This window comes from Crassostrea angulata, chromosome 5 (genome assembly GCF_025612915.1).
Source record: "Crassostrea angulata isolate pt1a10 chromosome 5, ASM2561291v2, whole genome shotgun sequence".
Classification (NCBI taxonomy): domain Eukaryota; kingdom Metazoa; phylum Mollusca; class Bivalvia; order Ostreida; family Ostreidae; genus Magallana; species Magallana angulata.
This window is the reverse complement of record NC_069115.1, coordinates 28,670,197-28,728,255: the sequence shown is the minus strand read 5'-3', so window position 1 is coordinate 28,728,255 and position 58,059 is coordinate 28,670,197. Positions and strand designations below refer to the sequence as shown.

The window sequence follows — 58,059 nt, the reverse complement described above, 5'->3', positions numbered from 1 at the left end:
CGTTTCTTTAGGATATAATAAATAATGCACCTTAGCTTATTTTCAATTTCGTTATTTTCCCTCGTAACGTTAATTAATGAATGATCAGGATAAAATCCTAAAATCTAAAATTCGCACCAAATATATTTCAACTTTGTACTCGCCAAGACCTGAGCGTCTGCTTCACATAGATTTTAAGTAAATAAAGCGGAGCCACATTCTGATATTTTAAGGAAGTATACAAGTTTTACAAAGGATATTTCTGTCCATCGGTGTATTATTTAAAAAAGGATATTTGAAGAACACATGAAGACTTGGTATATAACCAGGGTATCGCACTAGCTGTTCCTTTTAATACACACACATTTAAGCTGTGGATTTGCAGGTGTGGTCGAAGTTGATTTAGAGTTAGAAAATGGAACGACCTCGAATTGTTATATTTACAGTTCGGAAAGGATTTCAATTGGAAAACATTATGGTTTGTAAATTCAAACACTATCAATTTAAATGATAAAAAAATATTTCCATGTTTTAACCATTCCTCACGAAAAAGATTAGAATTGAAAAAAAAATAACCTTTGATTCAAAACAATTGTTTTACACTGAAACTCAGCTTAATTTAATCCCGTCACTTTCAAAATACCAGTGTTAGATTGTTTAATCTGAATTTTGAACTAATCATCGATTTTGTATTTGTTTCCTCAAAAACAAGGAAACATATCAAAATATTTACTTTCCTTAAAAAGAGAATAATTGGTTCTGGTTATCCTGGTCCTCGATGAAAAAGTTTGATTCATGAACTCGCAATGTTATTAGAGTATACTTTGATACTTTTTCTGAATTTACTTCAGAGCAGGATCATTCTTGCGTATAGTAAGTATTTAGATAACTGTATTCTTCAAACATTTAAAATTTTAAAATGGAGCTTTTCTCTTTAGTAAAACTAAGAAAATCTTTTACATTCGATTCAAATTATAAAAAAAAACATATGTAATTTCACAACCTTAATGTATGAAACAATATTGTAGATAACAATTTTCAATTTAATGAGTTTAATCAATATAATTACTCTAGTGAAAATGCAGAACGTTTGTTTCAAGGTATTTTTTTTTACCTACTCTGTTTTTATTTTTAAAGTATGTTCAAATCCTCTCCCTTAGACATATACTATAGGTAAAAAATATCAAAAATACGAAATCACATTTTTTTTAGATACATAAATTGCAAATATCGTCAAAGTCAATGTATGCATTTAGATTTAGAAGTGACTTTCAACCTGTTTTTTTTAAACTAAGATTGTCAAATGAGTATGTTTAATCATTGTACTTTAGCAGAGTGCTTACCGGGATACCATGGACCCCTCTGTAACATGGCATGCCGCTATCCAAACTATGGGAAAGAATGCCAGTTACAATGTTTGTGCAAGGAAGAGCAATGTAATCACACCACTGGATGTGATGAAAAAAGTAATGTTTGATTGGACTTGTTTAATTTGGAGAAAAATATACATTTTTGGATGGATATGATAGAATACAATACGCATGAAAGCGCTGGTAGAATTCGTTTGTAAGAACTGCAACGTTTTCTTGCTTTATTTCTATATACAAATTCAATCCCAACCCTTATTGGCATTCCGACCATACCACAGGGATCAGGATTGATAGAACTTCTGTAAAAAGTACATGTAACTTTTTTGCATACTTTGTTTGTTTTATCTTATTCCTTTCTATAGATATTTTACAAAATACAATGCGAAAAAAATGTTATATGATCACAGTTATTATTATCTCCAAAATGTGATAACTGATATCATAAGAATTTAATCAAAGCATAATAAAGTTACACAGAGTGAATTTCTGCCATTCAGTCAACTGAATGTTAACTGAATGGTCTGGAAATGTGACTGAATGGCATAGCTATGCCATTCAGCCACCTTTCAGTTATCTTTCAGTCACATTTCAGTTGGCTGAATGGCAGAGATTCATCCTGTGTTAACAGAAAGTGTTTATGACCATAAATGTTTCAGTGGTTTCATTATTACAGAGAAAATTAAAACTATAATAAATTGTTCTATAATGTTTATTCAAAACCTGACTTTTTATTTTTGTTCGGTCACACCGACTTTCTTAGATTTCACTTTATTTTACGTGTTTGTAAAGTGAAATATATTGAACTAATATATTGGGATACAATAAAAAAAAAATAAATCAAAAAACGATTATTAAAAAAACATAATCCTATCGATAAAAAAATCAAAGATATTTTTATTTTTATTATAACTATTAATCAGTGTTAACATTATTTCTCTGCTGTTTTCAGCATGTCCGAAGGGATATTTTGGACCTAGTTGTAATTCTACATGTCAGTTTCCATCATACGGTGCAGGCTGCCGATTAAATTGTTCGTGTGAGTGGCAACATTGTGATTCTTTCACTGGCTGTACAACTTCAGGTATTTTATTAACAAGCTCGATTACATCTTTATACACATGTTTTCATATCGTGTATTCTCATCTAAACAGCATAGAACAGTATATGAAACAAATAAAATTAAATTAAATTTTTTTTAAAGAATTTCAATAAATGACTGCGCCTATGAGAAAAGGGCCCTTATGGCATTCTTTTCACAATTCCAGATTTTGATGGATTTAAACTTATATATGTCAGAAGATTAAAGTTATGAAGTTTCATGAAGATCCAATAAATATAGTTATCTTTAGATAAGGATATTTTTTACCTTTGACATTGTTCACCTTGCGACGTTACATTATGATTTGATCAACGTCATTTTTTGTAAGGTATATAGTCCCATTGTTTTATTTTTTATCATCTTTGCTGTTGAAGATATCATTACTAAATTCTTATTAGATAACTTATTAATAACTTTTAATATTAATACAATCATATATATCAAAAAATATTTTTTTTATATACATGTAATCCGGGGCGGCTCCGTGCACGTGCACATTGAAAATGTAACTGTCACAAAAACTATGAAATCTTTTTAACGCACTTTCATTTTTTCTGAATATATCATATCTTAGTCTAGTAAAGAACTGACTTTATAAACAACATGTCATTGTGCAATTCAAAGAATGTTTTTAAAATTATTTATTATCAATAATAACAATGAACATGGCATTTTAAAAAATGTATGGTGCTATTACATGTATATGCGCATTGGATTCCTGTGTATGCTTTATGAAAAAAGAAACTTCGCCAAAAGTCGATCTTTCTTTTTCTCATTTTGCTTTAACCTCTTTATTCTTCTTATCAATGGTTGTCGTATTTTACGTTGATTCGTTTTTAATTCGTCATGGTTTGCTTAATTCTATGTTGCTTTGATATTTTGTAGTCCGTAATAATTTACCTAATTGTGTTTTAATTAAAAACGTAAATTCTGCAATCAAATCGTGTAAATGAAAAGTCGCATTTTTAAAACAAGCGGTAGTGTGTTTGCTGCGATTGCCCCCAACCCCCCAACCCCCAGCATTCCGGTTTATGAAAATACGCAGCAAGTTTAGTAAGATTGCGAGATGTTTCGCTCTTAGAGAGATAAGTCGAGCCGATTATTTTGCTCCTACTTGTATCAATAAAAGATACAATGACTTCACCAAGTTCTGAAAGTTTATATCCATATAATGATAATCATTTTCGCAAGATTGGCATGGATCTCGAGAGTCTGAAGATTAGCAGAGACAACTACAAAACTAAATGGGTACTATATCTTGAAAGTAAACATGATAATGTGCAATACAGATACATGTTCATTTCAATAAATTCGTAAATGTGTTTAAATTAAAATTAAAGTTAAAAAAAACTAATATTTATTAAGTCAAAATATAAATGATATATACTTTATTTTGAATTCAATTAAATTTGTTCAGGATTGAAACGTATGTTTCTTTCATCCCACGCTTATTGCCATAAATAAAACTCTTAACGTTATTAATTATGTTTACTTTTATGTGTAAATCAATATGTAACGTTGCTGATATTGTAGATTTGTTTCATATTTTAAACGATCACTTATTTTTGTTTTGTGTTAAATTGCAAGAATGTAAAATCATGGAAATAACGAGCACCCATAATTTCGTTAAGTTATCGACAACAGTTTACTGCATGTATGAAGGATTAAAGCGTAGTAGATTTAAAAAAGGGGCCCCATTTTAATGGATGTGAACCTTAATTAATTATCCCCTCCGCTCGCATTTCATTTCCTGAAATCTCAATACAAACACTAAAGTTGTAGACTTTCTTCTCTAGTAGCATTTTCTTAATGTTTTTGAAGCACCGACTATTTTTGTCAAGGCCAAATTGTTCATTAAATAGATTAACAAGTTCCCGGAGCAATAAATTATAATGTGATTTTGTCAAAGAATAAAATCGGGCACAGGATAGATACTCTAAGGGTTAATAAAAACTATAGTTTGCGTCTAAATTTAATTAGAATGTAATGACTAAAAATGTGTACACATGTTAATACAATGAGTTGTTCCATGGAATATTGTTCCACATGAATAAATTAGCGCTTGTATATGTAGCTCAATTGCCACGGAAATTTTAAACAAGCAGCACACTAACATTTTTTTTCATTAAAATAACTTCTTTTATGTTTTTTAGCGTTCTCTAAAATTATCTGCCAGAATGCATGTGCATCTATTATAAAACATACCGAGCAGGTTATATTCTTATTGCTATTTACATATTATCTTAGATGCTGTACGCACAATTTACATGTATTTACCTTTTGTCATTTAGGAATTTTTTCCAAGTGGGTCAATACCCCCCCCCCCCCTCCCCCAAAAATGTATATTTATATAAAAAAAATCAAGCTCCATAAACTTTTGCACAACTAATTTAAATTTGAAAAAAAATCTAATCAATTATATATTTTTGTTAATTTTTTTGCACGAACTTGTAATCAGTGCTAGCTTTAAATACATGTACACCGCTAGCCTGCATATGTAATTAAATATTAGATCAATAATAGGTTTTGTAAACTTAATTTCAGAAGTGAATTTGGCTTTTAAAATTTTTTTTAATATTTAATCATTAATTATTAAAATAAACATGTACGCTGTTTTGAACACATTTTGATAACACAGAGAAAGTAGCGATTAAATGTTTCTTTGTTCTTTACAATTTTGTAGCACTGAAACTATTGAAGAGTTGAAAAAATATTTTATTTCAATTTTTAATCTGAATGATCTGATCGGCAATTTATAAACACCTATTAAATAATACTGTTTTTTTGCCTAAATATATATTACTGGCTGACCACAGGAGAAACAGAGCGGGGGCAAAAATAAGGTGGTGCTTATATTGTTTTAATTCATATTTGCAACACTTAAATGACAATCGTAAAGTTAACTTGCATTTGCTTTTGCGCTTAAATCTGTATGCACCACATTTTGTAGTTTATTGTAAACATTTTCTTTTATTTATAGCATTCAGTTAAAACAATTTTTAGAGTGTATATCTAATCTTTATGAAATAGATGCAATGAAAATAGTCTTGAATAATAGACGGACTTAAAAAAAAACTAATGATATTCCATGAACAATTTCTTCTAAATATTCTAACTTGAATAACTGTAAGTTACAGTACAAAAAATGATGAAGCTAAATTGAAAGGTTATTATTCATACTAAGAATTTAGTTTCATAATACATTGATCAAATTTCATTTATTATCTATTTTAAAAATCAACCAAAATGACAGAATCTTACAGTTTGGAATAATATCGAGCTATATCAATTGATAAACGACTAAATCTACATGTAGTATCAACCTATAAATTAAACACATATTTTAAATAATAATTCATTCACTAGTCTCTGTAACTTAATTTAAAATAACACTAATAAATATTGCACAGATACAATATATTAAACATCATCTTTTTTATTACCAATTTCCAAGGGCGGAACCTCATGGTATTTTCTACAGAAGTGGATTATCTTTCTTGTTTTTCGACGTGATCATATATAAATGCCCTTATAAACAGTGATTTATGTATTTACCGTGCAATAAAAAGGCTATGGGTTTCATCCAGATTGGTAAGCATGTTTTTGAACCCGAATCGTTAGAGATTCAGAGGCTTTAGATGAAAATGGTAGACCAGTAAAAAAAACCAAGAAGTTAAAGTCGGCGCGAGTAAACAGATGCTGACGGGCGAATCAACAAGTTATAATCGGCAGCAAAAACGCAGTCGCGAATATATATAATGATTTCTTATTTACCGGTAATTTTATAATTAATCTTTATTCAAAACATTCAATATCAGATTAAGTACCACAATGTAAATTGTTCCAGAATGTAAATTGTTCAATCGTGTTATTCTCTAAAAGTTTTTTTTTTATGCCGATGATCAAGAGTTTTCTTTTGTTCGTATCAAACAAGCACGGAATCTACATTCGATCGTGAGTTATGAGTAAAATATTAAAACAATATAAATATGTTCATTTTATTTATTATAAAAGATACTGCATTCTAGGGCCTTGCTATTAAGACACGTGCTCATAAACAAATTAACAAAATTACAGCGCCACTGTTTTGTACCTGGCTATCAGACAAGTTTTTTTCTTTTACGTAACGTCATTTCTTTATTACGTTATTTCTCTGTTTATACAAAACGTCATAAGGACCCTTTTCTCATGGGCGCAATCAAATAGATTTTTTTCTTTGCTTTATATGAAAGTTAATGAATTATGTATATCCTTTCCTAAAACAATCGTTTTATCGTTCTTACAAATAGAATCACATGTATAATTTTAAAAAGTTTTATGTTTGTCATTCTACGATGTATTCAACCCGTTATTTTTTGTTATTTAGTCCAAATTAAGACATATCTTCCGCTGAACACGTCAAAAATAAATATAATGTATGTTTCTTATCAGCATAAAACTATAAAGAACGGTGTGTACGTATAATTCTATGTACATGTATCTATGTTTCGCCTATATATCATCTATCTATCTATCTATCTATCTATCTATCTATCTATCTATCTCTTAAATAAGACATTCTTTACAAGAAAAAACATTGCAGTTTTTCTTTCTCTTCTTACAGGACTTCTAAACGACAAATCCACATGGTCAAAGCTGAATTCATCACATAAAGCTATGTTGATTAGCATTTGCGTCATCGGAACCATTTTCTTCATCTTCTTTTTAATAATCATCGTTTTAAACAAGAAGAAAAATGTATTCATAAGTTACTATGATAATCGGAAATGAAAATTAGACAAGCAGTGATTTTTTTCAGCCTTTGTAAAAAAAAGAGTGGCGTTATTATTGACGCTTACATGCAGTTCTAGAATATTCTTCATATCAGATACCATGATAGTTACATGAAGAAAATGTATATAGGAATTGAAAAATTGAGAAACCTAAGACCATAATTCATTGCTTTAAATAAATTTTAAATACTTCCTTCTGTATATTGATGATTATATACATGTATTTAGAATGTATTTACATGTATGAACTCAAACCCCATTATTTCTATTCTATTATGTAATGTGGGTAATACATTCAGGCATATCTCCAATAATTTGCAACGAAGTGATGTTTTTGAAAAATGAATGCAATTAAAACTCCTTGTATGAGGTTAGAAATATGTTCCTTAGCATTCGTGAACAACGCGGAAAATTCTATTTTTCAATGCAATTTTCCTTTTTCAACCGAAAGTAACTTTGGACCTAGTCGAGGGAACTGTGCATAAGATAATTATAGGGTAAACACGTTTGTAAATTTATTCACTGAGTATGTTGATGTAAAAAAAAAAGTGGTCTGAAAAAATATTTTTATACAATTTACTGATTCTTATTTTCACACCGAAATAGTTTGATAATATGAAACAAGCGTTTATCTCCTCCCAGAAAGAGATGCGATCAGGCTAGTTTCTCATAAACATGGAAAGGGGATTAAAGTCAGGGAAAACAGGTAATTTTAAAATCATATCAAATATCAGCTCTGCTTCATATTCATTAGGAATACTGCACACTTATCATAAACTTTGTTTTAGCGCCTGATTTCTAAAATATTTCACATTATTCAATATTCAAGTTAAATATTCAATTGTGCAAGAAAGTTGAACAAACATACCCTGAGACATACACGCGGCGTATTATGACCAGATCTTGCAGATGCGGGAAACAATTTAGGCGTTAACTTACTTTTTAAAAGATCCATCCTAAAACAAAATGTTTATTGACAAATGCAGTCTAAAAAAAAGTTGATTTTAAAATCAGCGTTTTGATTTCACTTTGGTTAACAATGGATTGGAAACGGTTTTTTTCAATTATTTGGTTTTTTAAAAATTACAGTTTGTTACAGCAACAATGAAAAAAGGGTTTTAACGTTCATGTAATTTGCTTGGTTATTATTACATGTTACAAGTATATGAGTCAATGATCAAATTTAGCATAATTATGTTCAGTGTTTCAAAATCAAAAGAAAAAATAAAATATCACTTAAATTTTCTTTTTGATTTAAGAAGTACAAATTAATTGTTATCATAAAGGGTTTGCATGGGGTTTTTTCCTGAATAATTCAACATGTATCAGCACCACGTATGCCAAAAGAATGTAATTGTCACACTGATTTACAGTTAAAGAAAAATAATTCCAAAAATCTTTTCAGAAAGTGAGATCCATGCAATTTTAAGGATATTTTTTAAAAACCTTTTTCGGGTATGAAGTATAAGAATATTTCTATTTAGCTCACGTTACCAATCAAGCGTGTATGAGTATGAATGAGAGATTGTATGAAAGAGTTCTATTTAGTAACGTGAGGATTTTGTTCCTAGTTGTGTCTTGACTACGTGTTCGCTTGTTTATTTTTTGATTTCAGTAAACCACGCGGCTGTCAAATGGTTACTTAGAAAATAATTGATAAAAATGTATTGTTTTAAAAAAAAAACTTACTTACTTACTTACATACGTTGTATCATAAAGTCCCACCAATTCCTCAGGCCAATGCTTTTTGTTTTCATGGCAGACCTAGTGCTTAACAGCATGTAGTACATGCAAGATATTCTTCTATTTTGTTTTGAAGCTTCAGTTTACCATAATGTAACGCATTTATAATATATGTATTGTGAATTACTCATAGTTCACTTTGCTCTATGCAACATAATAACTTAATATGATGCCCATCGATTTGATTGTAAGCGTGAGTATGTTTGCACTTATAGTTTAATTAATGATAATAAATCCTTGTAAAAATTTGGAAACTCCCTTTGATTTTCAAATTTTATAAACAATGCAATAACAATCAAATGATTCAATTGAAAACTGTCGTTTGTTTAGAATATGATAAATAATGCACCTTAGCTAATTTTCAATTCTTTTTTTCCTCATAACATTAATTGATCAATGATGAGGATAAAATCCAAAATTCGCACCAAAATATATTTAAACTTTGTACTCGCCAAGACCTGAGGGTCCACTTTACATAGATTTTAAGTAAATAAAGCGGAGCCACATTTTGATATTTTAAGGAAGTATACAAGTTTTATAACGGATTTTGCTGTCCATCAGTGTATTATTTATAAAAGGGTTTCTGCAGAACACATGAAGACTCTGTATATAACTAGGGTATCACACAAGCTATTTCTTTTAATACACATGTATTTAAGCTTTGGATTTGCAGATGTGGTGGAAGATGGTTTAGAGTTAGAAATGGAAAGACCTAGTATAGTAATATTTACATTTCTGCTGGTATTCCAAAAGGATTTCAAAAAGAGAACATTATGTTTTGTAAATTCAAGGAATCTCAATTGAAATGATATAAAATATTTCTATGCTTTAACTAATAAACTCAATTGTTTTACACTGAAACTCAACTTAATTTAATCACGTCACTTGCAAAATACCAGTGTTAGATTGTTAAATCTGAATTTTGAACAAATCCTCGATTTTGTTTTTATTTCCTCAAAAATAAGGAAACTTTTGAACATATAATTTACTTTCCTTAAAAAAAGAATAAATGGTTATGGTAATCCTGATTCTCGATGTAAAAATTTTATTCATCAGTTAGCAATGTTATTAGAGTATACTTTGATATTTTTTCTGAATTTAATTCAGAGCAGGATTCTTCATGCAAAAGGTAAGTATCTAGATTACTGTATTCTTTAATCATATCATTTTTAATTACAAGATGGAGTCAATATTGTCTTTCTCTTCAGTAATAGTCTTTTACATTTGATCAAAATGATAATAACAAATATTCCTCCACAATATATGAAACAATATTGAAGATAACATGCTATTGAAGATAACAACTAAGATGTACAAATATTCAATTTAATAATTTCATTCATCATAATTAATTATTGAATTCACCAAGCTAACCCAGCACTATACATTATATTCGCTTGAAAGACACAGGGCCTGGCAACATTCAGGAATTATGAAATAAAACTAAAAATAAATAGTATGAGAAATATTTATTACTCCGCTATTACAAACAATTGGTGGATGTTGGCCGCATAATGATTTTTTGTGGGATAACTGGGGAGCCGACCAGTGTGCCAGTTTAACTACCCATGTAGGGACACACTGTGGGCCCGAGTATGAAACATCAGTGCCCGGACCTGAACGATCCCCAGCGTTCTAAGGAGGGTAGTGAGACCTGTCCTTTTCACCCTGTCTCCTGCAGTGCTTCCTGGTTTAGAACTTTGCATGACAAAGGCTACTTAAACAACCAATTATTACATGCACCAGCCTGTATCATCCCCTCACTGGAGTAAGGTGGATGTGGCCCCAGCTATACTCAGTGTGCCCCACTATACAAAAAACCCAATTTTACGTTGTAACCACATGGCACAGTTAACTGTAATAACTATGTCTTTTATAAACCATCTTGAATGATTTAATTTATATACTATCCCCTAGCTTTGAAAGCAAGTGGGGGGGAGACACCCAGGTTTTGGAGCAGAAAGTGTCAACACATACAACTGCGGACTCCCCAGTCCCCACCACAGACATTGGGACAATGTCCCCTATTAAACCCTTGATAAAATTAATATTATATATGTAAAACTAATACATACAGATGCAATAATTTGTGTAGATGCTGGTAAAATAAAGAAGCAAAAATTGTCAGAGACTGGTTAATATTTATATTTGCCTTAGGTTGTACATGAAATTGAAAGAGCATGAAACAAAGGCCAATACCAAGTATGATAGCACATTATGCTTTGAAGTAAAATAAATATTCTGGTTAAAATCTTTTGTTTAAATCAAATTTACTGTTTTTCAGAATTTTTTTACGTTTCAGAGATAATTTGTTTTAACTGTTTCCATTATGAAAATGTCTTTGTAAAACAACCCCATATGAAATGTACAATAGTTAATGATTAAAATATCAACGATTTTAAATCTCTTTAAGTTTTGTATATTTTTAAATAAAAATTTTATATAGTATGTTTGTTTTTATATTTAGAATATTCTTTCTAACTTTACAAATGTATGTTTATAAACAATCTGCTTTGTTATTAATTTTTTAACGTTTTCATTGGCATATAAGTATACATCATCATTGTACTTCATCAGAATGCTTACCGGGATACCACGGACCCCTCTGTAACATGAAATGCCGCTTTCCAAACTATGGGGAAGAATGCCAGTTACAATGTCTGTGCAAGGAAGAGCAATGTGATCATATCACTGGATGTGATGGAAAAAGTAATGTTTATTGAGATTTGTATATTTTGAAAAAAAATATGCTTTTTGGTTTAGCTATATTATGCATTTATGTTGTAATAAAATATCGCATAAAAGCGGTATTAGAATTGTTTATAAAAATTGCAACCGGTATATTCAAAGAATTTTCTCTTACAATTCCTGTAATAACATTCAATCCCCATTGTGGTTCCACAATATCCCGCGGATCATGATTTTTATAAACTTGCATATAAACTACATATATTTTTTATCCAGATTTTCTGTTAGTCATATCTTACCCATTTCTTTTAAAAACTGTATAAAATGCACTGCAAGTTTTAAACAATTAAAAAATGCTCACAATTATTCTTGTATAGCATTTTATATTTCCAAAATTTGAAAATTAATCTCATTGGATTATAATGCTAGAAGAATAAAGTTAACTAAAGTGTTAAATGACAATAAAATTTTAAGTGCTTTCATAATTCGGTTTTTTATTGCGTTTGGTTAATTGATAGAGAAAATTAAAACGTTGATAGTTTTATTACAAAATCTGATTTTTTTATTTCTGTTCGACTACATTGCTGTTTTTTAAATTGCACTTTATTTAAAGTGTTTTTTAAATAAATAAATTTTCAGGAATATGAAAATCTCAATCATAGTGTTAAACTTTTAGAGATATTTTAAACGAAAATATCTAATATGAATAATGTTTTTTTTTTCAATAAACTCACAAACACAATCAGAAATTGAACCGATTATGCAATTAGCTCTCTCTGCAAATAGAATGGATCTTCTCAATAAACAAAAGAAGAAAAACACTAAAATGGCTGTACCAAACGTTTGGTGACCAAATTCAACCTATGTTTTAAAGGGTAAAGGAAACGACTTATGAAATACTGGGATAACATACAACATGACGAAGTATGCAAACAATTATTCACAACACCTCCTATGGTTGCATACAGTTAACACAACAATATAGGTGATCTAATCATTAGATCCAAATTAAAACCAAATGAAGTTCAAAGAGACTAATTGATTTATGCACAAGGTGAACTCCTGACGAGGCGGGCCTTAGTACAACTCTGAAATGACATGTGCTATTAACACCGCCGAAACACTCTTAACTAGCTATGACATATAAGCAATTGACCAAATGCTTTCTTAAGAGTGGCGGGTTCTACATGTAATAGGTTTAAAACATGTCTGGATGTTAGGATGCCGTCGTTTGTTTGCACCTAGCATTTTTAACTTCTTCTTAGAAACTACAAGGCTAAATGTTATTATTTTTGGTGTGAGGCATTTTTATGGTAAGAGGAATCTAAATTGTGAAATTCGTGGCTCTACACCCCCAGGGCACCACAAGTGGGGCAAAATATACAAGAAAAGCCAAATTTTCAAAAATAATCTTCTCTACTCCCACACAGGTGAGGAAAAAACTTGTTGCATGAAGCCTTCTTCCAAAATTGTGAAATTCATGGCTCCTGGGTCAGGGGTTCTTTCACTAGGGTGGGGCCAATATGGCCATATAGTAAAAATGTATTAAATCTCAGAAAATCTTTTTCTCTACTCCCATATATATTTTAAAAAAAAAAACCTAAATGCATGATTATGATGTCCATTAGGCCCTCTACTAAAATTGTGAAATTCATGATCCCTGTGTCAGGGGTTCAGGCTCTAGGGTGGGACCAATATGGCCATATAGTAAAATGTATTAAATCTTTAAAAATCTTCTTTACTCCCAAACATGTTGGCAAAAAACTGAATACATGGTTATGATGTCCACTAACTTATCTACCTAAATTGTCAAACTCATGGCCCCTGGGTCAGGAGTTTATGACATGGGAGGGGGGGGGTGGGCAATATGGCAATATAGTGTTAATGCATATAATGTTTTAAAATCTTCTTCTTTATTCTCCCCTTTAAGTATGGGCAGGGCAAAAATGGATGTATAGGTGTTAATGCAAATAATTTTTTAAAATTATATTCTTTACTCCCAAACACCTCAAAGGAAAACTGAATTCAAACTCTTCTTTTAGTGTTTCGCCAAAATAAAGGTTCATTGTTCTTTTTGAAAGATTTCAGACAGGAGGTGGTCCTCATTACAAATTTATAATTTTTCTACTCGAGAATGAAACCCAACTAAATGAATATATGAGACTCCTCGACAAGTTTGTGTATGGCTTATATGCTACTAAGGTGACCCTTAAGGTCTATTGGCCTCTTTTTAATTTACTGATCTTGAAAAAGGACGTTTAACAACCTTAACATTCCTTCATATATGGGTGCTTTGTTCAGAGTTTGATAAAAACTGACTGCCAATTTTGAAGAAGAAAATGTATAAAACAAACAGAAAGACGGACACCGGACAAAATTGACAAGAATAGTTCACTTCAGCTCACTGTTCGGGTAAGATAAAAAAGTTTGTTAAAGCTTAATTCTGAGTCATTTTTAATCGTGTTTCCTATAAAAGTTTAAGGCGAACTTCAAAATCCCTCTGCGGCCCATTTAATGGCCAAAAGTCACGGTTTAAACAAATATAAATCTACACTAAACGATGATGCTTAAATATTAACACTAATTTTATTTCATGGAGAAAATATATTCAACATGTGTGCCATTAAATTCTACGTCAATCTTTGAACCCTTCGTAAGCCAAAGCGTTTACCAGGGGGTCACAGTATGAATCTACACTCTCTCAGGATGTTCACATAATAATATCAAAAAGCATTGTTGTAGTTTCTGCAAAAAGCATTCTTTAACATTTTCCTTGGATTATCCTATGTAAAACTTTCAACCCCTCCATGGGCCCCAAAATTGGACCGGGCAAACGAATTCAACATTTCATAAATAGATGTAAGTTTGGTACTTGTTAGTGCAGTAGTTCTTGAGGTGATGATTTTTTAAGACAGATATCCTATTTTCAGTGTTTCGTGATGATTTTACCTTTTGATACCCTTTTATTAGAACAATTTGGAAACCCATTTCCTTTAGATTCCTTTGTCTATGTATCAAGTGTAGTTAAGGTTGATTCATTTGTTATAGAGATGAAATTTTTAAAAATGTAAATACATGTAGTTTACAGACAGACGAACAGTAGAAATGCAGACAACAGGTGATTAGAGAAGCACAGTTGTAAATGCGTCTGCTTACTGTCTTTATGTATGTCTATCCCCATCTTAATCTATGTCATGACATTTTTCAGAATGCTTACCTGGATACCACGGAACCCTCTGTAACATGACATGCCGCTTTCCAAACTATGGTTATAATTGTCAGCGAGGATGTTTGTGTGAAGAAGCCAGCTGCAATCACGTCACAGGATGTCTTCAAACAAGTAATGTATTATGAGGTTTGAATAAATAATTAAAATGCAGTTTTGTTTATACGGCAGCGGATATGCCGATTAATACTTCCACAAAAAGAGCAAAGTATATTTTTGTTGAAATTATAATTATATATATATTAAAAGTGGACAAGCCAGTGTATTAAGTGTTGGTACGTCTCAAAATGCATTTGACACGTGAAATGCAGTATATAAAGTTAACTGATTACCTTTTTTTGTAAATTTGCCAGATGAATCTGATTGGAATCAACGCCTTCCGTTCAACGCATCAGGATGGAAAATCATGTATGTTTCAGTTGAAAATATCTCTTTAAGAACAGGTAAGCATATACAATTAAAAAAAAATTCCTTTATTATTTTTTTGGTTAATTTTATTACAAATTTGAATTGACATATTCTCTCTCTCTCTCTCTCTCTCTCTCTCTCTCTCTCTCTCTCTCTGTGTGTGTCTCTCTCTTTCTCTCTCTCTCTCTCTATTTCTCGCTCTCTTTTTCTTAACTTCATTTTTTTAAAATATATTTTATATTTTAGAACCTCCCTTCATTGGATCAATGTGGTCAAAGATGAATATGACACACAGAGCCATGTTCATCAGCACTTGCATCATTGGGACCATCGTTTCTGTTTTCATGTTTATAGTCTTTATATATGTCATACACAAGAGAAAGGATGCTGTTGTAAGATATTATCGACTAAGTAGAAGGAAAAAAAGCAAAAAAATATCATTTCATGATTTTTGATTCAGAAAATTGATATCTCATTATAGCAAAAATTGATATCTACAAAAACGATTTAAAGTAGTACTATAGATTACAACTATACGTAAGATTTTTATGCTTAATTAAAAAAAAATCGATATGGACACAGAAAGAATTTTTTTTTAAGAATAGTTAACATTTATTTAGTTGAAGCATGATATTGTGATAAGTTGAAACTTGAAACCTAGTTGGTATTATGTCAACTTGAGAATGACTTTTAATACATGTAACTGAACAGAAAAAGAGTGGACATTTGTTATGGAGAAGAAAAATTTAATGAATTGGTTTTGTTTTATAAAATTGACTGATTATTTAAGAATTAACATTCATCCGATGAAATTCGCAACGAAATACATCCCATGCCACAAAGTAATAAATCTGCTTTTTCCTCTGATGTGAATTATCCAACATCCTTATCAATAAATGTCAAAAACCGTTGTCATGAATGGTAATACATGTCTAGTGATTAATTTCCTGGATTTAACCTGACATGCAAAGTATGAAATGCACGCCTTCATGCTTGTTGAATAAAGGCTAGAAAACCAGAACCAACTTCCTGAAGACCTATATCAAGGATGCAATTTTTTCCCGAAAAAAAACACTCAAAACTGTGGGCACGTAATGGATAAAATGAAAGTTAGTTTTCTTCCTGTACTTGATTTAGATTAAATATACTCGCCAATATTTTATTATATTTTATTATGTTTTTGGTAAACTTTATTACAAATTTGAATTGACATATTCTCTCTCTCTCTTTCTCTCTCTCTCTCTCTCTCTCTCTCTCTCTCTCTCTCTCTCTCTCTCTCTCTCTCTCTCTCTCTGTAGTATGTGTAATTGTAAAATATTTCATGGAATAAAATAATCAACAGGTAAACTTTTCAATTTTCAAAAGACTGTTTATGTATTTTTTGAGGTGAAAAAACTATACTAAAAAGGATAATATAGTTAAATGTTTCAAATAATTAATTCTGACCAGTTAACCATAAAATCTCATATTCACGGTAAACTGGTTATAAATTCAAATTAGTACTTCATTATTTATAATATTAAAATGAATTTAAAATATTTAAACTATTAATCGAATAAAAAATAAATGCATTCAACACAGAGGTACATTTGGAAACACTACCATTAGTCATCAGTAAAAGGATATTATCTTTCTAACAGGATCAAAAGTAAATCATACAACACCTCTAGGTTAAGCTTTATTCTTTTAATTAAAAAAGTAAATATGGACCTATTTATATAACTTAAGTGAAGAATAATGCACACCATTCTTGTCATCAATTGTAACAATATGAAGTTTAAATATTACAAAACTTTGAAGTGAGCATTTAGAAAGCTTAAATTCTTATTTTTATTTACCAGTTATATGAGCTGATTTAAAAATAAGACTTTGAACTTTTCTTACAGCTTATGATTCTTTTGATTTTAATGATATTGTACATGTATTAAAGAAAACCCTGAAAACGGACTATGTCTTGTTAACACGTAATAAAAGAATGCAAATGTTAGAGAGAGTTTACTACATTCAGTGAATTATCAACATTTGTATTATCAAATGTTTACTGTGCAGAAAGTAATTTGCACAAACATTTTGACTCTGTTTTAATTTCGTCCCATTTGTCCCCATGGAAAGTCAGCAAAATTTAAACAACACTTATTTAAAGGGGCATAATCACGATTTTGGTCAATTTTTTTTCTGTTTTTATTATTTACAATGCCTTATGAATGCATTTCTAATGATCAATTGAAATTTGGGTGCCCGTCGATGAGTTTTAAGCAAGATACAGGGCTTACAATTTAAACAAGGCTCGTGCCCTGTTTTTGTTTACATAGGTTGAATATAGGAGTAAAAATCTTTTTGAAGATGATATGTCTATATTCTTATTTATTTTAAGCATGAATAAACAGTTCCTTACGATTAACACATTCATTTTAGGCTTAAAACTGTAATGTTCACTTCAGCATTCAAAATGTAAACAAAAGCTTTTTTTACATAGCGAGGAATTGTAAGCTCTGTAACTCGCTTATAACTCAACAAATGACACTCGAATTTTGGTTGCCTATTATAAATGCCTTACTGAAGCATTACAAACATTTAAATCGAAGAAATAATTTTTGACCAAAATCGTGACCATGCCCCTTTAATACAGGTTGCTTCATTTAACATTTTCCTTTCATGAACTGCAATGCTTCATGTTTTAGTACTAGCTATATAGTATGTACTAAAACATTAAGATTCTTAATCAATGATACAACAGCCATTGTGATAACCACTGTTTTAAATATTTCTGTTTGACTTTATGAAGCTGTGTTTGACTTTACAAAGGTTCCTAGATTGGATTTATGTCTGATGTAACTAAGGTTAGCAATGTGGCAGTTAGGCCTCCTGTTTCTAAAATGTATTGCTTTAATCATAAAATACTGCTTGCCTTATTAGCTAAATATGATTTGATATTGTTTTTCGATTTGAGCTCAAAATATTAACATTATAATTCCAATATCTGTGAAATTCTATTTATATTTTTTATGTTTTATTTATAATTCTACTAGACAATTGAAGCCAAATCTGAGTTTTAAGTTAATGCAATATGTTATTACTTGATTCCGGGTACCTTTGAAAAACACATTTTTATACAAATAATCAAAGAAGAATAACTCAAATTATGATAATCAAAACTTACGAGAAGGATACAAGCGATGACAAAATCAAAACTGCAGTAAACCTAAAAATTAAGTAAATTACTATTTAAAATTTCCTTTTTAATTAATGTAATATAATTTACACATTTTTGATTTCAACATAAAGTACCAAATTAACGATATTGATATTTATAAACCAAATCAAGTTTCAGATTAATTCATGGAATGAAAGGTTCAGTTGGATCTCATGCAGGTATGAATATAGCTAGTAGTGCAAAAAATGCATCATCCGAGTAAAATTTTTCAGCTGCATGTATATTTAATATACAACGCAAAACAGCAACTTATACTGATAATGTTTTTATCAGCATGCATGCATCTCTGAATCATTTATCAAATTATCTATGAAGAGTTATCAAAAATACATATAACAAAATCCTTATAGCCCAGCAGAACATTACTAAGAAGGAACAGCTATTTCTTTATATATTTGATATATATGTATATGTATACTTATATACCGTGGTAAATACAATTAATTGGATGTCTGGGGTCAGTTCGTACAAGCTCATGGAGTTAACGCTTTCAATGTAGCATAGATTTTGATCAATTAAGAAATAATGTACACAAAGTCAACAACAAAAAAGTAAATAAGGACACCTAAGAACAATGTAAAAATTATTATAGCTTCTTAGATTAAAGCTGTTGTTTAAAAAGCTGAATAACAATGCATATGAAATTAGTATTAAGAAATTACACAGATGTATTTACTAAAATGCGAACGTGGGTTTACTCTATTGCGTATATTCCTTGCTTGTCGGTTTCTTGTAGATATAACAATCAATTTTCTGAAAAAATAGTGAACACATACAACGTAGATGCAAATAAATATGCATTGGCCTCGCTATATGGATATGAACAATGAACAACATAATTATTCTCAGAACAATTAATGCTCCTTCTTGTTCAGTCGGGCTATGACTTCCTCTCATTAAAACTGTAGCCTATTAACCTACTTCTTTATTTCCGTAATGATAAATGTACTTGAAGATTTGAAGGCGATAACTTTCATATCTATACAAAAAGTAAACATTCTTATAGAAATTGTTATAATAAATTTTATTATGTCATATGCACAATGTCTTTTTTTCTTAATTCAAACAATTCCACATTCATCTCACGTTTAAGACCAGTAAATACAAGCATATTCCTTTAAGTAAATTTAACATTATTTTGATTCCAAAATGCAGGTCTGATTTGTCAAGAAAGGCATATTAACTATCAGGTGTCAGGTGTCATGTGAATGGAGTTTTCTCATCTATGTATTTAACAATTTATTAAACAAGAAACCCTAGTACATGTACTGGATTTAAACTGAGGAGATTTTGCTTTTGTTCCTGCTTTGAACAATGTTAATTGTTTGTAGTATTGCTTGATATTATGTTATTGTCATGCAAATCCTAATGTTGAATAATATTCAATTTGTAAGTGTAAAAATAAGCAAGTCTTGGTTGTAATGCGAAACAGAACTAGCTATTACACACAATTAAAAATTAAAATAGTCGTTGATGATATTTATTGAACTATACATTACAAATGTAAACCGAGACAAAGACGCTTGAAAATATGAATATGAAAATAACATAGCTAATCATACATTTTAGTCTTATTAAAGAGGTCTTAATTTTTAAATTATGAGTTCAAAACGAATTAACGAGAAGAAATACACATGTACATCAGGATTTTTTTTAAATTTCGATTGTTGGAAATTCGAATTTAAAACATTTCACATGCTACATTCATTTATTGCCATTGTTTAAATGTAGTATATGCTCTTAATTAAACGATACCTATAATTGTTTATAATGCGTTTAAAAATCGACGTTTGTGAAAGTTTATCTATTATGACTCGTTCACATGATAAGAAACACTTTAGAGTAAATGTATGTAAAAATAAATTTGCTGTTCATAATATAACTGACGTTTTTGCACTTCTTCTGAAAATATTTGGAAAAGCTCCATGCATAAATGGACGTATTAAAATGAATGGAGCATTTATATTGATCGATGGCCAACTCATTTAAAAAGATCCCAGTACAGAAAACATGTTCCGGAAGTTTTTAAACTACAGTATTGTATTTTAGTTCAAGAACTGGTTTTACTTTAAATTGTAAAATTGATGTAGTTTTGGTGACGATTTTAATTATGTTTATTATGATAATGGGAAAGAACAGGTGTTTAAAGTAATAAGTTTCTGAATCATGGTCATGATATAACTGTTTGTTATAGCATTGCATAATAGTTTCCTTCATAGCACACATGTAGAAACAAGGGGATGGTAAAAAGCTATGTGTATTTAGGAGTATAGTCTGTTGATCATACGGTATCATTAGATACAGAACGTAATGGATCTAAAACTCACATTAATCGCCATTTTAATTTTTAATTTTTACTTTGGCGTATATTCTTCTTCAAAAGAACAAACAACATGCAGGTCTTTCAAAAAAGTCTTTTAAAATAGTTGCTTTTTACGAATCTGTATATAAAACGGTGATGTGCAGAATACGTATTTGATGTTCATTTCAGTGACAGAATTTAATATGAATTATTTATTGTAGACCTCCATTATGCTGTATGGGTACCAACTCGGGGGATATGAATAGTAGTTGTAAAGGTAAGACATGTCATTAAAATGGTTCATAACGTAAATAATTTTTGATATTTTCTTTTTGTTTATTCTTCACTTAATATTTCATCGGTTAATTTTTACAAAAGTATCGTGTGAACTAGTCACCGAACTTTAAAGTATTCACTCTATTGAATATCTTCCATTTTACCATTTGGTGATTATTTCTTTCTTTTTTTCATTCCCTATGTTTATGTCTTTTGCAATAAAAAATGAACAACCATAAACAAACAACTATACCAACACATGCTGCTTTTATGCCTAAACTAAAATGGTTGAAAGATCCACTTAACATTTTTTGTTTTATTTATTAGTGTGCAAGCAGGGCTACAATGGACCCAACTGTGCATTCCATTGTCGATATCCAAACTACGGCATGGGTTGCCAGACTAAATGTAACTGTGAAGAATCTGAGTGTAATCATATTGCAGGCTGTATGCACATAAGTAAGTTTTATTATTATTATCATCATCAAAATATAAATATATTTCAAAGGAATATCGCTTTAAGACATTCCCTCTCGGTTCTACAGTTTTTGCATGTAATCATAACGTTTATAATGTCCACACATGTCAGCAAAAGATACACTCAGATCTTATAATAACATCATGGCAGTAAAGGACTATGTGCGGTATCGTCAAATATCTGCCCCCGATTTCAACCAATTTTTGAAAAGTATCGTATAAAAATAAAAACATTTTTTTTTATTTTAGTCATCATTGCTCATTCGCTGTGTATCTATGGCGTCACCTTAATGGCCAAATTCCCGCAAATTTGCAATCAAATGAAAATATTCTCATTTTTGCTCTATGTTATGCATTCGGGGGTATAGAGTGCAGGTCTGCTCAAATGCGATTTTAACATATGTTTTTCATCAGATAATTATACACATTATATGGTACTTGAGCAAGCCTGCGCTTGATGTTTCACAGTCGAAAAACCATCGGAAAACACCCATATTTCGCTACAAAACATCAATTTATCAAAATAATGCAATCTTCATGACGTAATTTCTACATTATGACGTCATTGTGGTGATAACCTTTTACACCTTTATTTCCAATATTGTTTTAACTATATTTCACCTTTTTTTTAAAGCTCTTTCTAAAACTTTGATTTTAGGGGGCAAACAATGCATAAAACCGCACATAGTCCTTTGTTTATGTATAAAAGCAAATTTTATCTTAAACAGCCGATTTATTACATGCCATACAAAAAAAATAATACATGAATACAAGTAAGATAAGAAACAATATATATATATATATATATATATATATATATATATATATATATATATATATATATATATATATATATATATATATATATATATATACATATATATATATATATATATATATACATATATATATATATATATATATATATATATATATATATATATATATATATATGAGGAAAAATAGCATATACACAATGATTTTTAGTACAATTTCGTTGAAAAGACCATCACCCCTATGATCAGCTGTTGTTTTGAAAGTTAGGTTTTTTTTTACTTTTAACTTTTTTCTTCATTTTTGAAGACATGAAAGTTATAGGGTTGTTTATTGTTGTTTTTTCATGTTGAAGTTTTTATTCATTTTTGATGCAAATATGTTCCTTTACAGGTCGTTAATATATAATGTATATAAAGCATTATAAATGGATTTTTCATATAGCAATTGCAGGTTCAACTGTAACTAGTAAGTCTATCGCAGAGAACCTAATGACACGGGTATCAACGACTCCTTACCAAGCGACTGTCAACGTAACTACAAATGAAGGTAAAGATAACAGAAATATATACGCACAATCAAAACAATTAAAAAAGTAGATAGGTATTTATTGATAAAAAGCTTAGTTGTGTCTGTATGATGAAGTTTCTTGAAGTCGTTATAGATCACTTTAAAACATTGAGAGAGAGAGAGAGAGAGAGAGAGAGAGAGAGAGAGAGCCTGTCATAATGTTGCACCTTGTATCATTTATAGGAATTCTTCACCAGATAATAAAATGGACAGGCTTGGATTTCACAACCAGCATAATAATATTTAGTATCTGTTTAATTGGCATTGTATTATCCGTTATGCTTGGTATTTACATAACCTGCAACAAAATGGACACTGCGGAGGACGTTTATGTAGAAGTAAATGATATTACAGAACAAAAGTCAATGCCAGAAAATGTGACATCTTCACTTTAAGCGCGTTCTTTATGTTGTTCCTATGTGTACCTACTCTTTGTTATTCATTGAAATATCACATTTACTGACCATTCATTTTGTTAGCTTTTTTGTTGAAAGTAAGAAAGATAACAAATGATGCAGCTGGATAAACTGTGTTTTCAAATTTAGATTTCTTTATTTCATAAAAGTATATTATTCTCAACCCCTTTGATTATTATCATTTTTGTTCGAAACAAAAAACAGATTTGTTAAGTAAACACTCTAGACATTTATGATTTAATTGATAGATCTAAGTATTTTAGGAATAATAACATTTTAAGTATTTTAGAACATGTTTTTGTTTTTTTCTTTGTCTTGACTGTGTTTTGGTAGGTAAAGGTATAAGCTATTAACTAACCTACAAACCAGTCATTATCTGTATTATATGTTGATTGTTTTATTCCGTGAAATTTCATACAATTGCACAGAGAGAGAGAGAGAGAGAAAGAAAAAAGAGAGAGAGAAAGAAAGAGAGAGAGAGAAAGAGAGAGATTATTGTGTTGTTTGTTTTCATATTTTTGTCATTTTATACATGCATTATACATATAAACAGTCTTTTTTGTTACGTTTCTCTGTTTTCTACTAACTTGACTCACAAAATGAATTACTAAAAGTATACAAATACATGTACAGGGGAACTTCCATTAACAGTACTTGAAATACCATTAGTGAAGTAAGCATGAGTAACAGTGCGAAGACTGCGTATGACCTGCATATTCATGATTTTTATTGTGTAACAATCAAAATCAGTTATTGTTGCTTGGTATTGCTATTTTTCACATTTATGCATTTAAATAAAGGATTAAGGTCATAACCTTTTTATTAATTAGAAATTAACCGAACTGCAATTTCTTTAAAAGCAAAAAAATATGTGATGCTGTTTTTTTTTATTTTGATGTACGAAAAAATACCCTTCATGGTTTTTATTCTAAATGTAAATTTGCTAATTATTAATTACATCGCTAAAGGCACAATCTGAAACTAATAAATGCTTTGGGTGATATTTTAAAACCAGAAATTGTTCAATGAATTCACAGCAAATGATCAAATATCTTGCAATCATATTTAGAATCAGCTAGCCCTGTCTTTTGAATTTGTTATGTCAAAAACATTTTAATATGTTTCTTATACTTTCTTATGAGGTGGGGAATAGTTTAAACTACAATAAAAATTAACTTATGTATATGAGTGCGTTAAATATTGGACGTAGATATTATATGACTTTGCTCGAAACGGAAACAAACAGCATATGTCCACGATCGCAAACAAATCATTTTCAAAACAAAGTAATATAAAATTTCACAAGTTCATATCGTACATGTCATTTTAAAACCGTTACATTAAGCAGAAAATCATCTCATACCAACTCGTTTATCATGTTTACGTACAAGAGGCGATCCAGAGCGTCAGTGATCAAAACATTGTTCCACAAACCGTTCCCGGTTCCCTGTGTACATTGCCAATGAATATGTTGCACTATGCAACACTGTAACCCGAAGTGCAATCTAATTTAAGTTCAGTTTACTTTAGTTAATGATTAAAACAGAACACGGAAGTACATGGGTCAAAAGATTTAACGTATATATATATAGAGAGAGAGAGAGAGAGAGAGAGAGAGAGAGAGAGAGAGAGAGAGAGAGAGAGACAGACAGACAGACAGACAGACAGACAAATTTAATTGAATATGAACCTGGGTTTTTCAATTTTCAAAATGGTCTTTTAATTATATGAGGATGGGGATGATTAATACTTTATTTTATAACGAGATGTTCATCTACATTTTATGAAAATAAACGGTTTCTCTATATTTCTCCTTATTAAGAGATGGAACGGTTTCATTTATTCATAGAATGTAAATACTTTGTTTCTTTGCAATGTTTCCTATCATTCTGTTTACAAATAATGCATATCGATTGGGATGAATCCATTCATAAATTATTTAAGACAACTCTAGTAAGTCATACATTTAGAAATAGTCACATATAAAATTAAAGTAAGCGTTACTCAATACTTCTAAGCATGTAATGTGTGCACTGCCCGTGTTATCATAAATAATCGATTAGAAACAGAACGTACGTAGTCCGGCATGCACACGTATTTAGAAATTTATCGATCAATTATTGAGGTTTAAAGTCTGCTTAATTGTGCTTTCCGGGATTCAGACGGAGGTCCAATTCCACACACACACAAACAGGAAAAAATGAACAGTTACGTTCCTAATAATGTAGATTTAATTAGTTTTCATTAATATATAAGTTATTTGAGTAAACATTAATAAGAAGATGACACTTATGCGATTTTAAAGGTTAGAACTGCCATTTAAAAAAGTGTAAAGAACTTTAATCGAAGTATGTGGACCAAACTGCTGGTAGATGTATTATGTGGATACTAGAATTAGAATTAGTGAAGAATCAAGCTAGTTCATTTTCAAAATTCAAACTGGGTAACAACTTGGTTTAAACTTGTAATTGATAGAACGCTGCAAGAATGTAATGACTTAGATATTGATAAGTAAGTCACATGGGGGATATAATAGAATATTTATCTGTAATTTAAAAGATAAAATACAAAGTTGTAAGCATCTGTGTGTGATTGATACTGTAAAACGAGAAAATTTGGCGCATACGTATTTTAGCGCAAACGCAAGTGCCAGTACATTAGCGCAATTATATTTTAGCGCATGCATCTTTTCTTTAAAAAAGAATACATTCAAAAAATGTTGTTGTTTGATAAACGATCACGCTCAAAATTTAGTTTTGGTTTCACTCAAGCACGTTAACAGATCGACTTTGATATCTATCTCGCATGCATGGTAAACTGTCGTTGAGAACCATAAACTTACTTTTGTGTAAATCGTCAGTAGATAGATATGAAAACTTCATTTATTGGCGATGATGTGTAATTTTTGTTGGTAAACAAATTTGAGTTATTGGACTTTGAATTTAACGTCTCGACTTGGATAACACTAGAAGAGTTCCGAAACTAAAAGTAAAATCGAATGCTACATTTACCATGAGTTTCGATCACCATGAGAGAATCTTTTTCACAGTAATTTTACATTAAAAATCACAAAAAATAGGTATCGTCTTGTAATCTATATATCCACTAATCATAGATCAAAGAAATTATGATCAATCATGTATTGTCAGCGTAAACGATCGCCACGCTTAATCACATTTTCACCTCGAGGCGCTAAATGGAAGCGACAGGGGGAGAAGCACAATTTTCAAGGTGCTAATGAGAGATATTAAAAAGGAATTAAAACTGAATTAATTAATCCATGTTTAGGCACTTATACCCGATAACCCAAACCGTTTACCTGTGTAATTGTTTAAACAAACAGAACCGACAGCATCTGATATTTAAATGAACACTTCTATATAGCCTTAAAGATGGACTGACGTTTTTGCAACTTGAAGAAATTTAATACATAGGGAAAATCGTTGGCGCACTATTAATTTTAGCGCTCAGAGGCAGTTGCGCCAAAGGCGCTAAAATTTGTAGTGCGCCATATTTTCTCGTTTTACAGTATGTATTTTTATTTTTGGTTGTATTGGGTCTAATAAATAAGGATTTTTTTAAATGTGCAAGACGTGGATGTGTTTTGACTGAAAAAAAGACCAATTTCAGGATATTATGAAACAAGAACAAAAGTTATCACAATATCAATTATTTTGATTATTCTTAAAACTAAAAATGAAATAGGAATCATTTGACTTGCAATCCTTTCAGAAACATAGAAAATGTTATTAGCTACTTTTCTACTTTTGATTTTTATTTGCCTATAGTATGCTTTCCAAATTTGCAAATTTTAGTGAACATGTAGACTTTTAATAGATGTGAAATGATCAATTCACAGGTGTTTCCACAGAATCAGTTTCATCATTTTAAAGCGTTATGTCATACCGGTAACTAATTTCCGTTTTGTCTGGAAATGAGGAAATGCCTGAATATGAAGACCTAAACTATAATAAATACACTCCATCAAACGTCGATAATAACTGTACGATGTTTTTCAAATGGATTTATCGTTACATCCTTGTAATGAAATTTTATGTGAGCATGGGTATGGCAAGTATTTTAATCACTTTTTTACTGTATGCACAAACTTCGTACATGTAGATCGGAACGAAATTGCGTTATTACAAAAAGCACATGAACGACAAGAAACCTTCTTTAAAATATATTTTGGATAATTTTAGTTTGGAGTTGTTGCTTTTGTCTTCGTTTAATTAATATAAAAATTATGGTAAGTAGAAAAGGAATTTCAATGACAACCATGCTCGTAATTCATATCTAATTACATGACTGCGCACATCATTTCAGCAGTCATCAAATGTTTCCGGCATATGCATTTTCTAAATCTCCAAAGAAACTCGCAAACATTATTTTTATCATTAGCAAAAACCTACTAAAAAGTAAGTATTATTTTTTTTACGGTTTTTTCCATAATTTTTACTCCAAATTCATGAAATATTGCGAAAAATAATCTTGTTACGAGGTAAAACCTTCTTGTGCATGTTTATTTTGTTAAGTAATTCGACAAAGTGAAAAACATTTAGAGAAGTAAATGTACAGTAGTTTTGCTTCAAAATGTTGTGGTTGGACAGCAGTGCTTATTACCCGTTTTACCACTGGGTCTTTTTGATATATATACTACTATATTCGCTAATAAATAATCAACGAAAATTCCTTTTACAAATCCGGAAAGCATCTGGATTTTTTGGATTTTACAATCTTTTGCATGACATTACATTCACGCTATATCACGGGAGGCTCTTTAGTTTATGTCTCGACAATATCACATTTGCATGGATTATCTCAAAAACGATATTACAAATACATGTAAATTTTCATTGAAAACTTGTCATATATTCTGTTCATCAAAGGAAATACGCGAGATAGCTCTATCTCAGTTCATCTAAAATGAAAATTCCGTCAACATGGTGTGTAAATTCGAAGCGAGTAAAACATGTTGGTGAAAAAGTGTTAATTTCCTCATTAATAAGAATAAAAAAATTAGATGAAATTCGGTATTTGAAGCCTTAAAATGGTTTGTTATGACTGTTGTTTTTAATGCAGCTTCATTTATTTTCTCAAAAATCGTTTCGGAGCGATTCTGCAATTTTTTGCTACATTGTGGGTATATGGGAGACACAGTTAGATAATTCTAACTAAGCAGAGTGAAGTGAAATTAATAGCATTATTGTACACTGTAGGTCTAAAGCTTTGTTATGTAAATGTCAACAATACGGTGTGTGGATGTATCTCAGTATTTCGTATATAAATGTCCGATATCATATGCAATGTCAACCCGTGCACGCACGGGTCAAAGTCTAGTATATTATAAGAGTTATCGTACGTTTGCTTGGAATCGTTCGGATTGAATAAAATTAATTCTTTATTTAAGCAGTCGATTTTTTGTTCGCAAACTGTTATTTAGTATAACCACATTGCAAATATAATTGAAAAGAGATTTATTAGGAATTTACATTCGTTGTTCTGTGATGCTGCTACCTTTTCCCCTTTATTAAATATACTAAAAAAGTGGGGTCAAATTTGCAAATATGTTACTAGATTTCAAAAACAAAAATAACATCTAAAGCGGGACTGATTTGATATAATTTATCATTATTTTTAAAATGTAAAGAAACCTAATTTCTGAATGTAGACCATATGTCCCTTAATCTCAGTTAGCTATGCAAAAGAAAACAAATTTATATTTTGATAAAACTGAACAACAAACTATTTAAAATTTTGAACACATATAATGACAATTCTAATGCATTTCTTAATCTGTGTTTCTGATTGTCAAAATTATTACACGTATATGAATTGTGTTTTTCCTATTCAGGGTGTGGACCAGGATACTTAAGACATGACTGTAATATACCTTGCCGTTATCCAAGCTACGGCATATATTGCCAATCTGGATGCTTTTGTCCTATAGAACAGTGTGATCATATCCTAGGATGTAATCAAACACATGTCTGTATGTTCTTAATTGGAATTATGTCTTGATTTACACACATTCATGAAATAAAATAACTTTTTAGCTTTTTGAAGAATAAATCGATAGCTAATATTTCATTCTAAACCATTTCATCACAAAACCACAATTCGTGATAAATTACAAAGTTAACAGTCTAAAAATATATGTAAAAAAAAAGAAAAAAAAAAGCAATAGTAAAAAACAAGCGACAAAATAAATTAGAAAATTTGAAAAGTAATTTCTCTCTTCTGCATGAAATATATTGGTTACAAGCTCATGTACTTCTATAACCTGTGAAGAAGTAGAGCATATCAAAGTTGTTATTTTAGTATTCATTACTGATTACTCTATATCTTTTGAACATAAACTGCATATAAAAGCCATATAACTTCTTTTTCAATCAAAGTTTCAGATACCACTGTTGCAGATGACTCTGTACGTGTACGGGAGACCACATACACATTTTTACCCAAAATATTTTATGCCACATACACCAATATTTCTGAGGACCAGGGTAATGTCAATTATTACATTTCTACGTTTCTGTTTTGTTTTACAGCTAATAGAAAAGAAATAAAATCATGCAACAATTATTGGTTATAATTTATTTTCAAGTACATATTTCTAATGCTAAATACCCAATAAACTTTATGCTTAAATGTGTCTTTCTTGAATAGTGTAAGTACATGTAGGTTAAAAACGCATAACAAAACACACTTACAAGCACATACATAGCACATTTTCGCACACAAATTGTATAATTCTTAAAAATTACGTTTTATGTTATTTGCAGAAGCTCCAAACTACAAATCCATTTGGACAGGTCTGAGTATGGCACAAAAATGCATGTTGATCAGTAGCTGTGTCATCGGGACTGTCTTCTTTCTAATGCTTGGTATTTACATAACATGGAAAGCAAAAGAGTCTGCACTGGTTCGTTTGTATAGATCCAAATGGAAATTCAGGGGGAGACGTTCAAAGACAGTCACTTGTACTTTGTAATTAAATTTGCTTCTGAAATAAAGAGCAAGAGCCACGAAGCATAAAAAATTGTCCTACTTTTAAAAAAAATCACTAAATTTTAATGAAATATTGTGTAGAATCTTATTTTTTCATAACTGTTTTTTCGATATCAAACATACATTTTTATAAAAGGAGTTTACAATATGACACTGTTTTGATGAGAAAATGTAAAACAGACGTCATTTTTGTTAAGTAACGTCATGAAATGATAAAACTACGCATGACTTGAATTTGATAAAATAAGCAAAAACAAATAAAAGTATCTTGTAGACATTATAATTAATTTATGAAAATAAATTTATTGATGAAAATACCATGAAAAGCGTATTTACAATAAAGTGTAAAAAAAGAAAGAAAGACCAGTGCTGAAGGTCATTATAACGGCGGTTTATTTAAATATGTCGATGCCTTCTATTTTCTGCACTTTGAAACTGCATGAAGTAATGCTGATGGTGCGCAGTGTATGACTGATTGAATTTACCAATACAATAACAAATTATTAATAATAAATATATAAATATATAAAAATATGACAAAATACGGTAATTGATTCAACAGTGATATACTAGTATGTAATCTCGAACTTTGATGCATTACTGTAACAGTGTGTGTATATCATTCTGCATTATTATTTTACTTGTTTCAAATAATAGCTTAGTTGTGTCTATATGATGAAGTTTCTTGAAGTCGTTATAGATCACTATAAAACAGAGAGAGAGAGAGAGAGAGAGAGAGAGAGAGAAAGAGAGAGACTGTCATAATGTTGCACCTTGTATTATTTATAGGAATTTTCCCTCATTGAGCCTCCAGGCTTTACTCTGGTTTAAATGGAATATCGTGCGACACTAGTCGACGTGTACCTTGTTTAAAGAAATCGAAATAAAAGCTATTTATATCACTATTGAATACTGTTCACCCAGGGTATATAAGGCCTTACCTGGCCACACTTCGAGTCTTTCGTGTAAAAGGCCACGTGTACGTGGGTCATTCACGCAGTGTATGACAGAATTCTTTACTGCGCTGCAGTACCATTTCTTATACTGAGAGTTGGAGAAAATTCGGGTGTTCGCGAAAAATCCCTTTCATACCTGGTAGAATGCCAAATTTATCTGACTCCAGCTCTGAAAATGAAAATGTCGATAAGGACATTGTTCAGTTATTTGCGTCGGATTCGGAGGTTGAAACGAACATACAAAAGGAAAATGCCGACCGACCAAACACAAGAAGCGTGGCTTCTACTTCAACAACCGGGAAGGGTAAAGGAATAAGTTCCAACAAAAGGGGAAAGGCCCCAGCAAAAAAGGTACACAACAAAAGAAAAAACGAAGAAAAAACCACAAAAAATAAAAAACAACAAGACTTTAATCCTTCCCAATTATTTTCGTTACTGAATGAATTTCTTAAGAGAACAGAACACGTCGATAATAACAACAAACCATGCACTTCCAGGACTACCGGCGAGAACCCAGAAGGGGCGATAGAATGTTTTCCGGAATCGGATTTCGATCATGTTCAAAATAACGAAACAGATATGTTCTCTATTGATAATGACTCAGAGGTGGTCTTTGATGACGATAATTCTGAAATTTCAATGCCAAAGATATTTGAGGATGAAACAAAATTTTCAGAGTCGATTTCAGAAGTTTATTAAAATGGTTTGTACCCAAAAGGCTGATGTTTCAAAATATTTAGATGAAGTCAAAATTCCAGAAAACTGTAAAAATCTTGTGCCACCATTAATAAATTCTGAAATCTGGAATAATCTTTTTCCTAATGTTCAACAAAGAGACAAAACATTGCAAGATGCGCAAAGAATTCTCGGTCTATTTATAGTTCCCATGATTTCACTTGCTGAAATGTTCAAGACAAATAAATTTGAAATGAAAAAAGCCAAAAAACGAGTTTCGGGTGCAATTACTCTGGCATGCAATGCGATGTACGAGTTGAATGTAAGACGCCGTTTTATTCTCAGGCCATTTGTACATAAGAGATTTCAACAATTGTGTGCTGCAACAACTCCAATTGAAGAGAAAACGCTTTTCCCCTCTGACATTACAAAACGTATGAAAGAAATTTCCGATGCGTCAAATATAAACAAGCAATTAACACCTGGTTTTCCTCGCAATATTCAATCAAAAAACTTCAGGGGGAAAATGAACTTCCGAGGAAGGACAAGTCAGTTGAATCCATACTCTCGAGGAGGCGGCAGGTCAAGCCGGTCAAGAGGCTCGGGTTACAACCGAGGACAAGGCAGAGCAGGGTACAGCAGATACCAGGAGAATTATTAGATGTGAGTAACTTTAATTTTGTTGCTGGGGGTTTAGCAAACAATATAAGAGAATGGAAGAAAATAACTTCAGATTCATGGATCCTTAATACAATTTTAGGTTACAAAATTGAGTTTGATGAAATTCCTCTTCAAAACAAAATTCCTGTTCCTATTAAATTTAATGAAAAACAAACGGATATAACAGATCAAGAGGTTATAGATCTCCTGAATAAAAATGCAATCAGTGTAAGTAAGTTTGAAGCAAATCAATTTATTTCTAATATTTTTATAGTGGAAAAGAAAAATGGCAAATTTAGACCGGTGATAAATTTGATTAAAATGAATGAATTTTTTACTTATCACCATTTTTAGATGGAAACTTTAGATGTGGTTTTATCTTCAATAAAAAAGAAACTCATTTTTTGTCAGTATTGATTTGAAGGATGCCTATTTGTCAGTACCCATTTATAAAAATGACAGAAAGTATTTGAATTTTTTTTTTGGAAAGGAGTCCTTTATCAATGCAATGCATAAATTTTTGGTTTGGCATCAGCTCCAAGAGTTTTTACGAAATTAATGAAGCCCTTTTTTGCTTTTATACGACAGCTAGGAATATCTTCATTTTATCATATTGATGACTCATTAATTCAGGCTAATAATTTTGCTAAATGTGAACGGGATGCAAAATTTTAAGTTAATTTGTTAGAAAACTTTGGATTTGTTGTTAACAGAGAAAAATCGGTTTTAATACCATCTCAAGAAATACATTATTTGTGTCATATTATAGACTTTGTCAAATTTAAGGTATATCTGCCAGATGAAAAAAGTTGAGAAAATTATTTCTTATTGTAACTTACTTTCAACCAAAAAAGTATGTTTTATTAGGGAGGCTGCAAGATTAATAGGATTATTTACTTCCTCCCTTCATGCCATAAATATTGGAGCTCTATTTTTTAGATACTTAGACAGAGATAAAGTTCAAGCTTTGGCTAAAAAGAATAACAATTATGATGCACAAATGTTATTAAGTGATATGTCTATTAACGAAATAGTTTGGTGAAAGAAAATATAACACTTAGGAATGGGAAATGGATACGGGACCCAAAAGTAGATATTTATTTGGAAACAGATGCTTCGAAAGCTGGATGGGGTGCAAATCTAAATGGTAAAATCACTGGTGGCAGATGGTCAAACAGAATCAGTTTTGCATATAAATATTTTAGAAATTATGGCTATCAAACTTGCATTACAGAGTTTATGTCAGAATATGAATAATATACACATTTGTATTAGATCAGACAATAGCGCTGCTGTCTCATACATTAATAATCAAGGTGGATCTGTATTATCATTATTTGAAGAGGCTAAAAATATTTGGCTTTGGTGTGATAAGAATATACTAATTTCTGCTGTTCATATTGCGGGAAAAAATAATGTTACTGCTGATTATATGTCTAGATCCTTCAGTGATTCAACAGAATGGAAATAAAATGAAAAGGTCTTTGATGAAGTATGTAGAATATTTTGTTATCCAGACATGGATCTCTTTGCATCTAGACTAAATAGACAATTAAAAAAAATTTATTTCCTGATTTCCTGATCCTTTTGCTTTTACTTCAGATGCATTTTCTATCAGTTGGTCAGATTTTAAACCTTATATTTTTCCTCCTTTCAGTTTGATTGGGAGAGTTTTAGAGAAGTTGGAGGACGATCAGGTGAGCAAGGGAATTATAGTTGTACCAAAGTGGGCAACACAAACCTGGTATCCAATGCTACTAAACATGTTAATAGGAATTCCAGTGCGTCTGCCAGTAATTCCAAATCTACTTCGGTTAGCTCACAACAATCAGGTACATCCTCTAAACAGAAGAAAAATGTTTTTATTCGCTTGTATGGTATCAGGAGAAACCTCAAAAGCAGAGGTCTTTCAGAGAAATCTATTGAGCTCATTTCAAATTCATGGAGACAAAGTACCAATAAAAAGTACAACTTTATTTGGACAAAGTGGAATTTTTGGTGTAATCAAAGGGATATCAATCCCATGCAAACAGCTTGTAATCAGTTAATTAATTATTTATCAGAATTGGCCGAAAATAAATATTCATACAACACTATAAATGCATACAAAGCTGCAATAACTCAGACACTTTCAGTCACTGGACATTTTTATTTTAATCAAAATCCTTTGCTGATACGATTTATGAAAGGAGTATTTTTGAAAAATAGACCTAAACCAAAGTATACCTCAACATGGGATGTTGGTAAGGTTTTGACATATTTAAAATCTCTTTACCCATTGGAGAATTAAGATTTGAAAAATTTGACTATGAAATTGGCATCACTGATAGCTTTGACTATAGCACAAAGGGTTCAGACATTAATATCATTGAATATCAAAAATATGTCTGACCATGGTGAATACGTGGTTTTCACCATTTCTGATTTACATAAAACTTTTAGACCAGGACATGATATGAAAAAAGTAAAAATAAATTCTTTCTCTGACAAAAGTTGTTGTGTGTTACACACATTGCGATATTATTAAGAAAAAACAAAGGATTTAAGAAAAACGAGCAAATTATTAGTTTCATTTAGACCTTATGATGAAATTTCAACTTGTACAGTTGCTCGATGGCTGAAAGAAATATTGAAAAAAGCTGGTATTGATGAGAAAGTTTTTTCGGCTCATTCTTACAGAAGTGCTCCTACCTCAGCAGCTTTTGCTAGAGGTGTGCAACTAAAAGACATTTTAGAAACTGCAAATTGGGCAAATGCAAAAACATTTTATACATTTTATAGAAGAGAATTGAGCAACACTTATTCTGATACTATTTTAAGCTCATCTAAGAATTGATTTTCTTATAGAAGTGGTTTCCCATATTTTCATCGATGGACCGATTTACGAGTACCCGGATACAGTCTCAGGATTATTCTTAATATGATTGCACAGGAGGAATATGGTCACAGTGACATATTTTTGCGTGTTGGTGAACGATGAACTGTATAGACTGTGGTGTGTTCTTGATGACATGGATAGATCGGACTTTGGAGTAATTATTGCGTATAATTCAACTTGATTAATAAATGTATTTTTCTTTTCAAAATGGTGTTATTTTATTTTCTCTTATTACGTTGATGTTTTAAATTTGTTGTCTTTATTGCTTTAATGATTCCATTTAAACCAGAGTAAAGCCTGGAGTCTCAATGAGGGAAAATGAAACCCTTATCCAAGCATCCTTAAGGATGTGATAGATGAGGGTCATTTTCCGAATTAGCCGTAAGGCTACGAGGGTTTAAATACCCTCTCATATATTTCTTTTGATGCATTGATGCAGAAACAATTATCCTAAAAATCCCACCACTAGACAACAAATTTTAGAACATGAACCTAATAATATAATTATTAAGTGCCTTTAAAACGACTCGAAGTGTGGCCAGGTAAGGCCTTATATACCCTGGGTGAACAGTATTCAATAGTGATATAAATAGCTTTTATTTTGATTTCTTTAAACAAGGTACACGAGGACTAGTGTCGCACGATATTCCATTTAAACCCTCGTAGCCTTACGGCGAATTCGGAAACTGACCCTCATCCATCACATCCTTAAGGATGCTTGGATAAGGGTTCCATTCTTCACCAGATAATAAAATGGACAGGCTTGGATTTCACAACCAGCATTATAATATTTAGTATCTGTTTAATTGGCATTGTATTATCCGTTGTGCTTGGTATTTACATAAGCTGCAACAAAATGAAAACTGCGGAGGATGTTTATTTAGAAGTTAATGATATAACAGAATAAAGGTCAATACAAAAAAATGTGACATCTTCACTTTAAGCGCGTTCTTTATGTTGAGTTCAGATTTGTATAATTGTGTTCCTACTCTTTATCATTCATTGAAATATCACATTTACTGACCATTCATTTTGTTAGCTTTTTTTTGGTTCAAAGAAAGAAAGATAACAAATGATACAGCTTGAAAAATTGTGTCTTAAAATTCAGAGTTCTTTATTTTATAACAGTATATTTTTCTCAGCAACTTGGATTTTTATAATTTTTGTTCGAAAGGAAAGCTGATTTGTACAACTAGATTTTATGCAATCACTTTAGAAATTCAGTATTCAATTGTAAGATCTAAGTATTCTAGGGGATATTAAACTTTTCAGTATTTTAAAACATGTTTATTCTTTGTCTTTTAAAAAAAATGTTCTTTTCATGTCATTTCACACATGTACAATAAAAAAAATAGTTTGTTGGTTACGTTTCTCTGTTTTCTACTAATTTGACTCACAATTATAAAAAGTAAACGATTACGATGGAATTTATGGGAAAAGCTATTAACAGTACTTAAAAAACCATAGATGAAGTACATGAGTAACAGTACAAAGACTGCGTATGGCCTGCGTATTCATGATTCTTATTGTGTAAAAATCAAAATCTCTTATCGTTCTTGGCTTTATTATTTTTCACATTTATGCATTTAGATAAAGGGTTAAGGTTATAAAAGTTTTGTTCATTAGAAATAAACCAAATTGTAATCTCTTTAATAAGCAATTTGCAATGTTTGGTGTGTTTTTTATTTTGATGGACAAAAAAATATCCTCAATACTATTTAATTCAAAATGTTTCTTTTTGCAAATTATATTGTTATAAGCAAGATCTGAATTTAATGAATTTTAAAGTGATATTTTAAAAAAAACCCAGAAATTGGTCAATAAATTCACAGTAAATGATGAATTATATCTTGCAATCATGTTACGAATCAGCTTGTCCTTGTTTTGAATTTTTTTTATGTTGAAAACATTTTTCATATGTTTGCTAAAACTTTCTGATAAGGCGAAATCGTTTAAACTATAATACACATAATTAACTAATGTATATGTTTATGTTTAAATATTGAATGTACTAGATATTATAGTTATGACATTGCCTGAAACGGAAACAAACAGCATTTGTTCACCATCGCAATCGAATCATTTTCAATACAAGGTAATATATCATTTCACAAAAGTTTAAATCATACATTTCATTTTAAAATCCTCATTGGATTTCACATTCAGCAGAAGGGCATCTCTTTCCATCTCGTTTATCATATTTATGTACAAGAGGTCGAGCCAGAGTGTCAGTGATCAACTCCTTAAGTTTTGTGAAAACATACATTCAGAAATAACCACATATAGATTTAAAATTAGAAGTACTCAACACTTCTAAGCATGTCAAGTGTGCGTTATGACATACCGGTAACTATTTTCCGTTTTGTCTGGAAATGAGTAACTATATGCCTGAATATAAAGACCTTAACTGTAATAAATACACTCCATCAAACGTCGATAATAACTGTACCATGATTTTCAAATGGACATATTGTTACATCCTTGTTATGAAATTTTACGTGAGCATGGGTATAACAGGTATTTAACCACTTTTTTAAAATTAAAAACACTAACATTGAATTGTGTTATAACAAACCGTATCAGGAGGACCCGAAACTATGATTTAAATGTTAATTTCGGTTAGTTTTCATTTAGAATATTTTTCTTATGTCTTATTTTTATTCATATAAATATCCATTTTCAGTGGAAAAGTAATGTCGATAAAAATTATGCTTGCGTTTGTTGATTCATATTTTATTACATGTAACGCGTTAATCATTTAAAAACCATCCAGCACCTCCGACAGATGCATTTTCTGAAACTCCAGAAAAATCCACCAATATTATTTTCATTATGAACGAGGTTTATTTTAGAAAAAATAGTGAAAAGTCAATAACAATGTTTGTTTTTTCATTATTTTTGCTCCAAAACATATCTAAAATCAAAGTACTGAAGTACTGACGGGAGTTGAATTTATCTATTATCATTTATTTTAAAATCAACTTATCTTGCATGGCGATTAGTTTCTAGTCTGTATTTAAATACGCACTTTTTTATAATAAGAATTTTTAGACTTTTTCCGACAAGAATTTCGAGAAACCCATTTATGAATCATGTTGTGTAATATTTAAAGATGGATTTCAAACTATGTATTAGTAATCGAAACAGTTCTAAAAATTGTATGGATCCAAGCACTATTAATATCGAACTCTAGTCTCGTTCAACCAAATGCTCGGCTGTCACCGTTAATCTCCGACAAGCAAGAGAGCCTCTCTGCTTGTCGGAGATTTACGGAGAGAGCCGAGCGTTTGGTTGAACGAGACTTTATTAAACCCCGGCGCGTAGGAATACATGAGACTACAAAAATATCTAAATTGTTCGTATTATATAAAATCTGACTATTTTAAAAGTGTTTATAGATAAGTTATCTTGAAAAACAATGCTTCAGTATACATTACATCGAATTTTCTATTATTTTCAAGAACTAAGTCTTGTCAGCGGTGATGATTTGTGCTTTGGTCCAAACACTGTTTCACTTTCGTTTTGCCAGAGTAACTGCATAGGAGAGTTGATTAAAATCAACTCCCAAAACCTGTTGTACTGAGGTAAAACCTTCTTGTACGTGTGAAATTTGTTGACAATGTAAAGGGCTCATAGAGGAGGAGTTTTGGTTTAATTTTCAATGTTCTAAAGGAGGTTAAATACTCATTATTTAAACATAAAAGAACTATTTCCTCCTCTTTTACTACTTGGCAAGAGTATATATAATATATTTATATATATATATATATATGTGTGTGTGTGTGTGTGTGTGTGTGTGTGTGTGTGTGTGTGTGTGTGTGTGTGTGTGTGTGTGTGTGTGTGTGTGTGTGTGTGTGATTCTGATTGTCAATAATATAACATGTATATGAATCATGTTTTATTACTCAGGATGTAGACCAGGATACTATGGACTTAACTGCACTTTGCCTTGTCGTTTTCCAAACTACGGCATAGATTGCCAATCTGGATGCCAATGTAATGAAATCCAGTGTGATAATACCATAGGATGTAGAGGTAACATTGCCTGTATGTTAAACTAATTCTGGATTCAGATATAAATAAATTTCCCATAGTCTGTTTTCTCTTTTTATTTTTCATTAATATATACAGTCAGTTCAAGCATATCTTTTACAACATACATCATAGCATAGCATTGAAATCTCATAGCATAACATTGAAATCTCATAGCATAGCATTGGAATCTTATACCATAGCATACAATCTCATAGAATCGCATTCGTCATATCATACTATAGCATACCATAGCATAGCATACAACATTATTTTAACTCGGTTTTAAATGTTTTTATTTGAAAAAATAAATGTTTACATGATGAATTTGTGGTAAACTTTGGCTTCTTATTATTTTACTTCGATATGTGTGGAACTCTTCTGTGTATGGAGACGTTTTTGTTCAAATCTCACAGCATACCATAGCATAGCATAGCATACCATATCATTAAGCCCTTCATTTCAATTTCTCATAGCATAGTATACAAATCTCATAGCATAGCATACAAATCTCATAGCATATCATTAAAATCGGATACCATAGCATAGCATTAAATTGTAAAAGATATGCATGAAATGACTGTACTATTTATTCGAAACTGATACAATTAAAACTAGAACATGTTTAATTAAAAAGATGACAGCCTGAAACAAAAAAAAAACTAAGAACAAAACATTATAGAGTTAGATGACAATTTTCTCTCTTCTTCATGACATATATACACGCAAATGTACCCCTATATATCAGGCATGTAGCACGCATGATAACAAACATATTTTTCAGCATTTTTTATGGATCTGCGTAACAATTGTGCATATGTTGAATACAAAATTCATACATTTATTTTTTCAATCAAAAATATAGATTACACTGTCACTGAGGTTTCTGAATATGTACAAGAGGCTACAAAGACAATTCTACCAAAGCTTTTCTATGCCACTTACAACATTAATTCTACCGACAAAGGTAAGATCATAATTAAGTTCTAAAATATAAGTTTTCTTTTACAGCTATGAAATATAGAGTTCAATGATAGATTATTTACTAAAATTTATTTAATTTTTTTATAAATTCTACTACAGTTATTCCCAAGATCAAAGAAATGTTGCGGACTTTAATTTATTCTCCAATATACCATGAACGTCATCAATAAATCATCAGATCTTTAACACATACCAAACCCGAGTCGATCATGAGTTCATAATTTTAAAACTTGCTCTATATAAAAAGACATTGATAACACGGGTAAGTGTCCTCTAGAGCGATGTGTATTCCCTTTAATGTTTATTTCAAAGAGCTAATCGCGGCTGTTCCAAGACCCTCCTCCAACACATGTTCACTGCTTGTTCGTCCAAGTAAGAAAAAATAATTAATACGTTAACACATACCAAACCCGAGTCGATCATGAGTTTATAATTTTAAAACTTGCTCTATATAAAAATACATTGATAACACGGGTAAGTGTCCTCTAGAGCGATGTGTATTCCCTTTAATGTTTATTTCAAAGAGCTAATCGCGGCTGTTCCAAGACCCTCCTCCAACACATGTTCACTGCTTGTTCGTCCAAGTAAGAAAAACTAATTAATACGTTAAGTGTCAAATTCATTAATCTAAATTAATAAAAAAAAAATAATCATAAATAATCAAAGTGTGCATTTCATTCATCGAAAAATATATAGTTTGCATTCGATTCCGATCGATAGTCTGCGATCGATGTACTTGTAATCAAACATTCCGATGTACAAATAAGTCTTTACTAGCCAAACCTTCGGGGTCACGCGGAACAGCCATCTCAACCAATTAGATTCATCTCGCTTGAAAATATGATCTACTTCCTCTCTCTATAGATAAACCGATCAGCTAATAATCGGATCATTTAGTAAAAAAGAAATTATGTTCTTATTATCGTGAATGTTGCAGAATAACCTCCTCAGTCTCGAAATGTTGTTTAGAAATATAAAAACCTCGGCTTCGCCTCGGCTTTTATATTTCTAAACAACATTTCTCGATCTCGAATGTTATTCTACGAAAACTCGTACTTAATTTCTTAAATCATAATTTAATTGCTAGTACATATTTTGAAAGATGAATACTCAATAAACTTCATCCTAAAAATGATTTCGTTAAAAATGCATGTAGTATAAAAGAACGCATTATTAGTGATACATGTACCACACGTTTGTTACGGACTGGTTTACAAACCTAATAAGTGTTCTGTTTTCTCGAGAAATTTCAAGTGAGACATTCATTTCAAAAGAAGCAATGATCTTCAAACATCCATGTAAAAGTGGCCTTAATGTTAATGTTATATCCAGTTCTATTCAACTCATCAGAATTTTCATTCTCACCTTTTAAATGGTCCTCGCTGCATCCTTGTTTACTTACAAGGTTTTGTGTCTATTGAATTTGAAACGTTTTCATTATTTTCGTCGCAAAGCTTTTAGAAAAAACTCGACAGTACCATTTTAATAACGATACAGACAAAACAATGTCACGTTAATTCAATGGGCATATATAGAGATATTCGATAGTCATATGTCTGGTTAAAACAAATGAAAATGTGATATTTCAGTCTCCGATGAAAAACAAACTTAAGGCACTTATTCCTAAATGAATTGTGTGCTTGTTAGAAATGACGTCTGATATCATTTTCAGAAACTCAAAACCAGAGATCCACTTGGGCAGGTCTGAGCCTTACTAAAAAATCCATGTTAATCAGCATTTGTATCATCGGGCCAGTCTTCCTTATAATGATTGGTATTTACGTAACCTGGAAAGCGAAAGAGTCGGCACTGGTTCATTTATTTAGATCAAAATGGAAATTCGGGAGAAGTCCAAGGAATGACACTTTTGCTTTGTGAAAAAATTTGCGTTTGAAAAAAATCATTGTCTGACGAATTTGTTTGACTTGCAATTTTGGTATGGTTACTGGTGAGTTTTAAATAAAAATGTCATTTTTGTGTAATAAAATATCGTATCAAATGTGTGATTTTATTTAATTTCAAACATGGATTTAGATCTTTACATCTTTCGTTGATCCTGTCAGTGTGATAGTACAGGAATTTCACCTCCTTTACCTGAAGAGTAAACTATATCTCATCCTGTATAAAACAAGGAGGAAGATGGATTCTTTTTAATATCTTTTGTTTTATATAATATCAATATTATTTTTTATATTGAACAGTGCCACAACGATGATATTTGATTCGGAATGGTTACAAAGACTTATTTTTTTTGCCCTACGTAAAAAGACAGATTTGAATTGAATCACAAGCGATGAAGTAAAGGGGATGTTTAAACGTGTAATGCAAGTGAAATAAACCGGTCGTCATGATATATGATAACAATATTAGTGTAAGAAACAAATTACCAACTTTGTTACTTACTTTTAGAATTAATAAAATAATTAATTGTTAAAAAATCAAGAGTAGAAATGTGTGTGAAAGCTCGGTTTTATGCTAAAATATGTCAATTAATAACTGAGATCAAAACAAGCTATGACAATAATAGAAAAGCAATGTTTACATATTCCAAACGTAGGGAACATACATTTATATATTTTACAAATATACAAGATCATAAATGTAAACACTCGCTCATGTATGCGTTTCAAGGGGTTATCACGATTCCTATTGCATGTTGATTCCAAAATAGCTAGTAGTTTTGCGATGTAATACATGTATGTGCAGTTTAAAAATCTAATAAGCGAACAATAAAAAATTAATTTAAAAAAATCCATCAAATAATCATAAACAGGGACTGCGATTTAACTGAAGGTTCAGTCGAATTGTATACTTTCCCAAATCCCAACTCAAATCAAACCCCATGCATCTTTCCAAAACTGATTAAAATGCATTGTTAATGAAAATTTAGATATTTAAAAACTCTCACACAAACGAATAAATTAGATCAATGATTTTTTTTATCGAAAAGTTTTGTTGAATTGATTAGGAGCAAAACAGTGTTGACTTCATATGTAAGATTACTGCATCAATTAAATATGACCTCCCTTGACCATTTGTTAAAGCAAACACGCATAAACTGCGATACATGTAGCAGTCCAGTTTGTGGTGTTTTAGGATAAACCAATTCAAAGTGAAGCATATCGACTTATAACAAGTGATGGATTAAAAATGAAAGTTGAATAAAAGTTCTGATTTTAAACAAACAGGTGTTTCCCTTTGAAATATAAAACTGATATATAAAATTGTAATATCAAAAGTACTTTCCTTATTATCCACTATGTGGATATTACATAATAAACAATGTACAGATATCGTTTTCATAAATTTTACTTAGGTCAGAAATTAACAACATCATGCTTCTCGGACTGAATTTTATCCTACAGCTATTATTATTTGCTAACGTGGAAACGTATTTCACTGTAATGGGGCAAGCATTCGCTAAAGGTAAGTATATATAAGGTATTTTTTACAACATATTTTACATACGATTTCCACAAGACACAGCTCTATATTTTGCAAACAAATATTCCCCGTTTCGTTGCACGAAAAAGGAAACATACGACTTTTTCTTGGTAGAATTGCAAGTATTTATTATCAATTCTAATGTAAGAGACCAAAATCTTGTTTTTATTACACATTATCTTATCTTGTTATGTTTTTTTTAATTTCAATATTTTCAATCTGATTTTTCCATTTCTAATGCTTAAAAAAGATGATACTGGATACTGATATTTTTGACAATTTATCAAAATTTGGAAGTCAAGTTTAAAGGTAAACGTTCGATACAGAATTTAAAATCTTTGTTTTATTAACAAAGATGGACTCTTTTTACAGAGTATGTAAATGTTGCATTGGTATAAGTTTCAATCAAATGCTGCTTTTTTATGTTAAAGAAATAATTGATGAATACATTGAATCAGTTTATCTTATTTGCCAAGAGAATTTTTTTTTTAAATGTGATTTCATTACATAAAAAAATATTAGACTTGAGCTTTTCAAAACGAATTCTTACTTCTGTATCTCGCCTGTGACTTGACCTTTTACATTCAAATTTTGTCAATTATTCAAAGTTCAAGTTAACCATTTTGTATATAAAAATTGAAAAATAAATTCTCACCTCAAATTCCTTCGATGACCCTTTAATTAATACATGTAATTAAATTTCAAATTACATTACTCAGTGTGTGGGACGGGATACTTTGGAGTAAACTGTGATGTTCCTTGCCGCTTTCCAAACTACGGTGATGCTTGTCAAAAGGGATGTTTGTGTGTGAAACAACAGTGCAACTATATTACGGGATGCGAAAGTATAGTTATAAATTAACATTCATTTTCAACACTTATTAACAACTATTTCTCTATAATTAACGACAAAATGTTAGTGTTGAATACCTTTTTTAGTTCGTTGAAAATATTAAATCTTTTCTTTTTGTATTATTTAACCAATAACAACAATGGATAACACAAAGAAAAAATAATGTCTTCAACAGCCATACATTAGGCCAAAAACTGAAACGTATTCAACAATTTTAATGGAGAGAAACAAACACAAAACTATTAAATTCAATCGAATAATAAGATCCGATAGTTTCTTTCAAACGGAAAATGGTAGATTTAAACAAAATTTGTAAGGTAATAAACACAAATAATAGTGATGAAGATAAAAGTTTTGTTCTTCCTAATGTAGCGGAGTACAAATTTTATAATTTGTTGGTTTTCTTTATCGTTAAATAGATACATTTTTATTCCTACTGAATATGAAATTAACTTCATCAATTCATCACATACAAATACATATTTTAGATGAAACCAAAACCACGTCGGATGAATCTAATCCAATGGTTACAAAGGTTACAAGTACTTTTGGATCTAAAGTTCTTTATATACCGTATGAAATCGTAACTACAAAGGAAGGTAAGGAGTTCATTTACGTCTGCGAGATAGTTAAGGGTAGATCCAAACTTGGACGCTAATAAAACAAAGTATTGAATTGCTGTTTATTTCATTCAATATTTTTTATATGACCTCATCATGATAACACTATGCATAAGAACAACTATTGATATACTTTCGATAACAGATTGATTCAATATCAGAATGGAGGCTAAATATTTTTCTTTCTTTCCTCCCCTTTAGCTCACCTGAGCTGAAAATGGGCTTTTCTGATCACATTTTGTCTGTCGTCCGTCCGTCTGCCTGTCTGTAAACTTTTTTTTACATTTTCAACATCTCCAGAGGTACTGAGCTAATTTCAACCAAACTTGGCACAAGACACTCTTACGCGAAGGGAATTTAAAGTTGTGAAAATTGAGGACCACTCAGACACTAATCAGCCAGGAAAGCTGACACTGATTGTGGAAGCATTCTAAGGTAGATTCAAAGTTATGAAAATCATGACACCCGCGAGTAGGGTGGGACCACAGGGGGGGGGGGTCGAATGAACATAGGAATGTATACAGTAAATCTTCAAAAATCTTCTTCTCAGAAACTTATCAGCCGGGAAAGCTGAAACTTGTGTGGAAGCACCTTCAGGTAGGGTAGATTCAAGTTGCAAATCATGATCCCAGGGGGTTGGATGGGGTCAAAACGTGGGGAGGGGCAAACATTTTCATAAGACTATATTGATACAAATCTTTTAAAATCTTCTCAAAAACCACTGCCTTGAATCAACCTCAGATAATGTAGATTCAGATTTGCTCAAATCAAAATCTTGAAAAGCAGGGCGGGGCTACATGGAGGATCCAATTTTACAAAGGAAATCATTTAATCATTTACAAAAACTGAAATATTGTACATGTCATATTTGCAAGTATTTTGACATATTGCTGATTCTTAAAAACTGTTTAGACTTTGGCCCCTGATGATTCTTTGGACTCAAAAGAGGTTTGATGTAGGTTTATATCACATGTATAAACAACTGTTTAAGATATCTCTGAGAACTGCAATGCTAAACATATGATATGAATATAAAATCAGTTTGTTAGAAAAGGGACTTAAATATAAGCATAGGAATATCCAGGGGGAAATGGATTTTTTCTATAGGATCTACACGTATTATACAGCATTATCACTGGCGGGCATATAGTTTGTATTATGACTCCATTAAGCTGATTTTAGCATACCTTTTGTTCCTCATGTGAGCGATGTGGCCTATGGGCCTCTTGTTTCGTTTTGAATTAATTGAGTTTATGATTAGTTTTTATTTGTTTTATCAACAGGACTTCAACATCCCAAAACCATGTGGACAGATCTAAATGTGACACACAAATTCATGTTAATAAGTATTTGTATATTTGGATTAACGATTTTTGTCATGACTGGAATGCATGTGATCTGCATCAAGAGGAGAAAAACACTTATAAAATATTCATCACAATGGAATTCTAGACGAAAACTATTACAAAGAAATGTCACTTCTACTTTGTAAGCGATGCTTATTTCAGGGCATTTCAATTAACCCAGGTTTTGGATATGATTGAAGTTTTACATTTACATGGCACTATGTCCTTTTTTTGTAAAACACCAAATTTATTATATGATTACAACTGTATTGATTAATAACTATTATACGTCAAAGTGTCCTCACATTGTTTAATGTTTTACCCTGATTTAGTAATATGATGGAACAACTCAAAATTTTGAATTGTTTCATGGATCTTGATATTCAAAGAGCCTTTGCATATAAACCTATTTTGATATGTTTTATATTGGCAATCTCTCCTACTTCCGAATAAATCAATTGTTATGTTGTAGCGTATTTTCAGGAAGACTTTCTGAAAATTGATAAGGTTGAAAAGTAATGAAAACTCACTTTTTGTACACGGCAAACATTTGTTGATGTTGTAATTGTTTACTATGAAACAGTATATTTAGTCTAATTTTTCTTGTAAGTTTGCCTCATTCATTTTTTTAACATTCACATAAATTATTTACATAAAATAAATTTGTCAAAGCAAAAATTAATGCTATAAATTTTAAGAAAAGCAGAACAGTAAAACAGTAGGGGACTGGCTATTAGCATTCCTATATAGCTTTTATCGTTCCTCGCCTTTTAATTATGAAATTAGCTCATGGTGTTCAAAAGTTTGAAATGAATGTCAATGTTTAATTTCTTTTAATATTCTGGTTACTTAGCACATGTCACCTCATTTGTAGTAAAATGTTTGAATTGTTCAAGGTCACAATATTACACACAAATTACACAACCCTCCCAAATTTGTTGCGTGGGGTATAATAATAAATAGATAGTGTCACTAGACAATTATTGATGATATGTGTGTAATGTTTTTTTTTTCAAAAAGTATTAAACGCTTCTTTCTTCTAAACTTCAAATCTTTTTACAGTGTCATAAATCTAAGTAATACCATTTTCTGTCCATAACATTTTATATACTTGTTTCATTGAACATTTAAGTGGTTGCATACTCAACGAAATAACCATCAGATTATCCATTTTCATTCAATAAAAGTGTGAAATATCGTTTTCAATAGATAGAAATTGGATGTGAATAAAACTATTAATACCATTCTTGCACTTTTAAAGTTTTGTTTCAAATGATAAAAGATAACACTAGGATTTTTTGGCAACATTGCTTTATTTAAAAGCAATGTTAAGATTGCAGATAATACCCTTAACTGCGTCTTCATGAACTAAATTATTTGATGTGTAGTCATTTCAATGACATAATTTTTTCAGCATTTTAATGGTCTTAATTAATATACATTTTTTACACATTTCCTAGTATACCTCAATGTGATGCCGTTTGATGTTTTGTAATGTTTATTTTTTTGAATGATACTTGCATTTTGTACTCAAAACAATTCATCCAATGTTCTAGATTTGTAATACTAATATTCCATTATGACTTTTATAATTACGTAATGTTCTGTTCAGACTTTTTAACTCTTTGCTATATGATATAAAGAGTAATGTTCTCTAAAAAGAATTTTAATCATTGTACTTAAATGATAATAAACTGACATATTCGAAACGGTTTTTTTTATATATACATATAACGATTGCTTGGCTGTAAAGGAATAATGCCAAATGCATCAAACTCCGTCAAGATCACCAAGTATCTTATGTCGACTTTTTATTCATTTTCTACTGATAAAATGGAATTCATTTTAAATCTGATAAATTTTTTAGAGTTATTTTTAATTTTTTAGTTATTTTTTATTTTACTTTCACTTTTGATTTAAAATCAAATATAAGGAAACTATACTCTAAAATAAATTGTTTTAAAGTTCAGGGGTAAAAGCTTTTATTTTGAACAATCATGTGGAAACTAAAATAATGATTTCCTTATTATCCCAATACAGTGATATGAAAGGGTATTTTTGTATCTATTAATAAAAAAAGCACTATGGAATATTTAGGTAAAAATTTTATCAGTATTTTTTACAATTTTTTTTTCAATCAAAGTATTGAATAGTTGTTTTATAAATCGTTATCTGTGAATGACAACATGAGAAGTTTATTCTTATTTTTCTTGAAAAAAAAATAACCTTATCATAATAATTTGATAGGTACATGTAAACAACTTTTAGTTTTTCGCAAATTAGCCACATTCCTAATGTTAGAGTGTATATGGAAACACCAGAACATAAATTGTAATACTTAAAAAATAATCCCCTTTAATTCCATCCAACAGTTGTGATATCGGTGTCAAAGAGGCGTCTTCACCATAGAACGAACAGTTTTATTCCCTGGTGTTTGAATAATTCGCATTTAAACAAACTTACTGAGAGAGTAATATATTTGACAAAGTTTATGAATTTGTCCTAAACATAACGTGCAAATATCCGAACTTTAAACTTCCTATTTATACCAAGTATATTGTTAGAAATATTATATAAATATAGATTTTTCTCATGATTTCCAATAATATAATGATTTTTATCCAACAAGTTGCCTGTTTTTCATCTCCATGCCTTGGAAAAATTTGTTCATGTACTCCTTGATGTAATACTTCATGGTATTATCAGATATTGGCATTCTTTATCTTTCTCTTCATGTTGCATTGGCCATTTGCGACGTTCAAGTTTCTGTAAGCCCATGTAATCTTTTTTTACTGCGTGTGAGCACAAATATGTAAACGCTATCACGCGTTTTGGATATATTTGTTATTGTACGATTAATTAAAACGTTAAATCTTACAAAACCAATCTGATATGTTATTTTGAAAAATAATCGTTAAATCATAGCTTTTCGTTTATAAAAAAAGCTTTTCGGTTCTCCCTTTATAGTCGCAAAAGGGAAATAAGAAAGGTTCATAAACAATATGTTGATAACATTTTATCTATGCCATGAAGTTAAGTAATGTGTGCACTTACACATATGCAACAACCTTGAAGATTAGGGGCAATTAATTAAGAAAATTGAATGAAATGTTAAAAACATACGATTTAAAAAAATATATTAATCTTTCATAATAATGATTGTAGCACAGAAAAATATACACAGAGGATCAAATTTGCTAAAAGTGAAATGTTTTTATCAAATGAGTGAATATTGCTTTAAAATGTATATGAGTTTGCTGTGATATTCATAACATTTATCCCAAACAACTTCAATATTAATCACGATATCATGTACTCAACATTGTCAACAAATATAGTTTGAAAGTAATTTTAATGAAAGAAAAAAGAATCAATTTTCTTTATACACGTACATTTTCTTTTGAGTATTTGGTAATGGATATCCGTCTTATGCAAACTGTTGTCCATTTTTAAACACGACGAACATAAAGTTTGTATAGCTGTTTTGTTACTTCATCGGAGCAGATAGTGAGTGCGTATTTTTTACTGTTTGAAAAAAAAAACCGGCTGAATTTACATTTAGATGTAAACCAGGATTATGATTAATTCGCTTTATGTTAAATTGTTATGTTACTCACATTTGTCCACTAATTAACAGAAACACGGAAGTAAACCATGCTATTTTTAATGCATGCATATTATTAAAAGCTTCAGTCTACGTACTATTTATCAGAGATTTTTAAAAAATCACAATGCATTGGACGTTAACAATCGATCTAATTCTGATATTTTACATGGCTATACAGTCGACTCTAATGGAAAATTCAGCTTGCAGGTAGTGGAAAATAGCAATTCTTTTTTTCCAAAATCATATTACCTGTAGAACTAAAATTAAACCTTAATGTTGAATATTTAAGCAATAACATGCCTTCTTTGGTGATTCAATAGGGATATAAAGGTAGCGACATTGCAGAAAAAAATACACAACCCGCGTAAGCGGGCTACGTAAAAATTTTCTGCAATGATCGCTACCTTCATAACCCGCATGAATCATCAAAAAAAATCTTTTTTATTATTTATATTAACATCTTTCTTTTAGCTAATTAATAAATTGATTATAAAAAGTCAGTTAAACTCATTAAATTACTGTTATTGTACATAAGTACGTTAGCTAAAAGAAATAGCCAAATTGTCTCTTCTAAGACTTTGAGTTTGACATCATCATGCTTATTTCATGCAGTCCGTGATCTTTCTTAGGTCGCTGTAGAATTCGACCAATCGACAAACATGTACAGGGCCTGTCAATTTCATCCCTGTCACTTCCTTGTCAGGTTTAGATGCTGTAGATTTTGTTCAATCGATAAACGGGGCGCGTAGATTTTGTTCTGGCTTTTTCTATAGAGCTATGAATTAACTTTAAGTTTCCGTAAGAAATAGAGGAAATAATACTTGGTAGATGTAAATATATCAGAATGTGTTTCATTAATGCATGTGTTAAAAAAACAACATAGAATATATTTTGGTATTTTAGATATCCAATCTCATGTACGGATGAACAAAGAGGTAGCTGTAATGGTAGGTAAAAAAGTAAAATTCAAAAGATTTAAAAAGTATGATACTGTTGGATTATATACACATTTTATCAGACTATCTGGAATTTTCCTTATTATCTTACTTTTCTTTTTTTCATTCTTTTAACCCTGTCTGGAAACAGGACACTATTTATTACTGCATGAAAATGATGAGTTTTTAAAAATTAGATAATAACGATCGATGTTTCTTTTTGTAAAAAGACAGTTTTTGTAAAGTTTTAAGGAGTACTGAATAACGTTCTTTGACTTTTTTAGTGAAATAATTGCAATTGATCATATTATCAAATCCAATAAAGCCAGAGGGGCAGTTGATAGATTTTATTTTTACAAAATGTAATGGTCTCTTCATAAAAGTCCAAGAATCATTCCTTGTAACTTACATTTACATAAATTTTTCCTGTACATTGTATATTAGTAAACTTAAAATTGTTAACATTTTACATCATTTTTATTATAAAGTTCTCGCTTGTGCCCCCAAAATGAATGAACGTCATTTAACACCTTTCGAAATTTCAAGTAATTGTGTATAATCACACGGCAGAAGGCAACGACAGGATGCGTCTAAATACGCTCATGTCAGACCTCATTCCAATAATAAATTCATTATACAATAAAAAACCAAAAAAATAGTTTATTCGCAGACTTTGAGAAATGTAAGTAATCAATTGCAAGAAATTTGAATATATGATAAGAACAAAAGCAAACAATTACTTGATGTTAAGGAGGGATATCAATTTATGAAAGATTACAAAATATGTTTTGATATCAAATGTAAGTCCCCATGTCTTGAATGCACTGAGTATTGCCCATACGATCTGCTTTCTAAATTATGTGTACGCATATTTTTATGTACACCTGGTCTATTTCACAAGCATTTATTTGACTCAAAAATGTATGTCTCTGTTATTTCATTTACTATCGCTACAAAACCAATATATCTTTGTATAATTGCCTTAATTAACTGTTTTAATAACTGATATAAGGTTTTTAATCGATTTTGAAGGAACTAAGAGGTCATCAATATAATCTCATTTAAAGTTATTAATTTTGAAACCAACTCTTAAACTTAAAATTTCTCTATGATAATACATTTCAATAATGTACAGTTTAAACCAAAGGATAAACTACATGTTTATAACAATTATGCATATTAAATATGGATCATAATAGGTACAGTGTATCGCACTCTTAGCTAGTACTAGGACAGTATAGCGATCACTTTTCCTAACTTGACGCTTGCAGTGAACTGATTTTCATTCATTGTGACTTTATAATATGTTGTAAACTTGACGGATATAAATAGTAACATTTATAGCGAAGTGAAATCGCCCGTCCCTGGTACCTTGTTATAAGCGTGTTTTACTGTATATGTCGCAGTTGTCATATAAAAGTTTTATATTTTGCGTTTATATATTTGGTGCGCATTGCCAATGGAGCGCGTATGAGAGATGAATGAGTGAACGTATGAATGAGTTTTGGTTAGTCACGTGAGGATTTTGTTTACAGGTGTATGTTGACTACATGTTTATTCTTTACTACTATATTATAGCTGACCAATAGAAATTTACGACTGAATTCATCGTAATGCATGACTTTACTAACTCACTATAAATAGCGAAAATCCCGCCAAATTTCCCAATCCCACGACTTTTACCTTTATGGTAGACACAGTGAAGTGTATCTTTACCTTTCATGTACAAGATATTTCATATATTTTGTTAACTCATAGTTCTGGATACCTGGTAAGCTTCCGTTTACCTTGTAATTGAAATATATATTAATTGTAAATTACTTTTAATTCATTTTATTCAAATATTATAAATTACCGTGCGATGTTGCGTATGAATTGTGAGTGTGTGTGTGTTTGTACTTATAGGTTTTATTTGATAATATGCAATCCTCGAAATAAAGAACCAGTAAATACATGTAGCTGAAATCAGTACCAGCGTTATTTATTCATACAAGACCCTACGCCATATACGTTTATGTTCTGTGTTTTCGTATTCGAATTGTCTTTTATTCAGCGTGTATACGTGGATGCATTGGACCCAAGTGTACTGTTACTTGTCGCTATCCCAGTTACGGTGTCAGATGCCAATCCAAGTGTGAATGTGTTGAAGAGCAGTGTGATCCTATCAAGGGATGCGGAAGTATACGTAATATTGATTGAAATTTAAATTCTTTCTAAAAAAAAAACATAAAGGAAGTTAATACTAATTTTAAAGAATATCAGATGTTTTATTAATTTCATTGTTTCTTTGATATCTAATATGGTCACAGCCATTAAATAATGCTGCATGCATAAAACAATTATGATAATACAAATATATAACTGTTTAGGTGTAAATGTCACTACCACTGATATATATAAGCAAGGTTTTACTAATGTGTCCACATTGAAAATCCTTTATGTTCCATATGCCAACGTAACTACAAAAGAAGGTAACGTTTTTTTATATAGGTGAATGTATAATAACTTTCATATTTCTTTTTCAACAACGTAAATACTTATAAGCAACTCATTTGTATCGTCATATGCTAAAGAGAAATAAGCTTATTTCATTACTTTTATTTAAAATATTTTCAATATCGATACACTCCAAATATAAAATATTACATTGTCATTTGTCACATTGTCATTTACAGAAATTCTTTACCATAAATCTACATGGACAGGTCTGAACTCGGCAAACAAATTCATGTTAATCAGCACTTGTATCATCGGGACCGTATTCTTGGTGGTGCTTGGTATTTACATGTACATCATATGTTACGTGAAGCAAACTGTTAGAGGACAGAACAATAAATGGAAATGGAGACGAATAAATGCCAGAACTATCACTTCTACATTTTATTGAATGAAGATTAAAATCGTTAGTGAATGAAGATTTAAATCGTTAGTGAATGAAGATTTAAATCGTTATGTACTTGATTTATGGATTTTAAGAGATAGATTAAACTTAGTAGTAGGCATGTTTGATTGCGATTACAGACCATTTTGAGAAGACAGCTGCATTCTAATACTCTTTTAGTTTAATATCATTATTTGCTTCCAGTATGTGGATCGAATACATAATTATATATTCTTATAATTATACCATTAAATACATAAGTTTTGCTGAGAAAATGCATTACATAATGCGGTATCAATAAAATAAGTTTCTATATGTATGATTTGTAAATATATTCATGTGATTAAACTAATTATTCAGGTGATATTTTTTTCATAAAACAATTTAAAAAGGTAAATTTTCATGACGTTTCACATATCTTTGGTCACATTATAGGCTCTTTTATTCACCTCATTCACAATACATGTATAACTTAATGATGATTTTAAAAGCTCGTCTAAGCTAAGAGCTCAAAGGAGTTTTTCTGATTACTTTTTTCCGGCGTCCGTCTATAAATATTTTTAATTTTCGATTTCTTTAATGTTTTTCAAAACCATTCGACCAAATTCAACCAAACTTCACACAAATCATTTAGGGGTGAAGGAAATTATACATTTGTTAAATCTACAGCCACTCATTCCGAAAAGGGAAAAAAATTAAGAATTATTTCTAAAATTTCAACATTTTTAAAAAATCTTTTACTAAAGATTCATTTGGCTTCAAACAATGAAACCTGGCTGGAACCAGCTCAATGTAGTGTAGATTTCAAGAGGTTTCAAATCATGATTCCCAGGAATATTATGGGCCCCAATGTAGTGTTTAGATTTTACACACTAAGAATATAGTTCTGGAGAGGGCTCAACGATTGATGAAGGAATAACTTTGATTTTTTTAAAATCTACTTAAACACCGCATCGCTACAGCATGTGATATAATTTTGCAATCATCCTCTGTAAGTGTTTCTTCCAAACTGTTTCAACTGTGACCTCAGAAACACTACTGGACCCAAGAATGTGCCAATAGTTAACTATGTGGACAAATTTAGAATCGTCCAAACAATGACTTATGCTAATACTGCTGTCTCAGCGAAAATTAAAAAAGGAAAGGAATATATTGAAATAAATAAAACAAAACATTCTTTTAAGAAATGTATTGCTACAATTTGAAAAAGCATTAACATGTATTTTCAAAACAACAATCAATCAGACACCAAGAGGGGGTTCAAAATTAGATTAAGAGTAAACGGAGACAATTTTGAAAATCTTTTTAAACAAAATATATTCAACTTAGTTTCCAGATATTAGGTTTTTGATTTGATAAAGCTGATTTAATCAGATTTTTTGACAAATGTTGCTCAGTTGAACAATTTACTCCCTGGACCTTATGTTTATATCTTTACAGGATGAACGTTTTGTTTCTCTTTTTGACATTTTTTTTAAATCATGATCTAACGTTTATAAATGAAAAGCATTTAAGAATTTATGATTTGTTTTATCAATATTATGCATTTCTGGACCAAAATCTTTGATCAATTCAGTCTTTTTCAGAACAAATTGCATTTTTACATTGTCCTCTATTTACTTTTATGTCATTTGTACTACCAGATTTGTATATCTTTAAACCATGTCTTTTAAATGGAAGAGTGTGTGAAATTCTTCACTTATTAATTTGGACATGAAGGAATTTTTAAAAATCGTAGAAAATGGGCTGGAAAGAAAAAAAAACTAAAACGGGTTATAAAATATTTGCTTCGTAAAATATGTTGTCGATCATCTGCTTTTATCTTTCAATACCATTTCAAAGCAATGATATCATAAAAAAGTTACTTCCTGAAGCAGTTTGTTCTGTCCTTCAATTTTAAGAGCTTTCAAGTGAATCTCATTTAGCATTATACATGCAAACATGTATTGCACAATATCACGGAAATACGTTTCCAAAATATAAAAAGTGCACGTATATCCATATGCAAATGATTATTAATTGATCAATTTTTTCACTAATTAGTGAAAAGTGCCTAGATTTGAAAAAAAATTATTTCTAAGGAATTTAACAAAATTATGTACCTACTGCATGATTTTCACTCCGTGTTGTTTTTGCCCATCTACACCTGCAGACAGTTTCGCCATGTCTTGTATTCGCCCAGAAACGACTGTGAAAAAGAGAGATAATTTGAGACATTAAAATTCGCCCAGTCTTAAATTCGCCCGCTGACTACGAGAGCGAAATGGGCGAAAATAAACTATATGTTTTTTTTCTGTGTACAGTGGTATTTTTATAACACTATGCCAGATAAAAATGCAAGTGCCAAGGTGGCATATTTGCACCCGCTTAAGTTGCAATTTAGGAGAGAAAAACATATAATATACCAAATGATAGACCATTGTCTAGAGAGTATATAACCATTTTTGATTTTAGTGTGTTTCACATGACAGGTGAAATATATACTTTTGAAAATTAATATTTTATTGGAAAATGATAATTCCCATTAGAAAAATTAATTTCCTACAAGAAATATTGACAATCCTATATAGGATTTTCCAAAAACAATTTTTTTTTATAAAAAGTAAGAAAGCAATGAAAATCTATGACATTTATGTAATATGATAAATATCGGGTCACAGCATATTTTTAAAAATAATATTCATATCAATTTATTTCATACTTGTCATTAAAGAATTTTACTTTGCTTGATCGAAGAAGGACTCTCGACATTAATCACATCATATTGTGACGAAAAATAAACAGGAAAGCATAATTAACGTAAATTTAGAATAGCAAATAAGCACTACAATTCTAGGAAAACCATCCATTATTGACTTTGTGAAAAAATGGTTCTTCCTTGACAAGAATAAAACCAACGTAATTGTGATTTGAAAGATAAAAATGGAATACCTTGTGTATATTCGATTTAAATTCCATTGCTATACACTTTGATATGTTTTATGTTAACGAGGCCGAGTACAGAACGAGTACACACGCTTTCACGCAGCGTTTCATTTGTATTGTGACGTCATCTTTTTGCTTGGTTGACGCCATGGCGTGATAGTTTCAATAGATATTCAGCGAAAATTGTTGAAAATATCTCGTTTGATGCGTAAAAATAATGTTATATTGTGGAATAAACATAAATGTCTCAAAGTATAAGCTATATTTGGGCTATGGTCGAAAACGTGAAGAGGGTTCAGCAAGCCTAGCCTTCTGTCACGTTTTCTTAACCCGCCTAAATATAGCTAAATTCATATATTTCAGACAGTAACCATGTATTTTATATCAATGACCCTTAATATGTGATGTTATATATTTTTTTATTACTTAAATATGTCTGAATGTTTTAATAATACTATTTAGATCACCTTTTCCGCTTTTGTCAAATAAAAAATAGCCATTATCTGACGAATCTGGGAAATTGGGCATACAAAAATCAACTTTGATAAGACCCCTGGAACAAACCAGGAGGTAAAAGGTTTTTTTTATTTGACCATTAGATGCCTTTTAGCAATAACTTTAATATGTAGAACAGAAAAAGAAATCCCTAGGGCAGAAGTTTTGAAAAAATGTAAAAAATATGCAAAATTGATACATTTCAAGCAAAATCCCATAGGGTCCTATGTTAAAGATTAACACACTTTGAGATGACCCCCTAAACAAACGGTGTGGTAAATGTCTTATTTTTTAATCTTAAAATAATAATTATATCAGTAGAAATTCATGTAAAAAGTTTCATCCAAAAATCTAGGGCAGAACAAATTAGACCCGGCCTCGTTAAGAACGATGTTATTGCCTGGACACTGAAGCTTACAAGTGAGTAGAAGTAAAGTACGTTG

General features: G+C 30.5%; 5 protein-coding genes and 1 pseudogene across 6 annotated transcripts; all 6 read left to right on the top strand.

The window, feature by feature from the left end:
- The first annotated feature begins 1,331 nt into the window (after positions 1-1,331).
- LOC128185276 (multiple epidermal growth factor-like domains protein 10) lies at positions 1,332-15,931 on the top strand (annotated as a pseudogene).
- Positions 15,932-21,059: 5,128 nt separating this feature from the next.
- LOC128183467 (uncharacterized) lies at positions 21,060-23,353 on the top strand. Its single transcript, XM_052852447.1, has 4 exons — positions 21,060-21,078; positions 21,405-21,536; positions 22,773-22,877; positions 23,082-23,353. The coding sequence occupies exons 1-4, from the start codon at positions 21,060-21,062 to the stop codon at positions 23,291-23,293; spliced, it is 468 nt and encodes a 155-aa protein (XP_052708407.1). The 3' UTR covers positions 23,294-23,353.
- Positions 23,354-27,322: 3,969 nt separating this feature from the next.
- LOC128183035 (uncharacterized) lies at positions 27,323-30,329 on the top strand. The gene is made up of 4 exons (XM_052851835.1): positions 27,323-27,389; positions 29,169-29,306; positions 29,713-29,820; positions 30,100-30,329. Exons 1-4 carry the CDS (start codon positions 27,323-27,325, stop codon positions 30,306-30,308), a joined length of 522 nt encoding a protein of 173 aa, XP_052707795.1. The 3' UTR covers positions 30,309-30,329.
- Positions 30,330-37,916: 7,587 nt separating this feature from the next.
- LOC128182956 (uncharacterized) lies at positions 37,917-42,451 on the top strand. Its single transcript, XM_052851736.1, has 4 exons — positions 37,917-38,011; positions 39,404-39,529; positions 40,392-40,493; positions 42,183-42,451. Exons 1-4 carry the CDS (start codon positions 37,945-37,947, stop codon positions 42,386-42,388), a joined length of 501 nt encoding a protein of 166 aa, XP_052707696.1. The 5' UTR covers positions 37,917-37,944; the 3' UTR covers positions 42,389-42,451.
- Positions 42,452-43,843: 1,392 nt separating this feature from the next.
- LOC128183816 (uncharacterized) lies at positions 43,844-46,919 on the top strand. Its single transcript, XM_052852972.1, has 4 exons — positions 43,844-43,936; positions 44,674-44,799; positions 45,296-45,406; positions 46,711-46,919. The coding sequence occupies exons 1-4, from the start codon at positions 43,846-43,848 to the stop codon at positions 46,917-46,919; spliced, it is 537 nt and encodes a 178-aa protein (XP_052708932.1). The 5' UTR covers positions 43,844-43,845.
- Positions 46,920-50,337: 3,418 nt separating this feature from the next.
- LOC128185821 (uncharacterized) lies at positions 50,338-55,320 on the top strand. 2 transcript variants are annotated; one of them, XM_052855492.1, is made up of 4 exons: positions 50,338-50,587; positions 51,284-51,327; positions 53,369-53,500; positions 53,991-55,320. In XM_052855492.1, the coding sequence occupies exons 1-4, from the start codon at positions 50,505-50,507 to the stop codon at positions 54,200-54,202; spliced, it is 471 nt and encodes a 156-aa protein (XP_052711452.1). In that variant the 5' UTR covers positions 50,338-50,504; the 3' UTR covers positions 54,203-55,320. The 2 variants fall into 2 exon arrangements, 1 of the variants encoding a protein (XP_052711452.1); XR_008243845.1 differs by lacking the exons at positions 50,338-50,587; positions 51,284-51,327; positions 53,369-53,500 and adding an exon at positions 53,549-53,786.
- Positions 55,321-58,059: the final 2,739 nt, after the last annotated feature.

What these genes read in the sequence shown, in the direction of transcription:
- LOC128183467 (XM_052852447.1), top strand. An exon ending in TGCAGGCTGTATGCACATAA is followed by an intron (nt 21,537 to 22,772) that starts GTAAGTTTTATT and finishes TTTTTCATATAG; the next exon opens with CAATTGCAGGTTCAACTGTA. An exon ending in CAACGTAACTACAAATGAAG is followed by an intron (nt 22,878 to 23,081) that starts GTAAAGATAACA and finishes TATCATTTATAG; the next exon opens with GAATTCTTCACCAGATAATA.
- LOC128183035 (XM_052851835.1), top strand. Translation starts at nt 27,323, where the DNA reads ATGTTTTTCAAATGGATTTATCGTTACATCCTTGTAATGAAATTTTAT. An exon ending in TGTGAGCATGGGTATGGCAA is followed by an intron (nt 27,390 to 29,168) that starts GTATTTTAATCA and finishes TTTCCTATTCAG; the next exon opens with GGTGTGGACCAGGATACTTA. An exon ending in CAATATTTCTGAGGACCAGG is followed by an intron (nt 29,821 to 30,099) that starts GTAATGTCAATT and finishes TGTTATTTGCAG; the next exon opens with AAGCTCCAAACTACAAATCC.
- LOC128182956 (XM_052851736.1), top strand. Translation starts at nt 37,945, where the DNA reads ATGATTTTCAAATGGACATATTGTTACATCCTTGTTATGAAATTTTAC. An exon ending in TAATACCATAGGATGTAGAG is followed by an intron (nt 39,530 to 40,391) that starts GTAACATTGCCT and finishes TCAAAAATATAG; the next exon opens with ATTACACTGTCACTGAGGTT. An exon ending in CATTAATTCTACCGACAAAG is followed by an intron (nt 40,494 to 42,182) that starts GTAAGATCATAA and finishes TATCATTTTCAG; the next exon opens with AAACTCAAAACCAGAGATCC.
- LOC128183816 (XM_052852972.1), top strand. Translation starts at nt 43,846, where the DNA reads ATGCTTCTCGGACTGAATTTTATCCTACAGCTATTATTATTTGCTAAC. An exon ending in GGGGCAAGCATTCGCTAAAG is followed by an intron (nt 43,937 to 44,673) that starts GTAAGTATATAT and finishes TACATTACTCAG; the next exon opens with TGTGTGGGACGGGATACTTT. An exon ending in CTATATTACGGGATGCGAAA is followed by an intron (nt 44,800 to 45,295) that starts GTATAGTTATAA and finishes TACATATTTTAG; the next exon opens with ATGAAACCAAAACCACGTCG.
- LOC128185821 (XM_052855492.1), top strand. Translation starts at nt 50,505, where the DNA reads ATGCATTGGACGTTAACAATCGATCTAATTCTGATATTTTACATGGCT. An exon ending in ATGGAAAATTCAGCTTGCAG is followed by an intron (nt 50,588 to 51,283) that starts GTAGTGGAAAAT and finishes TTGGTATTTTAG; the next exon opens with ATATCCAATCTCATGTACGG. An exon ending in CAAGGGATGCGGAAGTATAC is followed by an intron (nt 53,501 to 53,990) that starts GTAATATTGATT and finishes TGTCATTTACAG; the next exon opens with AAATTCTTTACCATAAATCT.